Below are 72,089 nucleotides of genomic sequence, written 5' to 3' on the forward strand. Positions count from 1 at the left end.
AAACAAACGTTTGGTGGCTGCTACTGCCAAAATAGCTGTCTCCAAGGTTTTCCCTACTATTAAAATGTCGTCTAAGTACGCCATGACTATATGCTTTTGTTTCCTCAATAATGCCAAGGCGGGTTTTAAGATTTTAGTGAACAACCTTGGAGCGGAGGTTAGTCCATTTGGTAAGGCTTTAAATTGCCATAGCTGTTTCATCCAGATAAACTTTAAGTATTTACGATGCTCCTTGTGTATGGGTACTGAGTAGTAGGCATCTTTTAAATCAATGCCTGCTAGAAAGTACCCTCTAGAAATCAAAAGTCTGGCGGTTTGAAAAGTTTCCATCTTAAAATGTGTATACTTAACTGACTCGTTTAACGTAGTTAAGTCAATGATGATGCGACATCCACCATCTTTTTTAGTTTTAGTGAAAATATTAGACACAAATTCCAAAGGTTCATGTTTTGTTCTTTCAATGACACCTTTTGCTAGTAGCCTCACAAGTTCAGCTTGACCCTCTTGTTTCTCTTTGACTGAGAGGGTGAATACCCTTTGGGGTATATGCTGAACTGGCGGAATGTTTTCATGAACAAAGTCAATTTTATAGCCATGAATGCAGCTTAGTATGTACTTGTCATTAGTGATGGTTTCCCATGCATCCCAAAACAAGTGCAATCTCCCCCCTGATAGTATAGAGCCCCTACTGCTCATATGCTGAGAGGAACCAGATCCACCTACCTCCATGGTTACTGGTGCTACTTCTGCCTCTTCGCTGGACGATGAGGTGTCTGCTGGGCTGTAGAGGGCTGCTGTTGATGTAGATGTTGACGTTGATGTTGTTGGGGGTGGCGCATTTTCCATGGGGTCCGCTCTGGGCGCGGGCCTAAAAAAGGCTTACGGGGAATGGTTGCGGACCCCGAGCTTTCACCAGTCCCATATGGTGGTCTACGACTGGTGGACGCCGTGGGGTACTGCCGCCTGGGTTTGTTAGGTCTGCTCGGTCCCAAACCTGCCCTCACGAGACCAAAGGTCTTGGATTCTTCCTCTAGGTCTTTCACCTTTTTTGGAAGGTCCTTTCCAAAAAGCAGAATTGGAGGTTCTGAACCCGGTGTTTTGCAAAGTCCCGCAAACTTAGGGTTGAGGGCAGGCTTGATGATTTCCTTCCGTAAATTGTTTATCTGATATTGAGTGGTGCACAGCAGAGCTAATGTATCTTGCTGATTTGTGGAGATGTCCACACCATCAATGGACCGAGCATATGATGTCATCCCTGCAGTCAGGAGTTTAAGGATTTTCTGGAGCTTCAACTCCAGGTTCCTGATGTTCTGCCCCAAATGTCCCCAAATTTGGCTGTTTACAGCTGGTACATTCAATGATGTACAATTTTCTGGGGCTGTATATAGTTCAAGAGCCTCATTGACCACCCGTTCTTGTAGGGGTTTTGAGGACAGGTGGTCAATGCTGGCTGCAAGTTTCGGCTCTAAAGGCCGACCCCCTCGTGGAATGACCACGTAGCGGTTGACCACACCCAGCAGCTCTTCCTGATCCTGTACACTCTGCGTACTCCGGACATTTTCAGCCAACAACCCCTCTTGTTGACCAGCCCAGACCTGGTCGCCAATGCTGCCTTCAAAAGAAGGTGAGGTAATGGCCAGTGCCGTAAAGGGCACTGCGGGAGTGCCTGGGCTCCCTTGGCGAGTCTGCTGCTGCTCTCTCAGCAGATCTCGCTGGAGCATTTGCTCCATAAGCCGTTCCATTCGGCTTAGGCGGCTGCCAGTGCCGCTCTCGAGCGGTGTGGCATCTTCATCCGAATCGTCGGATACTACCGCCCGGTTCTGGCTGCAGGTACCTACAGCTCGCTGCTCAGGCTGCACTAGCGGTGCTGGGCTCGGCTCGGTAGTTATTGCTGCCGCCTCTTGCCCCCCCTCCAAAGAACGTTCCTCAACGGAAGACGAACGGGGGCGAGCTGCAAATTTCTTCCCTCTGGTCTTGCTCATTTTCCTGGAACATAAAGCAGACCACAGAGAAAATACTCACGGCCACGGTAAAACTTACCTGTCGGCCCGACTTTTCAATTTGTAGCGGGAGCACCTTGAACTCCCGTTCGTCGCGGGTGCACTGCATGAACGCTAATGTCGCGCATACGTGCTGGACGGGGTCTTCACGTAGTCACTCACGTGACTCCGAAATAAAATCACAGCATTGGGGCCTACAGTGTCCGGTCCTGCAGCGCCTCCTGGGCCTACAGCGTCCAGGCCTACAGCATCCGGGCCTACAGCTCACCCCCGGGCCTTACAGCGAATGCAGCGCCGGAGACTCAGGTTCGATCCTGACTACGGGTGCTGTCTTTACGGAATTTGTACGTTCTCCCCGTGACCGCGTGGGTTTTCTCTGAGATCTTCGGTTTTCTCCCACACTCCAAAGACGTACAGGTATGTAGGTTAATTGGCTGGTCAAATGTTAAAAAAAATTGTCCCTAGTGTGTGTAGGATAGTGTTAGTATGCGGGGATCGCTGGGCGGCGCGGACCCAGTGGGCCGAAGGGCCTGTTTCCGTGCAGTATCTCTAAATTAAAAAATAAATAAAAAATCTAATACAGGACAAGGGAGGTATTTTCTAACATTCTGAAAATCTAGCGGCGACCGGAACACACTACGACTCTTTGGAGACGATTCATGGCTGTACACGTGACACCCTGGCGACCGTGTGGCTAGTCGCCAGCTGTCGCCTAAAAAAATCGCCTAAGTGGGACAGGGTCTTAACTCTCTGCACACACAAATATCCCAATTATTAATCGTGCGGCAAAAATGCCCGTGATCATGTCTGATGTGCTGTGATAAAATAAGTCTGGTCTTCAATATTCTTTGATCGCAGTCAGTGTTGCCAAATAACTCGGCAGAAGATGTCCGATCTGAATGTTGGCTGTTGGTCATCGCCCCACTGTCTTGCATGTGGCTGATGCAGACAAGATTGTCGAATGGTTACGGCAAGTTACAAACCATATCTTTTCAGCGCCCTTCTGCCTCTTCTTCTTGCGTTTGAGGCAGCAGAAATTATGTAACGCCCTCCAGGCGCTGTAGCCAGTGCAATGTGCTGTTGTCAAGGGCCGTGAGGTCTACCCCTCCACCAGGAGGACGGAGGACAGTGCAGTCGAAAATGACGTGCTGCTGTAGTGCGTCTGGACGCAGCAGGAATCAGGCAAGACGCCAGGTAAGGATTAACAGTAATTTTAATGAAGCATCAGAACATTCACTCCCTTCAGTTTCCCGCACGAGTTCACTCTAGCCCCTTCAGGAAAACCCCGTAGCTCCAGATCCCTCCCCAGCCCTGTCCACTCCGTGCCGAGGGGGATGACCCAGGGAGTGGCCTAATCCCCAGGCGCCGCCACACTGCCCTGTTTGCTGGTCTGCTCCACACACGCAGGCTGCTGATGGACGTAACCCCCAACGATGCATGTTGGCATTGAACCGGCCGACCCCTGTGCGAAGCCGATTCAGGGCGACCAACTCTTTGCGGGGCATGTCCGAGCCGGGTGGTTCTGTGGTGTTCGGTGCGATAGTGAATTGAGGAGGTCAAGTCAAGACAAGTCAAGTCAATTTTATTTGTATAGCACATTTAAAAACAACCCACGTTGACCAAAGTGCTGTACATCTGATTAGGTACTAAGGAAAAAAATGAAACATACAGTAGCACGCAAACAGTTCACAGCGCCTCCTCAATGAGCCTCAAACGCTAGGGAGTAGAAATAGGTTTTGAGCCTGGACTTAAAGGAGTCGATGGAGGGGGCAGTTCTGATGGGGAGAGGGATGCTGTTCCACAGTCTAGGAGCTGCAACCGCAAAAGCGCGGTCACCCCTGAGCTTAAGCCTAGACCGCGGGATAGTGAGTAGCCCCAAGTCGGCCGACCTGAGGGACCTGGAATTAGAGAGGGGGGTTAGAAGATTTTTGATGTAGGGGGGGGAATGTCCATTTAGGGCTTTATACGTGAATAGGAGGAGCTTGAAGTTGATTCTGTACCGTACAGGGAGCCAGTGGAGAGAGGCCAGAATCGGGGTGATGTGGTCCCTTTTACGGGTACCCGTCAGGAGTCTCGCTGCGGCGTTTTGGACCAGTTGCAGGCGGGACAGGGAAGATTGGCTGATCCCAGTGTATAGGGAGTTGCAGTAGTCTAGGCGGGAGGAAATAAAAGCGTGAATGATTTTTTCTGTGTCGTCGAATTGGAGGAAAGGTTTGATTTTAGCTATGGTTCGAAGTTGGAAGAAGCTGGCTTTTACCACAGCGTTGACTTGCTTATCAAATTTTAATGCAGAGTCAAATATCATGCCGAGGTTTTTGACATGCGGTTTGACTAGGCAGGATAGACTTCCAAGATTGCCTGTTATCGATTTGATGGAGTCGGGGGGGCCGAATAGGATGACCTCAGACTTGCTCTCATTTAATTGGAGGAAGTTCTGTGCCATCCAACATTTTATGTCCTCAAGGCAGTGTAAGAGGTTGTTTAAATTTGACTGGTTGTTGGGTTTCAAGGGGAGGTAAAGCTGAGTGTCATCGGCATAGCAGTGGAAAGAAATGCCGTGCCTTTGAATGATTTGGCCAAGGGGGAGCATGTATAGAGAGAAGAGAATGGGGCCGAGGATGGAGACTTGTGGAACTCCGCAGGAGAGGCTAGCTGGAGCAGAGGAATAACTGCCTATGTTGATGGCGAAACTCCTATCTTTGAGGTACGAAGCGAACCAGCTCAGGGCAGTGCCATCAATGCCAACCGCGTACCGGAGACGGTCAATAAGGATGGTGTGGTCCACTGTATCGAACGCTGCGCTGAGGTCGAGAAGGAGCAGGATTGCACAGTCGCCGGTGTCGATGGCGAGAAGCAGGTCGTTGTGTACCTTCAACGAGGTGGCGATGTCTGTTCCCAGCTGGTTCTCCATGCTCCTAGTATGTTGAATCCAGAGCCACAGAGGGTCGCTGCATGATGGGAGAAAGGGTGACGAGATTTGGCGGGTGATGGGGCCTTGCACACCAGCCTATGAGTGAAGAATTCTGCGAAACTTGGCGGGTGCGATACCTGCGAGCACCGGCAGGAGATCCGTCGTAGTAGGGTGTAGGCAGCCAGTGATGATCCACATGGTGTCGTTGACGGTGGCGTCTAGCTTGCTGGTATGGAACGCAGCAAAATGGAAAGCGATTGCAACGTCCCCTCCTGACTGACGTGGAATGGGCGGCAACGCAAGTCGAAGGTGTCACTGTCATCAATGTATACAAGCCACCTTCTACCAGGCTTCACAAAGACTCCATCCCCGCCTTTGGTTGGCCCTGCATGTACGCTGGAGACTTTAATTGCCACAGCACCACCTGGGGCTACCGTTCAACTAACCCAGATGGCGCTGCACTAGAAGACTGCCTGCTGTACCTGTAAGGAAGCCTTCATCAATTTTCTATGTTATTGATCCCATTATTCATGCATTTTTGCATTTCTACGCCGCTTGAAGTGAAGATATGAACGATAAATATCTTAGCTGTAACCAATGGATGATCATGGATTTGCCTGCCCAGAAACGCAAAGAATTGTTCTTATCAAAGTGACACGCACAATTAACTTGGAAATCTCCTTGAAATTGAACAATCTTGCATTCTCGGCCAACTTCCAAAATTACAGGATCCAAATATAGTAGGAAACCTTTGCTGATGACGGGTTGATGGGATAGTATTGGACTGTGCCATGTTGTGTCTGACCCACCAACAGAAAGGTTGGTGAGAGGGTGGGGGGGGCTGAAGTTGTCCTGGTTGGGTTTAGCTCCAGGGCCTGGCCAAGCTGGCCATTCGCGAGTCACGCCGCGAATGACTCAAGGTACAGTGAAAAAACTTTGTTACTGGCTAACCAGCCAGCGGAAAGATAATATATGATTTCAATCAAGCCATTCACAGTGTACAGATACATGATAAAGGAAATACATTAACTCCCACGATTTTCTATAAGAACCAACTCATGTAAAATTGTGGTTTTGTTGTTTTATAACTTTGTACATTCATAGCATTAGCATTAGCCTTACCACCAAAGATAGCATTAATTCATAGCATTAGTAGCATTACGACCAAACATATCGGTGGCCCTGTTGTTGATAATAATAGAACCAGGACTGTGCCATTCCCAATCATCTTCTTCCCACTTCTCCACTATTTCTTTCATTTGCTCGTCTTCTCTATAAAAGACACAAGAGGCAGCGATTTAGGGAAGTATAAATTATTTGCAAAGAACATATGATTTACAATTCAGCATCACTGTATATTGTATGAAAGAACTCTAGTACTTTTGAAACTTAGTCACCAATTCCAATGTAGGACATATATCAGGGAATTTGCATTTTGCAAGATTCCTCAGCAACTGTAGTGATTATTATTTTAGTAATGTTGGTTGAGAAATATTTATATATAAGAGAGAATACCTGCTGAAATAGAATCTCTGTGCATCATGATGTGGAAAATGGCTGTGGTGCGTTCAGCAATATACCATCAATGTACTAAAACTCTTGTTTGTTCCTGAACTACAGCCAAAACAGTACACGATAGCGTGACAATTTTAGGCCCACCTTACTCACTGTCGTCCCTTTGCTAATGGAAGACGTTTCATTGAAATCGGTTTTATATTTTTTAAGTTATTCACATTTTAAAGTTTAAATCTATCTCCTAGGGAGGGAGGGAGGGGGGGGAGGGAGAGGGGGAGGTTAAGGGGAGTTGAGGGGGATGGAGTGGGGTGGGAAGGGGGGGTGGGGAAGAAGGGAGGGAGGGGGAGTGGAGGAGGAGGGGGAAAGGGGAGGGAGGGAGGAGAGGAGAGGTTTGGGCCCAACGGGTCCACTTGGTCTAGTATAATTATATTATTCAACAATATATATCAATCAGATGTGTAAGGGCAGCCAGCCATGAAAACAACATTCACCTCCAGAAATTCACTAATGAGGACCTAGATTGTCACATTTACAGTAACATTGATCCAAAGTCCTGAAATTCCAACTCAGAAGCAAAAAATAACCCCACCCTGTAATAGAAAGCTTTGTTCTTCTCGAAGCAGGATTAGTTTATCTGACCCTTGTGTGTGTTCTACATTCAATATAACTGACCTTTTAAAACAGCTGCATATCCCTACATTAATGCGATTGCACCCTATTTCTTTACTATCCAAAGAACTTCATCACCCTAGAGGCAGGAAACATGTTCCCGATGTTCGGGGAGTCCCGAACATTCATGATATTCAAATAAATCATTATTTACTAGGAAAAAACTGCAGATGCTGGTTTAAATCGAAGGTAGACACAAAATGCTGGAGTAGCTCAACGGGTCAGGCAGCATCTCGGGAGAGAAGGAATGGGTGACGTTTCTGAAGAAGGTTCTTGACCCGAAACGTCACCCATTCCTTCTCTCCCGAGAAGCTGCCTGACCCGCTGAGTTACTCCAGCATTTTGTGTCTACCTTTAAATAAATCAATAGACAATAGACAATAGGTGCAGCAGTAGGCCATTCGGCCCTTCAAGCCAGCACCACCATTCAATGTGATCATGGTTGATCATTCTCAATCGGTACCCCGTTCCTGCCTTCTCCCCATACCCCCTGACTCCGCTATCCTTAGGAGCTTTATCCAGCTCTCTCTTGAATGCATTCTGAGAATTGGCCTCCACTGCCTTCTGAGGCAGAGAATTCCACAGATTTACAACTCTGACTGAAGAAAAAAAATCCTCATCTCTGTTCTAAATGGCCTACCCCTTATTCTCAAACTGTGGCTCCTGGTTCTGGATTCCCCCAACATTGGGAACGTGTTTCCTGCCTCTAACGTGTCCAACCCCTTAATAATCTTATACGTTTCGATAAGATCTCCTCTCATCTTTCTAAATTCCAGTGTATACAAGCCTAGTCGCTCCAGTCTTTCAACATATGACAGTCCCGCCATTCCGGGAATTAACCTAGTAAACCTATGCTGCACGCCCTCAATAGCAACAATATCCTTCCTCAAATTTGGAGACCAAAACTGCACATAGTACTCCAGGTGCGGTCTCACTAGGGCCTTGTACAACTGCAGAAGGACCTCTTTGCTCCTATACTCAACTCCTCTTGTTATGAAGGCCAACATTCCATTGGCTTTCTTCACTGCCTGCATGCTTCCTTTCAGTACTGATGCACTAGGACACCCAAATCTCGTTGTATGTCCCCTTTTCCTAACTTGACACCATTCAGATAGCAATCTGCCTTCCTATTCTTACCACCAAAGTGGATAACCTCACACTTATCCACATTAAACTGCATCTGCCATGCATCCGCCCACTCACACAACCTGTCCAAGTCACCCTGCAACCTCATAGCATCTTCCTCACAGTTCACACTACCACCCAGCTTTGTATCATCTGCAAATTTGCTAATGGTACTTTTAATCCCTTCATCCAAGTCATTAATGTATATTGTAAATAGCTGCGGTCCCAGCACTGAGCCTTGCGGTACCCCACTAGTTACTGCCTGCCATTCTGAAAGGGACCCATTTATCCCCACTCTTTCCTTTCTGTCTGTCAACCAATTTTCTATCCATGTCAGTACCCTACCCCAATACCATGTGCTCTAATTTTGTCCACTAATCTCCTATGTGGGACCTTGTCGAAGGCGTTCTGAAAGTCGAGGTACACCACATCCACCGGCTCTCCGATGTCAATTTTCCTTGTTACATCCTCAACAATTTCCAGAAGATTAGCCAAGCATGATTTCCCCTTCGTAAAGCCACGGGTGCCTCTTACTCCCCTTAGAATCTTTCCTCCTCTTTGGGATAAATTGATCCTGCAACTTCTGCATTATTCCCAGGAATACCTGCCATTGCTGTTCCACCATTTTCCTGCTAGGACCTCCTTCCAGTCAAATCTGGCCAGCTCCTGCCTCATGCCTCTGTAATCCCCTTTGCTATACTTTAATACGGACACTTCCGATTTTTCCCTTCTCCCTCTCAATTTGTAGAGTAAAAGTTATCATATTATGATCACTGCCTCCTAATGGCTCTTTTACCTTGAGTCCCCTTATCAGATCAGGTTCATTACAAAACACTAAATCCAGAATTGCCTTCTCCCTGGTAGGCTCCAGTTCAAGCTGTTCTAAGAATCCATCTCGGAGGCACTCCACAAAGTCTCTTTCCTGAGGTCCATTACCAACCTGATTTTCCCAGTCTACCTGCATGTTGAAATCTCCCATAAACACCGTAGCATTATATTTGCGACATGCCAATTTTAGCTCTTGATTCAACATGCACCCTATGTCGAGGCTACTGTTTGGGGGCTTGTAGATAACTCCCATTAGGGTCTTTTTATCCTTACAATTCCTCATTTCTATCCATACTGATTCTACATCTCCTGATTCTACTGTCACCCCTTGCAAGGGAGTGAATATCATTCCTTACCAACAGAGCGACTCCCACCCCCTCTGCCCACCTGTCTGTCTTTTCTATACGTTGTGTACCCCTGAATATTCAGTTCCCAGCCCTGGTCCTCTTGTAGCCATGTCTCTGTAATTCCCACAACATCATACTTGCCAATGTCTAACTGAGCGTCAAGCTCATCCACTTTATTTTTTATACTTTGCGCATTTAAATACAACACTTTAACTTTGGTATTCACCTCCCTTCTCACACCGGTCGCAATTGGCCCTGACCTTACTCTCTTATCCCATCTAGAACTTCCCTTCCCATTTATTCGAGAGTCCTTTGCGATTTCTCCTGTATTCGCTTCCCCTTTAACTCCATCGTGATATTCCCAATTTGTCAACCCCTCCCCCCCACTACTTAGTTTAAACCCACACGTGTAGCACTAGTAAACCTGCCTGCCAAATCATGGTCATCCTGATTGTAGCCTCAACATTACCTTCCCATTTATACCATAAAAACATTCACTCCTTTGCTTATCAAGAATACATCCACCTGCTGCATAAAACATTAAAAACTTTGTTTCTGTAGTCCTTGGAGGAAAAGACTCACCTTGAAACAAAACATGTTGTAAATGAGCAATCCTTATTTTTGGTCAGTGAGCCCTAATTCTATATTTTTTAGTTGAGTTTAGTTTAGAGATACAGCGCGGAAACAGGCCCACCGGGTCCGCGCCAACCAGCGGTCCCCACACATTAACACTACCCTACACACACTACGGACAATTTTTTTAAACATTTACCAAGCCAATTAACCTATAAACCTGTAAGTCTATGGAGTGTGGGAAGAAACTGAAGATCTCGGAGAATACCCACGCAGGTCACGGGGAGAACGTGCAAACTCCGTACAGGCAAGACCTGTAGTCGGGTCTCCGGCACTGCATTCGCTGTAAGGCAGTGACTCTATCACTGTGCCACCGTGCCGTACAGATTTTCTCACATTCACCCTGTCAAGATTCTTCAGTGTCTTATATGTCATCAAGTTACCCAAGTCTTCTGAGATCCAGTGGTTAGTGGACTAGCCTGTGTTACTTTTTCTCAGCAGGCCATTCCTTTCCACTAAATTCATTTTTCAATAAAGCTTTCTTTGAGATCTAATTGATGTATTTTTACAAAGACATGTAAAGGTACCAAGGTCGATCGATGTTTGAATGTTCGAGTCTCTTTAAAAGTCAGAGAATCACAGATGTTTACAGTATAGAAGGCACCTAGAAAATTACTGTACTTCAAGTAAAAATTTTAAGTTTTGGAGGTTTTTGTCTTCATTCTTTTGGGAGTTGAGTTTGCTATGCTCACAGCCTCTTGGATGAAAACTTTATTTTAGAAAAATTATATATAGATGATACATAAAAATATAATAAATATGGATATATTTTAACGCACCTTTTGGTTTGTGTTCGTTTAATGCTCTTGCGAAACTTCACATTGTAGATCACAAGAGCCAACAGGCCAAGTAGAAGGATAATAAGTGTTACTGATAAACCAGCAATGAAGCCTTTTTTATGAATTGTACGATTGCAGTATTCACCATAGTGCCAGTAGTCTTGTGACACATCACAACTGGAAGAAAGTGAAGAGATAAAATAATTACGGTCACATTTATATCATCTCTAGGCCCAATGAAGCCATTCCCATTCACATCTATATAAATGACCAGACCAAAGATAACAGAGCAGAGCAAAATAGACCACTCGGCCATAAAACCCGTAGTATATCACGGCGCTATTTTAGTAGGCAGAAACTTGCAGAAACATTTAAAAAGAAAAATAACAAAAATCTGTGAATTGGTAGATGAGATATATTCTGCATTTTTATGGTATCATCACACATACTGTTCCTCCAAAACACTGATTACACTGCGAGAGGCATAGCGGACGGCGGGTTTTGCCTACTAAAATGGCAGATGTTACGCTCCTTTGCGTACTGCACCAGTATGGGTGATTTTGACGGAGTGGTTCATCTTGCTCCTCTAGTATCTTTGGACTAGACCAAGTGGACCCAAACCTCTCCTGCATTGGTGCAGCACCCTCTCCTCCCCCCTTCCCCCTCCCCCCTCCCCCCTTCCCCCTCCCCCCTTCTCTCTCCTCCCCTCCCCCACTCCCCTCCCCTCCTTATACCCCCTTCCCTTCCCCCACCCCCAGCCCCCTTCCCCTCGCTCTCCCCCCTCACTCCATCCCCCTCAACCCCCCTTATCCTCCCTTCTCCCCTTCTCTCCCTCCCCCCCCCGCTCCCTCCACCCCCTCCCTTCCTGGGAGATAGATTTGAACTTTAAAATGTGAATAACTTTAAAAATATGACACCGATTTCAATGAAATATCATCCATTAGCACCAAAGGGACGATGGTGAGTAAGGTGGGCCTAAAATTGTCACGTTTTCGTGTACCGTTTTGGCTGTAGTTCATGAACAAACGAGGGTTTTAGTATATAGATGTGAATGAGAATGGCTTAATTAGGGATAATTAAGTTTGCAGATGATACCAAAATAAATGGTATCGTGGACAGTGAAGGTTGACACAAAATGCTGGAGTAACTCAGCAGGTCAGGCAGCATCTTGGGAGAAAAGGAATGGGTGAAGTTTCAGGTCTAGACCCTTCTTCAGACTGAAAGGTCACTTATTCCTTCTCTCCAGAGATGCTGCCTGACCCGCTGAGTTAATCCAGCATTTTGTGTCTGCCTTTGATTTAAACCAGCATTTGCAGTTCTTTCCTACAGATTTACAAGGGTGTTGCCAGGACTCAAGGGTCTGAGGTAAAGGGAGAGATTGGGCAGGGTTGGACTTTATGTAGAGAGATATGGGCCAAATATAGGTAAACAGGACTAGCTCAGTTTGGACATCATTGTCGGTATGGACAAGTTGGGCCGAAGAGACGAGTTATGTGACTCTAAGATTCTATGACTCCATCAGGAAGTTAGAGTGGACACTTGAGGCCACAGTCTCCCTACGAAAGGCACCATATTTCCCCAAAATGTCGACATGATCAATGAACATGGCCCTGTTAATAGGGTTGTTAACCTCCCTACTCCCAAATACGGGGCAAGGTAACGTCACCATCCTGCGCCCCACGTGACCTCACCCAGCCTGAGGCCACGTGCTCACACTCCACCAATGGCGGGGCGGTGATGTCAACCTTTGTCCCTTATTTGCGTGACCAATCCCATAATAATCATATATGTTTCAATAAGATCCCCTCTCATCCTTCTAAATACCAGTGTACACAAGCCCAGTCGCTCAAGTCTTTCAACATATGACAGTCCCGCCATTCCAGGAATTAACCTAGTGAACCTAAGCTGCACTCCCTCAATAGCAAGAATGTCCTTCCTCAAATTTGGAAACTAAAACTGCACATAGTACTCCAGGCAGGTACGGGGTACTGATTGTGGATGATCAGCCATGATCACAGTGAATGTTGACACCAAGTTTGATATTAAGGCAAGATGCAACAAAAATGCAAATATATGCTAAAAGGAAAGAATAAGCTATCACAAACATAACCTCATGATCAACTGATCTCTTCCAGTGATTTTGGGTTGAGACACAAATATTGGCCAACACACTGAGGAGAACTCCCTCTGTTTTGAAGCAGTGCGCAATGGAATATTTCTAAAAGAGCGGAGAGGACCTTAATTAAGACCTAATTCTAAAGGTAGGTAGACACAAAATGCTGGAGTAACTCAGCGGGTCAGGCAGCAACTCGGGAGAGAAGGAATGGGTGACGTTTTGGGTCAAGACCCTTCTTCACACTGATGTCAGGGGAGAGGGCGGGACAAAGAGAGAATGTAGTCGGAGACAGGAAGACTGGTGGGAGAACTGGGAAGGGGAGGGTATAGAGAGGGAAAGCAGGAACTATCCGAAGTTGGAGAAGTCAATGTTCATACTGCTGGGGTGTAAACTGCCCAAGCGAAATATGAGGTGCTGTTCCTCCAATTTGCGCTGGGCCTCAATCTGACAATGGAGGAGGCCCAGGACAGAAAGGTGTAAAGGTAATTCTAAAGGTAGTTGTCTCCACCATGCAGCACTCCCTCATCATATCTATAACATGGCCACAAAGGTATAAAAATATTCAGAGAACAACATTTAGTTAATTGTGAAATCTTACTAGCAATTGGGTCCATGACTTTTCATTCCACACATTCCATTTCCACATTTCATTGAGTCCTTCCTTGCCGAATTACAGACTGAAGCACAAATTGTCTTCTCACCAATCACAACCAGTTTATAATACTGCTTTAGTTTCACTGGAACCTTTGAAGCACAATCCGCTGTCAAGGGTATAAAAAAGTTCAAGTTATTATCAAACTTCAATTAGAATTTTATTTCATGTCGTGCGACAATTGCCCACGTCGTTCTACACAGTTTGTTACTTTCAACTTCCCAATTTTGAAAAATTATCAGTACTTCCATGTGAGTTTGTACTGGGAAATTGTACCACAGTCTTTGTGTGTGTGACTTGCTTATGTACGAGGTTTCTCCGCTACAGGTTTGTAAATGTACAAAACAACTTTCAAGATCAAGAGATCAAGATCAATTTATTGTCACATGTGCCAATTAAGGTACAGTGAAATTTGAGTTACCATACAACTATATTAAGTGAAAAGCAACAAGACACACAGCCACATAAAATAACATTTAACATAAACACCCACCACAGCGGATTCCACATTTCTCACTGTGATGAATTTATTTGGCTATTTTATTGAGATTTAATATGATTATTCCAAGATTTAAGAAAGTAATATTAATTGGGAAATAAGGTTGCCAACTGTCCCGTATTAGCCAGGACATCCGTATTTTGGGCTAAATTGGTTTGTCCCGTATGGGAGCGCCCTTGTCCCGTACTAGGTCCGGGGGCGCTGTAGGCCCGGACACTGTAGGCCCAGGGACCTCCGTCGGCCCAGACACTGTAGGCCCAGACACTGTAGGCCAGGGGGCCGCCGTAGGCCAGGACAGTGTCGGCTAACGGAGTGTGTTCGGGGAGCAGGGCCGACTGTGTTGGACTAACGGAGGTCGCGTAGCAACCCACCTCCCGGCCCAGGCGGACACCATTGGTGGAGCGAGAGCACGTGGCCGCTGGCTGGATGAGGTCACGTGGGGCGCAGGGCGGTGACGTCACCTTGTCCCGTATTTGGGAGTGAGATAGTTGGCAACCCTATTGGGAAATCATGTGTGAGTTAACTGGGAATAGTACTGATCTTAACTGACAGCATACTTAAACCATTTTAGACCAGAGGTGATCAAACAATTTATTCAACGATGGACTAGGTGTGCAAGGCAAAGCCTTCGTTCATGGGGGAGAAATTATTATTCTAATTATATTGTAGGCAAAATAGAAAGGGTTGTTGTTTTAATTAGTAGGAAATGAATGGTACATATCTTTGATAAAGTTCTACAAGCATCAATAGAAGAGTTTACCTTGTCAGTTTTCAAAGCAAATCACTTAAGTGACCTCCCTTTGTGAACTGAAGGTAGACACAAAATGCTGGAGTAACTCAGCGGGTCAGGCAACATCTCGGGAGAGAAGGAATGGGTGACGTTTCGGGTCGAGACCCTTCTTCAGACTGTTGTCAGGGGAGGGGGCGGGACAAAGATAGGATGTAGTAGGAGTCAGGAAGACTAGTGGGAGAACTGGGAAAGGGGAGGGGAAAGAGAGGGACAGAGGAATTACCTGAAGTTAAAGAAGTCAATGTTCATACCGCTGGGGTGTCAACTGCCCAAGCAAAATATAAGATGCTGTTCCTCCAATTTGCACTGGGCCTCACTATGACAATGGAGTCGCCCCAGGACAGAAAGGTCTGTTTGAATGGGAGGGGGAGTTGAAGTGCTGAGCCACCGGGAGATCAGGTTGGTTAAGGCGGACTGAGCGAAGGTACTGAGCGAAATAACCGCCGAGCCCGCGCTTGGTCTCGCCGATGTAGAGAAGTTGACATCTGGAACAGCGATACAATAGATGAGGTTGGAGGAGGTGCAGGTGAATCTCTGCCTTTGTGAAATGGCACCTGCAGTCAACGTCCTTGAGAAACCAGTTCAGTCTGTGTTTACATAGTTTTTTTAACGCATAAATTCAATGAGTGAGTTTTTATTCTGTATCTCAATTATATTGGCAGTTATTTCTGAATTTCCATGACCTGAACAGCCATTATATGGGGATATACTGTAGTCTCACTTGCTGCCTCTTCCTCTATGGGTACAAAGTTTCCTTTTTAGCTATTTATCCCATTTTCTTTTGCAGTTTCTATTTCTGCCAACCTTGCAGACAGTGCATTTGCAACATCTCACAGGTTTAAAAAGTATCTTATGTCCCCTTTAGATGATTTATAAATAATCTAACATGCCAGTTCATTGCTTACTGACATTTCTGCTGCAAAGTTCAAAATTTATGAACAGAGAGGTAGGTGCATATATAGATTTACTTGGATCAGCTAAAACATTATGACCACTGACAGGCGAAGTGAATAACATTGATTATCTTGTCACAATGGCACCTGTCTAAGGGGTGGGATATATTAGGCAGCAAGTGGACAGACAGTTCTTGAGGTTGACGTGTTGGACGCAGGAGAAATGGACAGGAGTAAAGACCTGAGCGACTTTGACAAGGGCCAAATTGTTATGGCCAGACGGCTGGGTCAGAGTATCTCTCAAACAGCAAGGTTTGTGGGGTGCTCCCGGTCAGCAGTGGTGAGTACCCACTGACAGTGATCCGAGGAGGGACAAACCACAAACCGGTGACAGGGTGTTGGGCGCCCAAGGCTCATCGGTGTGCGAGGGCAACAAAGGCTATCCCGTCTGGTCCGAACCGACAGAGGGTCTACTGTGGCACAAGTCTCAGAAAATTTTAATGGTGGTCATGAGAGGAATGTGTCACAATACACAGTGCATCGCACCCTGCTACGTATGGGGCTGCACACAGAGGACCAACAGCATATCAGGCAGGTGGTCATAATGTTTTGGCTCATCTGGTCATAATGTTTTGGCTGATCAGTGTGGATTTATATCCGTTCCCCAAAATACATTAATTAAGCAGTAACAAAACAATAAACTGCGTGACTTACCAGTGAGAACAGGTTCTTTCACCACGACAGAGGAAGGGTCAAAATCAAATCCAGTGTTGTTGCCTGAAATTTAAAATTCAGGGTTATGTGAATAACTTGTTTTCATAAAACTTGTTTAGTGTTAATTTGGGGATTTGAGTTTAATTTCTACCTGAAGTTGTGTTTTTAAGAGATGTTTTAATTTCTTCGACTGTTTTATTGAGAAAATTATGAGAAACTGCATCCGAAGTGTTCACGTAGAGAATGACCTCGTGATCCACAATGATGCTGCCATTCCTGTTGAGCAAAGAGAAAGATGATTTGCACCCATCAAGTTTAACAATGTACCTCTCATCTAAACGAAGTGCGTACTGTCAATGAAAGGCTCTGGTATCGTTCAAGGAATTCAGTTTAATATCTTCTTCATTTACTCTTGGTTTCTACATCTGGCTCGTTTTGGACCTGAACAACCTTGATGAAGAACCTGAACTTCCCTCTGGAAGGCGTCTCCGGACTGTCAAAGCCGCCACAGTCAGACATAAAAACAGCTTTTTTCCACGAGCAGTAGCTCTGCTCAACAACCAAAAGTCTGTAGCCTCCGTTTGATTTTTTTAGATTCAGATTTAGAGATACAGTGCGGAAACAGGCCCTTCGGCCCACCAGGTCCGCGCCGCCCAGCGATCCCCGCACATTAACACTATCCTACACTCACTAGAGACAATTTTTACATTTGCCCAGCCAATTAACCTACATACCTGTGCGTCTTTGGAGTGTGGGAGGAAACCAAAGATCTCGAGAAAACCCACGCAGGTCACGGGGAGAACGTACAAACTCCGTACCGACGGCACCTGCAGTCAGGATCGAACCCGAGTCTCCGGCGCTGCATTCGCTGTAAGGCAGCAACTCTACCGCTGTGCCACCGTTCCGCCCTGGTACTTTTGCTCTGGTATTTTATTTCATTCTTCACATGTTTAAATGATAATGTTTTATTCTTAATTGTTTACTGTATGTCATGTTGTTACTTGTGAGTGGAGCACCAAGACAAATTCCTTGTATGTATGCATACATGCATAATAAAATTTATTCAATTCAATTCAATTCAATTCAAAACTCGACCTAAAACGTGAGCACTACGTTCTTCTGAGGCCCAGAATGTAAGTAAATGGTTTCAGCTGTTAGTTTTCATCGTTATAATAGACATTAGAATAGTTCTTTGTGAAACATGTTTATCATTTCCTTGGTCTTGTCAAAGGCAACCTAGAATGATTTGTCTTCTAATTATTTTTGTTTTCATGTGATGCTGCACTTATTGCCCGTTCTCAAACTCTCTTGCGATTGGTTTTACAACCGACTGAGCTGATGGACCAGTTTGGAGATCATTGAATTGAATTGAATAAATCATTTAAGAAACAGTTGCACAGGTACATGGATAGGTCAGGTTTGGAGGGGTATGGGCCAAGCGCAGGCAGGTGGGACTAGGGTAGCTGGGACATTGTTGGCCGGTGTCGGCGAGTTGGGCCAAAGGGCCTGTTTCCACACTGTATCAATCTATGACTCTATAACTCTATTTGGCCCATCGAGCCAACACTGTGTTGTATGCCAGTATGGATCGCTTCATTTGCTGAAGAACAGAGGATGGAATTGAACATTGTGAAATCCTCAGTGAATACCCTCCCTCTGCCCATTGATGAATATGGTTGAGCCAAGGACATTGCCCTGAGGAACTGCTACAGTGATATTCTACGATTGTGAGGAAACCGAAGATCTCGGAGAAAACCCATGCAGGTCATGGGGAGAACGTACAAACTCCGTACAGACAGCACCTGTAGTCAGGATCGAACCCGGGTCCCTGGCGCTGCATTCACTGTAAGGCAGCAACTCTACCACTGCGCCACCGTGCCGCTCTAAGTTTCCAGAGTTTCTTGATGCTACGCTAGCTCAAATTCTCTGCCAAGGCAATCACTCTCGCTAAAGCTCTTAACTTCATCTCTTTGGTCCACGTTTCAACCATAGCTGTGATAAAGTCTAGAGCAGAGTGATCCTAAAAAGACACAAATCAGGCTTCAATCAATGGGCTATCGCTAAGATTACCGAATCATTAAAATCTTCACTCCTTTGTATCCGCGAATCTTAACATAAATGGTGTCCATCTGAAAAACAAACCAGGAGGGTTGTGAGTTTTCCTGCATATGAAAGTTGATTTTATTTTATTAATGGAAGAAAGTCAAGATATACTTTGCCATGTATTTTCTTTCTTTAAACAAGTCCAAATTCTATCCACTTTAGTTTAGTTTAGTTTAGAGATACAGCGCAGAAACGGGCCCTTTCAGCCCACTGGGTCCACGCTGACCAGCGATTCCCACACATTAACACTACCCTACACCCACTAGGGACAATTTTTATATTTTACCAATGCCAATTAACCTACAAACCTGTACGTCTTTGGAGTGTAGGAGGAAACCAAAGAACTCGGAGAAAACCCACACAGGTCACGGGGAGAACGTACAAACTCCGTGCAGACAGTACCCGTAGTTGGGATCGAACCCGGGTCTTCGGCGCTGCATTTGCTGTAAGGCAGCAACTCTACCACTGCACCGCCATGTCGCCCAAACTGTGCTTTAACAAATGAAGCAACCCATACTGGAGTACATTGTGTCTTGGGTTGGTGAGTAGAATTTATGCCACCCAATGCCACCATTCATTCCCTACAAAGTTGCTCTATGTGGCAGATGAGAAAATCTAGCCTGCGTTAAATTCTACATCTCAAGTTCTCATGGATTCTGAATTTCAGCAAATATGCTCTGCTTTGTGGAAGTAAGCTCCATTTTTGTCAAAGTGAAATTACATGACCCACCACCAACAGAATGTAGGTAGTCACTTCACAACAAGTTACTTCACCACAAGAAGTTTCACAATGAATACATACACTGATGAACCAGGTATGACCACCTGCCTAATATACTGTTAGTCCTCCGTGTGCCGCCAAAACAGTGCCAACCCGCCGAGGCATGGACTCTACAAGACCCCCTGAAGGTGTCCTGTGGTATCTGGCACCAAAACATTAGCAGCAGATCCTTCAGCAGCACCCCACAAGCCTTGCCGTTTCAGAGATGCTCTGACCCATAACAATTTGGCCTTTGTCAAAGTCGCTCAGGTCTTTTCTCCTGCATCCAACACATCAACATCAAGTACTGACTGTTCACTTGCTGCCTAATATATCCCACCCCTTGACAGGTGCCATTGTAACAAGATAACCAATGTTATTCACTTCACCTGTCAGTGGTCATAATGTTTTGGCTGATTGGTGTAGATAATTAATGTTAGACCTCTGTTTAAGGTAGGGTTAAGTTTGGATACAAATTGGATGTGAGTAGTTGCAAATCTCAACCTGAGTTTGGCCTGGTTATCTTGACTTCTGTTAATTGATTTATTTCTCAAAAACCACATTATATATACCTTATGTGTACATTTGAAGTTGGCAATATATGACATTGGCCATAAAAGGAATAGTTTTGGAGTATACTGATCGAAAATTAGATGGAAATTGGGAAAGAGATTGAAGGGGATTTCAGGAAGCCTTAAATAGATCAACTATTGGCAATTGGGCACTAATTTCCCACTGCATCATAGCAGTGGGTGATGATGTAATATATCTGGTATAAAATTTGTGATATCATTACATCTAGGCAGTATTTGATCAAGGAGCCTTGGTTACGCTAGAGTCAACCAGAATCAACCAGAGCAAAAATCTTCCACTGGCTGGAATCATAACTTGCACAGAGGATTGTTGTGGTGGTTGGTGGTAAATGATCATACCCACAAGACATCTCTGCAGGAGTTAGGCCCGCTTCGCCATGGATTGTCACCTTGTGGAGAACCTTTTGTGGTCCTGAGATCCTGAGAGCAATGCCGTCTGGAGCTACGCTCCTGGTGGGGTCACCCATGGCGGTCATTGTCGTGGCTATCCCTCGAGGTGGAGGATGATGGTTTACGTTGCGATGTCAGAACGAAGACGCCTGTGCGTGTGTTTGTTTAACGTGTACTTGATGTTGCATTCCAAGAAGCACACGGTCCTTCACAAATCAATCAACTAATTCCAATGGCAGGGGAACCAAGACGATTGGAGATGATAGATTTGTTGCAGCCTTCATCCGCCTTCACAGCCGTTGAATTCAAGATAACTTTGTCCGCCTGGTCCGCCGTTGAGATCTTGTACGTTGGATCGTTCTTTGTCTGGACCCTCATCCTCGACCTTACCGCCATGAGTGGCCCTACTAGAAGCTAGTGCTTCCGACGGCATCGCTCTTGGAATTATGGGGGCACGCAGGCCTCTTCACCATGACAAGGTGAACGATCTGAAGAGGCCATGGCGGTAAGGCCGAGGGGGTGAGGTCCCTGACAAAGAGTAATCCAACCAAGACCTCAACGGTGGAACAGGTGGAGGATGATGGCTGACTTTAGTGGAGCTACACAACGGCTGGGAAGGCGGATGGATGAAGGCTGCAGCAGGAAAGGGTCCCCGGTCGTCTTGGACTCAGTGCCACTGGATCCTGACCCAGATCTGTCAAGGACCGTGTGGTGGCTGTCAGTACACCAGTCTCCCTACATTAAACAAAGTCACGCACAGGCGTCCGACCCTATGGAGAGGACAGTCATACTCGCTTCGAGTGACGTCCGATGCCCTTAGGCCAAATCACCTTTAGCTGCTTCGTCAATGACCTTCCTTACAATACAATACAATACAATACAATATATCTTTATTGTCATTGTACCCAGGGGTACAACGAGATTGGGAATGCGCCTCCCATACGATGCAATAATTTAGGTAATTTAGACAGCAGCAACCCAACGAAACGAACAGTTGTAACAGTTTTGGACAGGGTAAAGTGCAAGTTGATCTATGCGTTGTGGCCATCCGGCTCAGCAGGACCGGTTCATAGCAGCTATGGCCCTGGGGATGAAGCTGTTCCTGAGTCTGGAGGTGCGGGCATAGAAGGCCTTGTATCGTCTGCCCGATGGAAGGAGTTCGAACAGACTGTTGCAGGGGTGTGAAGAGTCTTTGTGGATGCTGGTGGCTTTTCTGAGGCATCGTGTGTTGTAGATGCCCTCCAAGTCTGGTAGCTGTGTTCCGATGGCCCTCTGAGCTCTATGGACTACCCGCTGTAGAGGTTTCCTTTCTGCCTCCGTGCAGCTGAGGTACCACACAGGGATTACATCATGAGGTCAGAAGTGGGGATGTTCGCTGATGATTGCACAATGTTTAGCACCATTTACAATACTTCAGATACTGAAGCAGCCCATGTATAAATGCAGCAAGACCTGGACAAGATCCACTCTTGGGCAGATAGGTCGCAAATAACATTCATGCCACACAAGTGGCAAGCAATGACAATATCCAACACGAAAAACACCAGACTTTTTCTTTTAGCTTTCTTGTTGATTGTATGTTTTGTGCGTTTGTCTGAGTCTGTGTGCCTTTGATATTACCGCAAGGACAGTTTTTACTTCACCTGTACCTGACTGCACTTGTGCATTTGACAACAGACTCAACTGGACATGACTTAACTAATGCTAGAGATACTATGTCACAATTGGGAGCACAAAATCTAGTTCTGGGCACTGACCGTTTTCTTAAACTCTTGCGAAAAATCACGGTATTCAGGTGATTTGTCATTCGTTAGTTCTTCTGAAAATTTTTTGTTCTTTATCTTGAGTGTAACTTCAACAATGGCCTCAACTTCATCTGTAAATCAACAGATACAATTAATCGATCACAAGTTGGTCAAGATCTTATCTCACATGGAAAATACGAGATCCAGAAGATACAGGTTTGGAGGGATATGGGCCAAACGCAGACAGGTGGTACTAGTATAGCTGGGACATGTTGGCTGGAGTGGGCAAGTTGGGCCAAATGGCCTGTTTCCACTCTGTATCACTCTATGACTGTGGCTCGATACATAAAATTACTTTTAAGCACAAATTGTAACGAACTGGAAATCACTGCCTGTAAGGATAGTGCTGGCTGATTAACTTATAGATGTGACATACTTGGAACAATTATTTTATTGTAGAGTTAGCGGAACTGCCACAGGTACATTGGGCCAAATTGGCTTCTCGTGTAAGCTCCTATGGTTTAGAAATGTTCTTCTCCGTGGATTGTCACCTTGTCGTGGTGGAGAAGCTTGTGTGATCCTGAGATCCTGAGAGCGATGCAGTCTGGACTATACTCTTGGTGTGGTCACCCATGGCAGTAAGCTCGAGGGGGAGGTCCCTGACAAAGAGCGATCCAACCAAGACCACAACAGTGGAACAGGCGGAGGATGATGGCTAACGTTAGTGGAGCATCACAACAGCTGGGAAGGCAGATGGATGAAGGCTGTAGCAGGAAATGAGTCCCCAGTCGTCTTGGACTCCATGCCACTGGATCCTGACCCAGATCTGTCAAGGACCGTGTGGTGGCTGTCTGTGCACCAGTCTCCCCACGTTAAACAAAGTCACGCACAGGCATCCTCCATAAAGGGCGGCACGGTAGCGCAGCGGTAGAGTTGCTGCTTTACAGCGAATGCAGCGCCGGAGACACAGGTTCGATCCTGACTACGGGTGCTGCACTGTAAGGAGTTTGTACGTTCTCCCCGTGACCTGCGTGGGTTTTCTCCGAGATCTTCGGTTTCCTCCCACACTCCAAAGACGTACAGGTATGTAGGTTAATTGGCTGGGTAAATGTAAAAATTGTCCCTAGTGGGTGTAGGATAGTGTTAATGTACAGGGATCACTGGGCGGCACGGACTTGGAGGGCCGAAAAGGCCTGTTTCCGGCTGTAGATATATGATATGATATGATGATATGATAAAGGGAGTGGACAGTCATATTCACTTTGACCGCCGCTGATGATGTATGGTTTTTTCCTGCATTATCTAATAGACAATAGACAATAGACAATAGGTGCAGGAGGAGGCCATTCGGCCCTTCGAGCCAGCACCACCATTCAATGTGATCATGGCTGATCATTCTCAATCAGTACCCCGTTCCTGCCTTCTCCCCATACCCCCTGACTCCGCTATCCTTAAGAGCTCTATCTAGCTCTCTCTTGAATGCATTCAGAGAATTGGCCTCCACTGCCTTCTGAGGCAGAGAATTCCACAGATTTACAACTCTCTGACTGAAAAAGTTTTTCCTCATCTCCGTTCTAAATGGCCTACCCCTTATTCTTTTTCACTAAAAATAACTTTTTCACTAAGTGGTCATAGATCACATTTTCTTCCTGGTGTGAGGCATTCTTAAACCCTTGTTGCAATTTCCGCTTCAGATAGCGATTTCCAAAGCATTGCCCTGTTAGGGCCTTGTTGGGGATCTTGGACCATATTATCCTGGGACAACTTTTGTTGTGCGCTTCAAGGGGCAATGTTTTTTTATTAGCACAACGCTGGATTATTTTGTCAGCCACAAAAGTAAATTAGAATGCAATAACCGCTGATGTATATCTATATACTAAAACTCATTTGTTTGTTTGTTTGTTCCTGAACAACAGCCAAAACAGTACACGATAGCGCGACAATATTAGGCCCACCTTACTCACCGTCGATCCTTTGGTGCCAATGGAAGAAGTTTCATTGAAATCGGTGTTATATTTTAAAAGTTATTTTAAAGTTTAAATCTATCTCCTCGGGAGGGAAGGGGGTGGGATGGGAAGGGGGAGGGGTGGAGGAAAGGGTGCTGCACCAATGCAGGAGAGGTTTGGGCCCAGTGGGTCCACTTGGTCTAGTCTAAAATAAAATAGAAAGCCATTTGTGTTTAACTTTCAAAATAACATAAAGTGCAATTCCTTTGAAAATAGACTCACCTATTTCAATGGTATCTTCTACAAATTGACAGAATTCTCCTTCGTAGTTGTCTAGGCAGTCACAGTCATCACCATCCCAGATCCCTCCATTCTGACAAGGTTTTTTTGCGACTATAACAGATAATAAGATTTCTATTGGTTGGCAGACAGGAAACAAAGAGTAGGGATTAACGGGTCCTTTTCAGAATAACAGGCAGTGACTAGTGGCGTACCGCAAAGCTCGTTGCTGGGACCGCAGCTATTTACAATGTACATTGATGACTTGGATGAAGGGATTAAAAGTAACATTAGCAAATTTGCAGATGACACAAAGCTGGGTGGCAGTGTGAACCAAAGATACCAGAGTAACAAGATGAACCACTCCGTTGAAATCGCCTACGCTGAAGTGTAGTACGCAAAGGAGTGGAACTGGCGCCATTTTAGTAGGCAAAACCCACCGTTCGCTATGCCTCTCGCAGTGTAATCAGTGTTGTGGGAGAACAGTATGTGTGATGAAACCATTAAAATGCAGAATATATCTCATCTATCAACTCACATTTTGTTGTTATTTTTATTTTTTAATGTTTTCCCCCTGCTTAATTTCTCTGAGTTTATTATTTCTTACTGTTTCTGCCCATTTCCCTCCCATTCATCCTCCCCAGCCCCCTCTTTTGTGCAGTTTCCCTTCTATTGCTCAAACACACACTCTGCACAAATTTAACACACACACACACACACACACACACACACACACACACACACACACACACACACACACACACACACACACACACACACACACACTGTTCTCTCACATACATTTCATTAGACCATACCCAAACACATTTGCAATCAGTGACATCAAACTTTCCACTTTGTATCACTCTATGACTGTGGCTCGATACATAAAATTACTTTTAAGCACAAATTGTAACGAACTGGAAATCACTGCCTGTAAAGGTAGTGCTGGCTGATTAACTTATAGATGTGACATACTTGGAACAATGATTTTATTGTAGAGTTAGCGGAACTGCCACAGGTACATTGGGCCAAATTGGCTTCTCGTGTAACCTCCTATGGTTTAGAAATGTTCTTCTCCGTGGATTATCACCTTGTCGTGGTGGAGAAGCTTGTGTGGTCCTGAGATCCTGAGAGCGATGCCGTCTGGAGTATGCTCTTGGTGGGGTCACCCATGGCAGTAAGCTCGAGGGGGAGGTCCCTGATTAAGAGCGATCCAACCAAGACCTCAACAGTGGAACAGGCGGAGAGGATGATGGCTAACGTTAGTGGAGCATCACAACAGCTGGGAAGGCAGATGGATGAAGGCTGCAGCAGGAAATGAGCCTCCAGTCGTCTTGGACTCCATGCCACTGGATCCTGACCCAGATCTGTCAAGGACCGTGTGGTGGCTGTCTGTGCACCAGTCTCCCCACGTTAAACAAAGTCACGCACAGGCATCCTCCATAAAGGGAGAGGACAGTCATATTCACTTCGACCGCCGCTGATGATGTATGGTTTTTTCCTGCATTATCTAATAGACAATAGACAATAGACAAGAGGTGCAGGAGGAGGCCATTCAGCTCTTTGAGCCAGCACCACCATTCAATGTGATCATGGCTGATCATTCTCAATCAGTACCCCGTTCCTGCCTTCTCCCCATACCCCCTGACTCCGCTATCCTTAAGAGCTCTATCTAGCTCTCTCTTGAATGCATTCAGAGAATTGGCCTCCACTGCCTTCTGAGGCAGAGAATTCCACAAATTTACAACTCTCTGACTGAAAAAGTTTTTCCTCATCTCCGTTCTAAATGGCCTACCCCTTATTCTTTTTCACTAAAAATAACTTTTCACTAAGTGGTCATAGATCACATTTTCTTCCTGGTGTGAGGCATTCTTAAACCCTTGTTGCAATTTCCGCTTCAGATAGTGATTTCCAAAGCATTGCCCTGTTAGGGCGTTGTTGGGGATCTTGGACCATATTATCCTGGGACAACTTTTGTTGTGCGCTTCAAGGGGCAATGTTTTTTTATTAGCACAACGCTGGATTATTTTGTCAGCCACAAAAGTAAATTAGAATGCAATAACCGCTGATGTATATCTATATACTAAAACTCATTTGTTTGTTTGTTTGTTCCTGAACAACAGCCAAAACAGGACACGATAGCGCGACAATATTAGGCCCACCTTACTCACCGTCGATCCTTTGGTGCCAATGGAAGAAGTTTCATTGAAATCGGTGTTATATTTTTAAAGTTATTTTAAAGTTTAAATCTATCTCCTCGGGAGGGAAGGGGGTGGGAGGGGAAGTGGGGAGGGGTGGAGAAAAGGGTGCTGCACCAATGCAGGAGAGGTTTGGGCCCAATGGGTCCACTTAGTCTAGTCTAAAATAAAATAGAAAGCCATTTGTGTTTAACTTTCAAAATAACATAAAGTGCAATTCCTTTGAAAATAGACTTGCCTATTTCAATGGTGAGTAATAGACTCACCTTCTGCAAATTGACAGAATTCTCCTTCGTAGTTGTCTAGGCAGTCACAGTCATCACCATCCCAGATCCCTCCATTCTGACAAGGGTTTTTTCCGACTATAACAGATAATAAGATTTCTATTGGTTGGCAGACAGGAAACAAAGAGTAGGGATTAACGGGTCCTTTTCAGAATAACAGGCAGTGACTAGTGGGGTACCGCAAAGCTCGGTGCTGGGACCGCAGCTATTTACAATGTACATTGATGACTTGGATGAAGGGATTAAAAGTAACATTAGCAAATTTGCAGATGACACAAAGCTGGGTGGCAGTGTGAGCCAAAGATACTAGAGTAACAAGATGAACCACTCCGTTGAAATCGCCTACACTGAAGTGTAGTACGCAAAGGAGTGGAACTGGCGCCATTTTAGTAGGCAAAACCCACCGTTCGCTATGCCTCTCGCAGTGTAATCAGTGTTGTGGGGGAACAGTATGTGTGATGAAACTATTAAAATGCAGAATATATCTCATCTATCAACTCACATTTTGTTGTTATTTTTATTTTTTAATGTTTTCCCCCTGCTTAATTTCTCTGAGGTTATTATTTCTTACTGTTTCTGCCCATTTCCCTCCCATTCATCCTCCCCAGCCCCCTCTTTTGTGCAGTTTCCCTTCTATTGCTCAAACACACACTCTGCACAAATTTAACACACACACACACACACACACACACACACACACACACACACACACACACACACACACACACACACACACACACACACACACACACACACACACACACACACACACACACACACACACACACACACACACACACACACACACACACATATTCACTCACTGTTCTCTCACATACATTTCATTAGACCATACCCAAACACATTTGCAATCAGTGACATCAAACCTATTTCCAGAAATCCTAATATTGTATTCACAATATTAGGATTTCTGGAAATAAGTTTGATGTCACTGATTGCGAATGTGTTTGGGTATGGTCTAATGAAATGTATGTGAGAGAACAGTGATCATGATAGGGAAAAGCATGTGCTGAGAAGTGTGTGCATGACTGATTATATATATCTATACATTATATATATATTATATATGATTATATATATATGATTATATATTATATATTATATATATCCATATATTACAAGGTGCAAGGTTCTGCGTGCAATGAAACATGCCTGCAATGCTGGTCTGCACACTCACCGTGTTTATCTATCCTACAGAGTTTTCTCTGTGGCAGAGGTGTCTAAGGTCAGAGTGTGACGTTTGAATTAATAGGCTTAGAAAGTAGGGGTTGCCATCCATCTCACTCCCAAATACGGGACAATGTGGCATCTCCGCCCCAAGCCCCACATGACTTCACCCAGCCAGCGGCCGCGTGCTCCTGCTCCACCACTGGCGACCGCTGGCTGGGTGAAGTAACGCAACCACCGTTAGGCGGCACCTGGGCCTACGGACCTTCACTGTCAGGGCCTACAGCGTCCGGGCCTACACTGTCGAGGCCTACAGCGTCGGGACCTACAGCTTCCGGGCCTACAGCGTCTGGGCCTAGAGCGTCCGGGCCTACAGCGTCCGGGCCTACATTGTCTGGGCCTACATTGTCCGGCCTGACAGTGTCCGGGACTACAGCGTCCGGGCCTACACCAACCCCCCCCCCGCCCCCTCCCCTGGCATCAGTCTGAAGAAGGGTCTCGTCCCGAAAAGTCACACATTCCTTCTTCCCAGAGATGCTGCCTGACCCGCTGAGATACTCCAGCATTTTTTTGTACATTAAACACATTCAGGTTTCACTCATTAAACATAAACACAGAAGCCATAAACTACAACTTTGATAAAATAGATAATACTGGGTGTAGTGAGCATCAGTAGAGGTAGAAACTGCATTCCGTCATTCAGGTGTGTTACCGACAAAACCGAAAGTTTACAGCTCTACAAAAACTCAAACTGAGCAATTACCTGGTAACTTTGTTGTGGTAGATCCTGTGGTGGTGGGTACAGAGATCAGATGAGCCGTTGTCAAGACCCGCTTTGTGGTTGTATTGAATCGATTCCTTGCAGTGGTAGTTGAACTGGACGCGTTAGTGATCCTGTTGGCTGGTGGGCTGGTCACTGTGATGGACGGGCTGCTTGATGATGTGGTTGTTGGCGTGGTTGTTGGTGTGGTTGTTGGTGTGGTTGTTGGTGTGGTTGATAGTGTGGTTGTTGGTATGGGTGTTGGTGTGGTTGTTGGTGTGGTTGTTGATGAAGTTGTTGGTGTGGTTGATTGTGTGGGTGTTGGTGTGGTTGTTTGTGTTGTTGCTTGTGTGGATGTTGGTGTAGATGTTGGTGTGGTTGATGGTGTGGTTGTTGGTATGGTTGTTGGTGTGGTTGTTGGTGTGGTTGTTTGTATGGTATTTGGTGAGGATGTTGGTGAGTTTGTTGGTGAGTTTGTTGGTGTGGATGTTAGTGTGGTTGTTGGTGCGGTTGCTTGTGTGGATGTTGATGTGGTTGTTGGTGTGGTTGTTGGTGAGATTGTTGGAATGGTTGTTTGTGTGGTTATTTGTGTGGTTGTTGGTGTGGATGAAGGTGAGTTTGTTGGCGTGGTTGTTGGTGTGGTTGTTGGTGTGGTTGCTTGTGTGGATGTTGCTGTGGTCTGTGTGGTTGTTGGTGCGGTGGTTTGTGTGTTTGTTTGTGTGGTTGTTGGTGTGGATGTTGGTGAGTTTGTTAGTGAGTTTGTTGGTGTGGTTGTTGGTGTGGTTGTTTGTGTGGTTGCTTGTGTGGATGTTGGTGTGGTTGTTGGTGCGGTTGCTTGTGTGGATGTTGATGTGGTTGTTGGTGTGGTTGTTGGTGAGATTGTTGGTGTGGTTGTTTGTGTGGTTATTTGTGTGGTTGTTGGTGTGGATGTTGGTGAGTTTGTTGGTGTGGTTGTTGGTGTAGTTGTTGGTGTGGTTGATTGTATGGTATTTCGTGTGGATATTGGTGTGTTTGTTGGTGAGTTTGTTGGTGTGCTTGTTGCTGTGGTTGTTGGAGTGGATGTTGGCGTGGATGTTGGTATGGTTGTTAGTGTGGTTGTTGGTGTGGTTGCTTGTGTGGTTGTTGGTGTGGTTGTTGGTGAGATAGTTGGAGTGGTTGTTTGTGTGGTTATTTGTGTGGTTGTTGGTGTGGATGAAGGTGAGTTTCTTGGTGTGGTTGTTGGAGTGGTTGATGGTGTGTTTGTTGGTGTGGTTGTTGGTGTGGTTGCTGGTGTGGTTGCTTGTGTGGGTGTTGGTGTGGTTGTTTGTGTTGCTTGTGTGGATGTTGGTGTAGTTGTTGGTGTGGTTGATGGTGTGGTTGTTGGTATGGTTGTTGGTGTGGTTTTTCGTGTGGTTGTTTGTATGGTATTTGGTGTGGTTGTTGGTGTGGATGAAGGTGAGTTTGTTGGTGTGGTTGTTGGTGTGGTTGTTGGTGTGGTTGCTTGTGTGGATGTTGATGTGGCTGTTGGTGTGGTTGTTGGTGAGATTGTTGGTGTGGTTGTTTGTGTGGATGTTGGTGTGGATGTATGTGTGGTTGTTGGTGTGGTTGTTGATGTGGTTGCTTGTGTCGGTGTAGGTGTGGTTGTTTGTGTTGTTGCTTGTGTGGATGTTGGTGTAGTTGTTGGTGTGGTTGTTGGTATGGATGTTGATGAGGTTGTTGGTGTGGTTGTTGGTGAGATTGTTGGTGTGGTTGTTTGTGTGGATGTTGGTGTGGATGTATGTGTGGTTGTTGGTGTGGTTGTTGGTGTGGTTGCTTGTGGGGATGTTGGTGTGGATGTGTGTGTGGTTGTTGGTGTGGTTGTTGGTGTATTTGTTTGTGTGGTTGTTTGTATGGTTGTTTGTGTGGTTGTTGGTGTGGTTGTTGGTTTGGTTGTTTGTGTGGTTGATGGTGTGGCTGTTGGTATGGTTGTTGGTGTGGTTTTTGGTGTGGTTGATTGTATGTTATTTGGTGTGGTTGTTGGTGTAGATGTTGGCGTGGATGTCGGTGTGGTTGTTAGTGTGGTTGTTGGTGTGGATGAAGGTGAGTTTGTTGGTGAGTTTGTTGGTGTGGTTGTTGGTGTGGTTGTTGGTGTGGTTGTTGGTGTGGTTGTTGATGAGATTGTTGGTGTGAATGTGTGTGTGGTTGTTGGTGTGGTTGTTGGTGTGGTTGCTTGTGTGTATGTTGGTGTGGATGTGTGTGTGGTTGTTGGTGTGGTTGTTGGTGTGGTTGTTGGTGTGGTTGATTGTATGGTATTTGGTGTGGATATTGGTGCGTTTGTTGGTGAGTTTGATGGTGTCATTGTTGCTGTGGTTGTTGGTGTAATTGTTGGTGTGGATGTTGGCATGGGTGTTGGTGTGGTTGTTGGTGTGGTTGCTTGTGTGGTTGTTGGTGTGGTTGTTGGTGAGATTGTTGGTGAGATTGTTGGTGTGGTTGTTTGTGTGGTTATTTGTGTGGTTGTCGGTGTAGATGATGGTATGGATGTTGATGTGGTTGTTGGTGTGGTTGCTTGTGTGGATGTTGGTGTGGATGTGTGTGTGGTTGTTGGTGTGGTTGTTGGTGTGGTTGTTTGTGTGGATGCTTGTGTGGGTGTTGGTGAGGTTGTTGATGTGGTTGTTTGTGTGGTGAATGTTTGTGTGGATGTTGGTGTGGTTGTTGGAGCGGTTGCTTGTGTGGATGTTGATGTGGTTGCTTGTGTGGTTGTTGGTGAGATTGTTGGTGTGGTTGTTTGTGTGGTTATTTGTGTGGTTGTTGGTGTGGATGTTGGTGAGTTTGTTGGTGTAGTTGTTGGTGTGGTTGATGGTGAGTTTGTTGGTGTGATTGTTGCTGTGGTTGTTGGAGTGGATGTTGGCATGGGTGTTGGTGTGGTTGTTAGTGTGGTTGTTGGTGTGGTTGCTTGTGTGGTTGTTGGTGTGGTTGTTGGTGAGATTGTTGGTGTTGGTGTGGATGTTGGTGTTGAGATTGTTGGTGTGGTTGTTTGTGTGGTTATTTGTGTGGTTGTTGGTGTGGATGTTGGTGAGTTTGTTGGTGTGGTTGTTGGTGTAGTTGTTAGTGTGGTTGATGGTGTGGTTGTTGGTGTGGTTGCGTGTGTGGGTGTTGGTGTGGATGTTGGTGTGGTTGTTTGTATGGTATTTGGTGTGGATGTTGGTGTGATTGTTGGTGTGGTTGTTGGTGTTGTTGTTGGTGAGGTTGTTGTTATGGATGTTGGTGAGGTTGTTGGAGTGGTTTTTTGTATGGTATTTGGTGTGGATGTAGGTGAGTTTGTTGGTGAGTTTGTTGGTGAGTTTGTTGGTGTGATTGTTGGTGTGGTTGTTGGTGTGGTTGTTTGTTTGGTTGTTTGTATGGTTGTTGGTGTGGTTGCTTGTGTGGATGTTGGTGTGGTTGTTGGTGCGGTTGCTTGTGTGGATGTTGATGTGGTTGTTGGTGTCGTTGTTGGTGAGATTGTTGGTGTGGTTGTTTGTGTGGTTATTTGTGTGGTTGTTGGTGTGTATGTTGATGAGTTTGTTGGTGTGGTTGTTGGTGTGTTTGATAGTGTGGTTGTTGGTATGGGTGTTGTTGTGGTTGTTGGTGTGGTTGCTTGTATGGTATTTGGTGTGGATGTTGGTGAGTTTGTTGGTGAGTTTGTTGGTGTGATTGTTGGTGTGGTTGGTGGTGTGGTTGTTTGTGTGGTTGTTGGTGTGGTTGTTGGTGCGGTTGCTTGTGTGGATGTTGATGAGGTTGTTGGTGTGGTTGTTGGTGTGGTTGTTTGTGTGGTTATTTGTGTGGTTGTCGGTGTAGATGATGGTATGGATGTTGAGGAGGTTGTTGGTGTGGTTGTTGATGTGGTTGTTGGTGTGGTTGTTTGTGTGGTTGTTGGTGTGGTTGTTGGTGCGGTTGCTTGTGTGGATGTTGATGAGGTTGTTGGTGTGGTTGTTGGTGAGATTATTGGTGTGGTTGTTGGTGTGGTTGATATTGTGGTTGGTGGTATTGGTGTTGGTGTGGTTGTTGGTGTGGTTGCTTGTGTCGATGTTGGTGTGAATGTTTGTGTGGTTGTTTGTGTGGTTGTTGGTGTGGTTGTTGGTGCGGTTGCTTGTGTGGATGTTGATGAGGTTGTTGGTGTGGTTGTTGGTGAGATTATTGGTGTGGTTGTTGGTGTGGTTGATATTGTGGTTGTTGGTATTGGTGTTGGTGTGGTTGTTGGTGTGGTTGCTTGTGTCGATGTTGGTGTGAACGTTTGTGTGGTTGTTGGTGTGGTTGTTGGTGAGATTGTTGATGTTGTTGTTTGTGTGGTTATTTGTGTGGTTGTTGGTGTGGATGTTGGTGTGGTTGATAGTGTGGTTGTTGGTATGGGTGTTGGTGTGGTTGTTGGTGTGGTTGATTGTGTGGGTGTTGGTGTGGTTGTCGGTGTGGTAGTTGGTATGGTTGTTGATGAGGTTGTTGGTGTGGTTGACTGTATGGTATTTGGTGTGGATATTGGTGTGTTTGTTGGTGAGTTTGTTGGTGTGATTGTTGCTGTGGTTGTTGGAGTGGATGTTGGCATGGGTGTTGGTGTGGTTGTTAGTGTGGTTGTTGGTGTGGTTGCTTTTGTAGTTGTTGGTGTGCTTGTTGGTGAGATGTTTGGTGTGGTTGTATGTGTGGTTATTTGTGTGGTTGTTGGTGTGGATGTTGGTGAGTTTGTTGGTGTGTTTGTTGGTGTGGTTGTTGGTGTGGTTGTTGTTGGTGTGGATATTGGTGCGTTTGTTGGTGAGTTTGATGGTGTCATTGTTGCTGTGGTTGTTGGTGTAATTGTTGGTGTGGATGTTGGCATGGGTGTTGGTGTGGTTGTTGGTGTGGTTGCTTGTGTGGTTGTTGGTGTGGTTGTTGGTGAGATTGTTGGTGAGATTGTTGGTGTGGTTGTTTGTGTGGTTATTTGTGTGGTTGTCGGTGTAGATGATGGTATGGATGTTGAGGAGGTTGTTGGTGTGGTTGTTGATGTGGTTGTTGGTGTGGTTGCTTGTGTGGATGTTGGTGTGGATGTGTGTGTGGTTGTTGGTGTGGTTGTTGGTGTGGTTGTTTGTGTGGATGCTTGTGTGGATGTTGGTGTGGTTGTCGGTGTGGTTGTTGGTGAGATTGTTGGTGTGGTTGTTTGTGTGGTTGTTGGTGTGGTTGATAGTGTGGTTGTTGGTATGGGTGTTGGTGTGGTTGTTGGTGCGGTTGCTTGTGTGGATGTTGGTGTGGTTGTCGGTGTGGCAGTTGGTATGGTTCTTGATGAGGTTGTTGGTGTGTTTGATTGTATGGTATTTGGTGTGGATATTGGTGCGTTTGTTGGTGAGTTTGTTGGTGTGATTGTTGCTGTGGTTGTTGGAGTGGATGTTGGTGAGATTGTTGGTGTGGTTGTTTGTGTGGTTATTTGTGTGGTTGTTGGTGTGGATGTTGGTGAGTTTGTTGGTGTGTTTGTTGGTGTAGTTGTTGGTATGGTTGATGGTGTGGTTGTTGGTATGGTTGTTAGTGTGGTTGTTGGTGTGGTTGCTTGTGTGGGTGTTGGTGTGGATGTTGGTGTGGTTGTTGGTGTGGATGTTGGTGAGGTTGTTGGTGAGTTTGTTGGTGTGATTGTTGGTGTGGTTGTTTGTGTTGTTGTTTGTGTAGTTGTTGGTATGGTTGCTTGTGTGGATGTTGGTGTGGTTGTTGGTGTGGTTGTTGGTGAGATTGTTGGTGTGGTTGTTTGTGTGGTTGTTGGTGAGATTGTTGGTGTGGTTGTTTGTGTGGTTATTTGTGTGGTTGTTGGTGTGTATGTTGATGAGTTTCTTGGTGTGGTTGTTGGTGTGTTTGATAGTGTGGCTGTTGGTGTGGTTGCTTGTGTGGATGTTGGTGTGAATGTTTGTGTGGTTGTTGGTATGGGTGTTGGTGTGGTTGTTGTGGTGGTTGCTTGTGTGGGCGTTGGTGTGGTTGTTTGTGTGCTTGCTTGTGTGGTTGTCTGTGTGGTTGTTGGTGTGGTTGCTTGTGTGGATGTTGGTGTGGTTGTCGGTGTGGTTGCTTGTGCGGATATTGATGTGGTTGTTGGTGTGGTTGTTGGTGAGATTGTTGGTGTGGTTGTTTGTGTGGTTGTTGGTGTGGTTGATAGTGTGGTTGTTGGTATGGGTGTTGGTGTGGTTGTTGGTGCGGTTGCTTGTGTGGATGTTGGTGTGGTTGTCGGTGTGGCAGTTGGTATGGTTCTTGATGAGGTTGTTGGTGTGTTTGATTGTATGGTATTTGGTGTGGATATTGGTGCGTTTGTTGGTGAGTTTGTTGGTGTGATTGTTGCTGTGGTTGTTGGAGTGGATGTTGGTGAGATTGTTGGTGTGGTTGTTTGTGTGGTTATTTGTGTGGTTGTTGGTGTGGATGTTGGTGAGTTTGTTGGTGTGTTTGTTGGTGTAGTTGTTGGTATGGTTGATGGTGTGGTTGTTGGTATGGTTGTTAGTGTGGTTGTTGGTGTGGTTGCTTGTGTGGGTGTTGGTGTGGATGTTGGTGTGGTTGTTGGTGTGGATGTTGGTGAGGTTGTTGGTGAGTTTGTTGGTGTGATTGTTGGTGTGGTTGTTTGTGTGGTTGTTTGTGTAGTTGTTGGTGTGGTTGCTTGTGTGGATGTTGGTGTGGTTGTTGGTGTGGTTGTTGGTGAGATTGTTGGTGTGGTTGTTTGTGTGGTTGTTGGTGAGATTGTTGGTGTGGTTGTTTGTGTGGTTATTTGTGTGGTTGTTGGTGTGTATGTTGATGAGTTTGTTGGTGTGGTTGTTGGTGTGTTTGATGGTGTGGTTGTTGGTGTGGTTGCTTGTGTGGATGTTGGTGTGAATGTTTGTGTGGTTGCTGGTATGGATGTTGATGGGGTTGTTGATGTGGCTGATTGTATGGTATTATGGGAGATAATACGTTATTATTTTATACATGATATTATTTTATACATTAGACATTGTTACGGTATTATTTTATACATTGTTGTTTAAGGTTTGTAACTACTTAGGGATTAGGCGCCTCTCTGGAACTAATTAAGGCGCTCTAGACATTCCTTACCCTTGACACGTGTCGGTAACATAACACTCCTTTGCTTTAGCCTGTACCTTTGCTTTAGCTTAGACGATAAGGGTAGCAGAATGTGAAGAGATGAAGACATTCATCAATGAGTAGGATTTAATGGTGGCAAGAGAAGAGATAAGGAAAGACATAGGCCTTGGGGTGATGGATGGTTATGAGGGATGGTCTAGCAGGAAATAAGGGAGGCGAAATATGAAGGGATGTGAGCATTGAGATAAGGATATATTACTAAATGGGATTTAATGGTGTTGGGACAAACGGGTACTACAAAGAAATGAAGGACTGAAGAAAGGAGTGTGGGTATGAGGTAATGCAAAGGAGATAAGGTTTAGAATAATCCTATAAAAATAGGCTGCCCGGTGCACTAAGTGGGCAGTCAGATGGTTGACATCCTGATTGTTCCAGCCGATGCTTGCAAATAAAGGCTTTTAACTTCTTGAAGAATTCTCCGTGTCATCTGCTTTATTTTGAACACCGGTAACCACGACAAAATTGGCGTAGTCGGCAGGATCGGAAAGAGGCCCGTTCGATAAAGGACGACCAGCCAAGGGCACTTCCTAGCCCCACGGGGGCTCCCCGGAACAACAGGACAAGGGTGGCCACCCGCTAAAAGGTAGGCGGTTTTCCGCTTCATTTGGACTTATAACCTGTTGAAACGGGGGGCCGCTGGTGACACAGAAGCGTCTAGGGGTTAAAGGGCCTCTCCGATCCAAAGAATCTGTCTAAACTATTCTAAAAAGAGACCCGGAGGATTGCTCAGGAAGGCTGCGCAGTGGGGTAAGTAAAAAATAGATAAGTTAAGAAAGTGGATTTGTGACGTCACTAAGACCTCGTGGATACCGCCCTAAGAGGATAGGGGACTGAATAGACGAGGCGTCCTGTGGATACCGCTCTAGTTAACTAGAGATCACTCTGGTTAGCTAGGGGTCTGGACAGGCATGATAAAACGTCCTGTGGATACCGCTCTAGTTAACTAGGGATCACTCTGGTTAGCTAGGGGTCTGGACAGGCATGATAAAACGTCCTGTGGATACCGCTCTAGTTAACTAGGGATCACTCTGGTTAGCTAGGGGTCTGGACGGGCAGGATCAGATGATCTGTGGATACCGCCCTAAGTAAGTAGGGGTCTGTACGGGCAGAACAAGAATTGGAATAATTGGATAACATAAAAATAATAAAATTGCAAAATATTAAAGGAATATAGTAGAACTGTAGAAGATAGAAATAGCGTAATAGGTAGCATGGTGACTATAGAAACGGAACGGAGTGAGACCAAGGACTGCATTTAAACTGACTGACCAAGTGCACTAAATAAGACGAATACAATGAATAAAATAACTGCAGTTGAAATACTAAGTAAGAAATTCCCCGTATCCAAAGAGGATATTCAAAAACATTCTGAAAAATGGGAATAAAGGACGAAAAAATTGGTTACGAAATGGCCCACGGAATGATATAAATATGATATAAATTTTGATATAAATTTTGATATATTTATATTTTGATATAAATATGTGTGATGAAATAGAAGTGTTAATTAAGAACTATAAGCCTAAGGATAAATCAGAAACCCGAGTAACGAAAAAGGAAAAAGAACTAGACGTGCTCAAATTGTTTAGAATAGAAGGAGAAAGGCTGAGGAAAGCATACCAGGAAAAGAATAATAACCCCAAACAAGGGTGAAAAACCCCCAAAACAGCATGAAAGTCAGGAGCTTCAGGAGAAAAAATCAACTCTGTACCCCAGCCTAAGGGACCCTGGGTATCCCCCTCCCTATTCCGGCCAGGACGGAACAAAGCAGTGCCCTTTGGTAAAAGGGAATAGTGGAGATAGAGGGAGAAGTCACAACTTGGAACGATGAGCAAGACATAAAGGAATATAGACAGAAGGGGGCAGCGAGAAAAGGAAAGGATGAAGCAAAAAGCACGGGAACTAGAAGCAGACATCAAAAGGCTGCAGGACCTCAGGGACAGAAAGATTTATGGGACCCGTTAGGCAGCAAATGAGGAGTATGAGGGAGACAGCAACGCAGAAACACAGGCAAGTAATCAGCAGGCATCAGAGAAGGCAAAACTGTGATAATGAAGCAGACTTAGAAAGTGATGGGGAAAGAACAAGGGAGTGTAGAAGGGAAATAGAGGCATCCATAAAGCGCTTAGAGATAGAGATAAGGGAGATGGAAAAAGATATGGAAAGAAAAAGAAAGGAAAGCCAGGGGTACGCCCAGAGAAGACTGAGGTGGGAACGTATACAGATAGAACCACAACAAGAGATGGTGAACGAGAGACAGGAGCTGAGGGGGAGAATGATGCCATTACTTTTGAAAAAGGCAGGACAAACCCAGTATATTCCTTGGGCGACCCGAGACCTAGAAGGGCTGAGAAACGCCTTGCCCAACATATATGACGGGGCAGGAAAATGGATTAGGGCCTTTGAGGAGGAAACTATGGGACGATTATTGGCTATGGGAGATTTGAAGGCACTACTGGTGAAGGTAATGGGAACCACGAAATTCGCAGAGCTGTTTGAAATGGCTGGGATAAAAAACGCAAATAACCCGATGATTGATGGCCAGTCATTTGACCTAGTCAGACCGAGGGTATGGCAGGCCCTCAGAGACTGTTACCTGCTCAAGGTGGACTTAAAGACATTGAGGGGAGACCCGCTGGGGGACACGGATGCCCCCTCCGGTTAAGTCCAGACTGGAGGAAGTGGTGGGATTGTCAACCATACCCCACTCCAAGTTCAGGGACCACCTGGTTCATGCAGTTGACAAATATCGTAAGGATAGAAAAAGACTGGTGGACCAACAAGAAGAGGTGGAGAGAAAGGTGATGCAAATGCAACTAGAAGAACTAAAAAAGAAAGAACGTGGAAAAGGAATGAAAATGCCGGCAGTAACAGCAGACCTGGCTGAAACAGCAGAAGTGAATGATACACCGATGCACAGTGAGTCCTAATGCAGAGCCAGACGGGGGCTGGATAATCCCATGCCAATAATAAATGTCTTTGGGGGAGCTTCTCCTCAAATGTCCTATCAGGGGCAAATCAGATCAGGGAATCAGCCCCGACAGGATTGGGGCCCTCAAGGGGGAGCACAAGGAAGGGGAAGAGGAAGGCCAGTAGGCAGACAGGTAGTTGATAGAATATGTTGGGGAGGCACCGGAGGCAGGGTACTTTTCAGTGATTGATCTCTGCTCAGCATTCTTTAGCGTGCCGTTAGCGGAAAGATGCCCGTTTTTGTTTGCATTTACTTACAGGGGCATTCAATATACTTATACTAGGATGCCGCAGGGATTTAAACACTCGCCTCATGTTTTCAATCAGGTACTGAAGGCAGATTTGGAAGGTGTATCCCTACATAGTACGTTAATACAGTATGTGGATGATTTGTTGGTCTGCTCTGAAAGTGAGGAGCAATGTGAGCAAGACACCCTGACTCTTTTAGAAAGGCTGGCGCACGGAAGCCATAAAGTGTCCAGGAAGAAGTTGCAGTTTTGTAAGCAACCGGTGGAATATTTAGGACGGTTGATCTCCAAGGGAGTAAAGGCTATAGCACCAGATCAAATTGAGGCAATAATTAAAGCTCCCAAGCCTCAGACAGTAAAGCAAATGATGACATTTTTGGGAATGTCTGGATATAGCTTAGACTGGATTGGAGAATATGCTGAAATTGTGATGCCATTGAGAAAAGTACTGAAGGAAGCGGGACACATAAATTTGAGAAATGTTTTACAATGGAATGAGGAGGCGGAGACAGCTTTTAACACCATTAAGCGAGAGTTACAGTCAGCCCCAGCCCTAGCCCTGCCAAATTATGGGAGGGTCTTTCACTTGTATGTTTCCAACAGGCAGGAGGGCTACGCTGCAGCAGTACTGATGCAGGAAACAGGCATAGGTAAAGCTAAGCAGCCTGGAGCATACTACAGTACAAAATTGGATGAGGTGGCGCAGGGTTACCCACCCTGCTATCAGGGACTGGCTGCATTGCACTATGCGTACAACAAAGCCTCATCTATAACCATGGGCTATCCTGTAACTATATATACACACCATAAAGTAGTTGAGCTGTTGGAGAAGGGGAAGTTTGTATTAACACCAGCCAGAATAATAGCATTTCAAATGCTGTTGACATTTCCAGACATTACAATACAAAGATGCACCACAAGTAACATAGCTGATTATGTTCCGCTTGACTATGAGGGGGAGCCCCATGATTGTGTTGGGGAAACGATGGTTTTTTCTAAATTAAGGACGGACTTACAATCAGAACCATTGAATGATGAGGACAAGAAAGTTTTGTTTGTGGATGGTTCATGCTATAGGGATTATGATGGCAATCATGCAGGATTTGTAGTAGTGCAGCAGGACCAATCAGGTTTTCAAACAATCAGATTAGAAGCTTGCCCACAACCTTGTTCAGCCCAGTTAGCGGAGATTAAGGCTTTAACAACAGCGTGTGAAATGATGGAGGGTGAGAAAGCTGACATTTACACAGATTCAGCATATGCACATGGGGTCTGTCACCTGTTTGGGGCAATATGGAAGCAACGTGGCTTCAAGAAAAGCAATGGGGACCCCATACAGCATTTTCAGCAAATTTCAGACCTAATAAAGGCACTGACTAAACCTAAGGCACTAGCTATCGTTAAATGCCAGGCACATAAAAAGGGAAACGATATGATCACAAAGGGCAATCATGCTGCAGACGAAGCAGCCAGAAAAGCGTCTGGATGCCAATCAGCCATTATTGCCCCGCAGGTAGATTTGAACCCGCAACCCACACAGGAGGATATAGTTGCGATGCAAGGTAGGGCTACTTTAGCTGAACAAACAATGTGGAGACAGAGGGGAGCCAATCAGAATGTAGAGGGCCTGTGGACTACGGACGAAGGTTTGCTGGTAGCACCTACACCTCTGCTGACCATTCTCATCTCAGAAGCGCATGGGCTAGACCACTGTGCAAGGGGGGAAGTGTTAAGGAAGATAAAGAGAGATGGATTTTGGTCACCCTATCTACAGGCTTCAGTAGATTACATTTTGTCACAATGTGAGATATGTGCTCAAAACAATGTTAGAAAAGGAATAACAACACCTATAGGACATATACCTGTGCCCGAAGGACCATTTAGGCACCTGGTTATTAACTATGTGGACATGCTGAAAAAAGTAAGAGGGAAAAGGTATATGCTGGTAGTAATTGATAGATTTAGCAGATGGGTGGAGGCAGTACCATCTAAGGATTTAGGTGCAGGAACTGTAGTCAAGTTTCTGACTAACGAGGTCATCCCACGATTCTGTATACCAACCGAAATCAGTTCCGACAATGGATGTTGGTGTGGTTGTTGGTGTGGTTGTTGGTATGGGTGTTGGTGTGGTTGTTGGTATGGGTGTTGGTGAGGTTGTTGATGTGGTTGTTTGTGTGGTGGTTGGTGTGGGTGTTGGTGAGTCTGTGGGTGTGGTTGTTGATCTGGTTGTTGGTGCGTTTGTTGGTGCGTTTGTTGGTGTGGTTGTTGGTGTTGCTTGTGTGGATATTGGTGTGGTCTGTGTGGTTGTTGGTGTGGTCTGTGTGGTTGATGGTGTGGTTGATGGTGTGGTTGTTGGTGTGGTCTGTGTGGTTGTTGGTGTGGTTGATGGTGTGATTGTTGGTGTGATTGTTGGTGTGCTTGTTGGTGTGGTTGTTGGTGTGATTGTTGGTGTGCACGTTGGTGTGGTTGATGGTGTGGTTGTTGGTGTGGTTGGTTGTGTGGTTGCTTGTGTGGATATTGGTGTAGTCTGTGCGGCTGTTGGTGTGTTTGTTGGTGTGCTTGTTGCTGTGCTTGTTGGTGTGGTTGTTCGTGTGGTTGTTGGTGTGGCCCGTGTGGTTGTTGTTGTGGTTGTTTGTTGGGCTATTGGTGCGGTTGCTGGTTTGGTCCGTGTGGTTGTTGGTGTGGTTGTTGGTGTGGTTGTTGGTGTGGTTGTTGGTGTGGTTGTTGGTGTGGACTGTCTGGTTGTTGGTGTTGTTGTTGGTGTGGTTGTTGTTGTGGCTGTTGGTGTGCTTGTTGGTGTGGTTGTTTGTGTGGTTGTTCGTGTGGTTGCTTGTATGGATGTTGCTGTGGTCTGTGTGGTTGTTGGTGTGGCTGTTGGTGTGGTTGTTGGTGTGGTTGTTGGTGTGGTTATTGATGTGGTCCATGTGGTTGTTTGTGTGGTTGTTGTAGTGGTTGTTTGTGTGTTTCTTGGTGTGGTTGTTGGTGTGGTCCGTATGGTTGTTGGTGTGGTTGTTGGTGTAGGTGTGGGTGTGGTTGTTGGTGTGGTTGTTGGTGTGGTTGTTTGTGTGGTCCATATGGTTGTTTGTGTGGTTGTTGGTTTGGTTATTGGTGTAGATGTTGGTTTGTTTGTTGGTGTGGTCTGTGTGGTTGTTTGTGTGGTTGTTGGTGTGGTTGTTTGTGTGGTTGTTTGTGTGGTTGTTGTTGTGGTTGTTTGTGTGGTTCGTGAGGTTGTTGGTGTGGTTGTTGGTGTGGTTGATGGTGTGGTTGTTGGTGTTGTTGTTTGTGTGGTCTGTGTGGTTGTTGATGATGTTGTGCTGGTGTTTGGCCTGGTGATGTCACTGGTCAACATGGTGGTTGGTGTGATTGGTGTGGTGGTTGGCATGGTCGATGTCATGTTTGACGTTGGGCTTGGTGTGGTTGACGTGGTCAGTGTGGTCGCTGTAGTGGTTGGTGTCATCAATGTGGTTGTTGGTGTGAGCGATGTAGTGCCCAATACGGTGGTCGCTTTGCTTGCTGTCGTCATCAGCGTGGTCAGTGGAGATGTGGTGGACGGTGCAGTTGATGTGGTCGGTGTGGTGGTTGGTGTAGTTGTCGGTGTGCTGGATGTTTTCCTTTGTGTCGTCGATGTGGATGTGGTGATCGGTGTGGTGGTTGACGTAGCTGATGGGGTTAATGTGGTGATTGTTGATGTGGTTGTTGGTATGTTGGGCTCTGTGGTCAATGTGGTGGTCGGTGTCCTGGTCACTGTAGTTGCTGTGGTCGGTGCAGCTGTCTCTGTGGTCCATGCACTAAATGGTGGGTATGGTACACAGACCAGTTGACAGGTTGTTGTGCTTAATATGCCCGTTGGCGTGCTGGTCTCTGTGGTACGTGTACTGATCAATGTGTTGGACTCTCTGGCTGGAGTGGGGGTTTGTGCATTGCGCTTTGCGGATGAAATGTCATGAGCATTTTGTATAATGTTGAGGATCATTCTGTTTTTACTCATATGAGTGTCAGATAATCCTCCGAGGCCTTGAATAAACCAGATAAAAAGAGCAGTATTTTGTAACTGATTTCATTTTTAACATTTTAAGATATGACACATTTGGGGCATGCTTGAAGATATTCCACTGGGCAGCATGGTGGCGCAGCGCTAGAGTCAGACTGAAGAAGGGTCTCGACCCGAAACATCACCCATTCCTTCTCTCCCGAGATGCTGCCTGACCCGCTGAGTTACTCCAGCATTTTGTGTCTCCCTTCATGGGGAAAGATCTTTGGCAGCTCTAGCTTTCAGACTTGATAATTCTAAGTTCTCTTCCACCTATTTCAAATCAAAGTGTCAATTGTGTGTTACCATTTTGTCTGTCAGTGTGTAAAATTTTCCCTGTAGCCAGGTCATAACACTTTAAATCTTTTTCACCTAATCAAATTTCTTATCAGGTTGGTGACACACTTGTAGAATGCTCGCTTAGATGTTTTTAATTAACAATGTGTTTTCTAAGTTCTGGAAATAATTGCAACCTAACTTACCCAGTGTGGTGGACACAAAATGGTGGAGTAACTCAGCGGGTCAGGCAGCATCTCAGGAGAGAAGGAATGGGCGACGTTTCTGGTCTTGACTTCATATTTATACAGTCTGTGCGGTCGTTAGCTTAACATTTATTTCAATCAGTCACCGTTATGCACTCCTCTTTTGCGATTGAGGCAGTGCAGTGTAGGTTCACCAGGTCAATCCCCAGGATGTCGGGACTGTCATATGAGGAAAGGTTGGAAAGGCTGGGCTTGTATTCACTGGAGTTTAGAAGGAGAGGGGATGTTACAGAGACGTATAAAATTATGAAAGGACTGGACAAGCTAGATGCAGGAAAAATGTTCCCAATGTTGGGGGAGTCCAGAACCAGGGGCCACACACAGACAAAGAATAAAGGGGAGGCTATTTAAAACTGAGATGAGAAAAAATCTTTTTCACCCAGAGAGTTGTGAATTTGTGGAATTCTCTGCCACAGAGGGCAGTGGAGGCCAATTCACTGGATGAATTTCAAAGAAAGTTAGACAGAGCTCTAGGGGCTAGCAGAATCAAGTGATATGGGGAGAAAGGAGGCACAGGTTACTGATTGTGGATGATCAGCCATGATCACAATGAATGGCGGTGCTGGTTCGAAGGGCCAAATGGCCTTCTCCTGCACCTATTTTCTATGTTTTTATGTTTCCTCGGAGTAAAATTTGACAAGAGTATAAAAAAGTTAGCAAATCTCTATCCTGTCTCCATTGCCGAGCTTTGGTTAAACAGAATCCACAGTTGAATCTTTAGAACGCAGATGAGGAAAAACTTTTTCATTCAGAGAGTTGTGAAGCTGTGGAACTCTCTGCCTCAGAAGGCAGTGCTGGCCAATTCACTAGATGCTTTCAAGAGAGAGTTAGATAGAGCTCTTAATGATAGCGGAGTCAAGGGATATGGGGAGAAGGCAGGTTCGGATTACTGATTGTGGATGATCAGCCATGATCACATTGAATGGTGGTGCTGGCTCGAAGGGCTGAATGGCCTCCTGCACCTATTGTTTATTGTCTATTGTCATCCTACACCCACTAGGGACAATTTTTACATTTACCAAGCCAATTAACCTACATACCTGTACGTCTTTGGAGTGTGGTAGGAAACCGAAGATCTCGGAGAAAAGCCAAGATTGTGAAACAGTCAAACCGTTTCATGCATCAGCTTCATCTCAAATGTATTACTAACAGCCAGTGGAGCTAGTTCTCCTATTTTGCTTGGATGGGTAGAAGCAAAGTTTGCACAGCCTCCTGTATATCCAGGGTGAACCTATTCATCCATCCATCCCCTCTCCCCTACAGATAGACACAAAACACTGGTTTAACTCAGCGGGACAGGCAGCATCTCTGGATAGAAATGGGTAATATTTCAGGTCAGTACCCTTCTTCAGACTGAGAGTCGGGGGAGAGGGAGACACAGATATATGGAAGGGCAAGGTGTGAAAACGAGTCATCAAAGGAGATGCAGTTCAAGAAAAATGTAATGGCGCTTACCTCGAAATGTTGCGAAAAGCAGACAGTAGAAAATGATTGTCCATTTTGTTCTTTTCATTTTAAATTCCCAGACGCAACAGACAAGAAGTGGCTAAAACTCCAGTGTGTTTCTCTGTCACAGGTGAAAACTAACTGCAAGTCAAACTCTGAAGACCAGGGGATCTGCTGCAACTTGGTTGTGAAAATAGAAAAATGTGCTAGATGCTGTAATGACGTGCACTCGTGTCCTTTGTGGCTTTTAATCTATTATGTTTTAGACTTTGCCCCCATTCCCCCAAAATAATTTATCACCCCATGAAAAAATGTAGATAAGAAATAGAAGGCACTACAAGTAATTAATGTTTTTATTTCCTTTGCTGCTGCTTTGAACTCAGAGTAAGAGTTGCATAAGAATTTCACTGAACATAGCTTTCGTTTTCACTACCTGAGCACCGATGAATACTTAAGGAGTGCTATTTAATCACCGTGGATTGTCACCCTGTCATGGTGGAGAAGCTTGTGTGGTCCTGAGATCCTGAGAGCGATGCCAACTGGAGCTACGCTCTTGGTAGCTGGACATACATTATCATGTCTAGAGGCTGGCTGGAAATAAAAATAGTGATAACCAGACCAAGTTGGGCCCAAACCTCTCCTGCAATGGTGCAGCACCTCCCCCTCCCTCCCCCTCCTACCCTCCCTCCCCTTCCTCCCCCTCATTCCCTCCCTTCCCCTCCCATCCCTCCTCCCTCCCTCCCTCCTCCTCTCCCCCCTCCCCGGGTCAGCGGGTCAGGCAGCATCTCGGGAGGGAAGGAATGGGTGACATTTTGGATCGAGACCCTTCGGGTCTCTGAGTTACTCCGGCATTTTGTGTCTACGGTTTAAACCAAGGTTTCATCTGGAGTTCCTTCCGACACGTACGTTATAATGCTGAGGCTCTATAAGGTGCTGGTCAGACCACATTTGGAGCATTGTGAGCAGTTTTGGGCCCTGTATCCGAGGAAGGATGTGTAGGAAGGAACTGCAGATGCTGTTTTACACCGAAGGTGGACACAAAATGCTGGAGTAACTCAGCGGGTCAGGCAGCATCTCGGGAGAGAAGGAATGGGTGACTTTTCGGGTCGAGGCCCTTCGGGTCTCTGAGTTACTCCAGCATTTTGTGTCCACACCGTTATTCCTACTGTCCATTTAGGAAATAGTCATAGAAACATAGAAAAGTAGGTGCATTCCAGCCAACGCCATTATGGTAACGGCTGATCATCCAAAATCTGTACCCTGTTCCTGCTTTCGTCCCATGTTCTTTGATTCCTTCAGCCCGAAGAGTTAAATGTAACTCTCTCTTGAAAACAAGTCTACACCTTTATTCCTACATCAGTCTGAGGAAGGGTTTCGACCCGAAACGTCATCCATTCCTTCTCTCTCGAGATGCTGCCTGACCCGCTGAGTTAATCCAGACTTTTGTGTCCACCTTCGTTCTTAGTAGGTCCTAGGTTTGTCTGTTACTGATTTGAAAATCAGACCAGGGGTTCGAATGGGTTTAGGTCTCGAACGAGGAAAGGAGCCGATCAAGTTTATAGATGTCCTGTGATCACATTCCCATGTATTGTCTTTCCACTGACTGGATAGCAGGCAACAAAAGCTTTCCACTGTACCTCGGTACACGTGACAATAAACTAAACTGAACTAAACTAAACTGGACCCTCTGTCACACCCATCCATACGACCACGGTGTGACTCATTCTGACGACTACAATGGAATATCTATATACTAAAACTCTCGTTTGTTTGTTTGTTTGTTCCTGAACTACAGCCAAAACGGTGCACAATAGCACAACAATTTTAAGCCCACATTACTCACCAGAGTCGTCCCTTTGGTGCAAAAGGAAGAAGTTTCATTGAAGTCAGTGTTCTTTTTTTTAAGTTATTCACATTTTACAGTTTAAATCTATCTCCTCGGGAGGGGAAGGGGGGTGGAGGGAGGGGGGGAGGGAGGGAGGTGGGTGAGGAGGGAAGGGGATAAGGGGGGGTTGAGGGGGATGGAGTGGGGGGATGGGCAGGGCGGGGGGGAGAGGAGGGGAAGGCTGGGGGGAGAGGAGGGGAAGGCGGGAGGGAGGGGGGTAAGGGGGGTTGAGTGGGATGGAGTGGGGAGGATAGGAAAGGGGAGGGGGAGGGGAGGAGGGGAGAGGGAAGAGGAGGGAGGGGGAGGGGGTGGAGGGAGGGAGGAGGAGGGAGATGGAGTGGGGGGGAGGGAGGGAGGGAGGGAGGGAGGGAGGGAGGGAGGGAGGGAGGGAGGGAGGGAGGGAGGGAGGGAGGGAGGGAGGGGGGAAGGGAGAGAGGAGGGGAGGGGAGAGGAAGGGGGAGGGTAGGGGGGGAAGGAGAAGGTGCTGCACCAATGCAGGAGAGGATTGGGCCCAACGGGTCCATTTGGTCTACTAACCCTATTGACCTCCAATAGACTTCCTCCTCTCGAGGAGACGGGGTGGGGAGAAACAAAATGAAGAAAATATACCTAATTCTAATGGAATTTGAAAGCAGCAAAATAACTCTTAAAGTAAATAATCACACTCCTTTAAGATAACCGTGTTGCAAAAGGTCAGTTAAGATCCAGTTAATCAGAGCGTGAGCAATTTATGGTGAGCATAGTCCTCTGACTTGCGGTCTTGAGATTGCGATTGGAAGAAATGAGACAATGAAAGTGTGCGCCAACTAAAATAGTTTACAAAGAAATTTGTCTAAAAAAAGCGATCAAAGACTGTTACAATTGTTTCGTTGGGTTGCTGTTGTCTAAATTACTTAAATTATTGCATCGTATGGGAGGCTAATAATAATATGCATGATTTTTTAGGGGAATTGAAATTTCCAAAATTATCATTTGAAGAAAATTTATCACTAGATAAATCGCTTACGAATATAGAAATCCAGAATGTTATTTCTTCAATGAATTCTGGGAAAGCTCCAGGCCCAGATGGGTATACAGTGGAATTTTATAAGTTCTTTTCCTCTATTCTTTCCCCTTGGATTTATAAAGTTTTTGAAGAAGCAATTAGCCTGGGCAAATTACCACAATCTTTTTATAGAGCTTCTATTTCCTTAAATTTGAAAAAAGATAAAGATCCCACTGACTGAGCTTCTTATAGACCAATATCTCTGTTAAATGTAGACTCTAAGATTTTTTCCAAGTTATTGGCGATGAGGTTGGAAAAGATATTACCTCAAATTATTTCGGACGACCAAACAGGTTTCATCAAAAACCGGTATTCCTTTTTTAATATTAGAAGGTTGATGAATATTGTCTATACTTCTCCATGTAATACTTCAGAATGTGTCATCTCATTAGATGCGGAGAAAGCTTTCGACAGGGTGGAATGGCCTTATTTATTTACGGTCCTTGAGAAGTTTAATTTTAGTCCAACATTCATATCTTGGATTAAATTGATTTATCAAACTCCAGTTGCCTCGGTTTTTTCTAATAACCAAAGATCACCATTTTTTCGATTGTTTCGTGGTACTAGGCAAGGTTGTCCCCTTAGTCCTTTATTATTTAATATTGCATTGGAGCCTTTGGCAATTGCCATTAGAGAATCCCCCAACATTTCTGGTATTATTCGTGGAATGGAAACACATAAATTGTCATTATATGCAGATGACTTGCTATTATATATTTCTGATCCTGAAAATTCTATTCCTGCAGTTATATCTTTATTAGCTCAGTTTAGCACTTTTTCTGGATACAAATTGAATCTTAATAAGAGCGAACTATTTCCTTTAAATAGACTGGTTCCAATTTATAATAACTTACCTTTTAAATTAGTTCATGATTATTTTATATATTTAGGGATTAAGATTACCAAAAAACATAAGGATTTATTTGGGGTTAATTGTTTACCCTTATTGGATCAGATTAAATGTTTATGTACTAAATGGTCACCATTATCAATATCTCTGGTAGGCCGGATTAATGCTATCAAGATGATTATTTTACCTAAGTTTTTATATATATTTCAAGCAATACCAATTTTTATTCCCAAATCCTTTTTTGATAAAGTTGATTCTAAAATATCTTCATATATATGGCAAAATAAAAATCCTAGATTAGGGAAAAAACATTTACAAAAATCCAAAAAGGAAGGTGGATTGGCATTGCCTAATTTTAGATTCTATTATTGGGCAACTAATATTCGTTACCTGAAATGTTGGCTAAACGACTTGGACTTATCTCCGAGTCCTCATTGGGTAGATTTGGAAACTAAATCGGTACAAGGATTTTCATTGGGCTCTATCTTAGGAACTTCTCTTCCTTTAGCTCCTTCTAAGGTACATATACAAATTGACAATCCGATAGTTAAACACACCTTACGAATATGGTTTCAATTTCGGAAATCTTTTGGATTGAATTATTTTATTTTAGAGATGCCCATTGTATCGAATTTTTTCTTTCACCCCTCTCTGATGGATCAAGCCTATCTAGTTTGGAGGATTAAAGGTATAGTACGATTTTCAGATTTATTTTTGGATAATTGTTTCATGTCTTTTGAACAACTATCTAACAAATATAATAGTAAGATTAAACGAGAACTTACCAGTTTGAAGTTTGATCTGTATTTTATGAGGAGTTACGATGAGGGATTACGTGAAGACCCCGTCCAGCACGCATGCGCGACATTCTTCAAAGCAGCGGTGTGGATTCACAGAAAAAACACAACGATTGAAATAAATATAGTAAAGAAAAAATAAGAACTTAATTACCAGTTGATCTGTATAATAGAGGGTGGGAGCGGAGGGCACGTAATCCCTCATCGTAACTCCTCATAAAATACAGATCAAACTTCAAACTGGTAAGTTCTCGTTTAATCTTACTATTTTATTTCGGAGTCACGTGAGTGACTACGTGAAGACTTCAAAGCTCTGTGATTCCGAACCGTGTACCAGCTCATGCTTCACTCACTGTCTGAAGACCTTAGAGGGAGGAAGTATGTTATCGCGATCAAGAACCTGTTTGTGAACAAAAAAGGTTTATTAATGACAACAAAAAACAGAGAGCTCCCCAGGGCTTAAATTAAATATTATCTGCAGACTCTAAAATTCTGTCTGCAAATGTAGCAGGTTGCGCCAGCGGTTTATTATAAAACCTTTGGAAAGTTCTTTCCGGGGACCATCCTGGTCTGGCCAGAATATGGTCCATAGGCACGTCCATTCGACTAGCCGCCGACGTAGATGCAGCCCTGGTGGAGTGAGATTTGTAAACATTGGTATTGACTCCCGCGGACTTAAGCACCTGCTTGAGCCACCTTGAAATGGTTTGGCTCGTCACCTGACCATGAGGCTTCTTGTGGCTTATCCATAAGGCTTTTTCTCTCCCTCTTAAGTTGTGTGTTGTGTCTATGTAATTGGCGAGATGGGTCTTGGCACACAGCCGTGGGTCAGATGAATATGCCCAGAACTCCATGACTGGAGGCGTGGTACCTGGTCTAGTTTGTTTGACCAGTCCCTGAATATGGAATGTGAAACAGTCCAATGACTCTGTCATGCTGTCCAGCCTCAGAAGGTGGAGGGAATGTACCCTTTGAGCTGACACTAGTGCCATGAGCATGACTGATTTCAGTGTAAGTTGTTCCAGCGTGAGTGCCCTGGGCGGTGGCCATCCCCTAAGGTACGTCAGCACAATGCTGACATCCCAGATCTGAGTGTACCTTGGTCTGGGGGAGTTAGTGTTAAAAATGCCCCTCATGATTTTGATTACTAGTGGATGGGACCCCAAAGCCAGTTGTCCTGCTGCTGGAACCAAATAAGCTGACAACGCACTCCTGGCTGTATTTATGGCGCTGTAGCTGAGTCCTTCCCGATGTAATCCAACCAGGAACTCCACAACACTGGTGGGTGTTGCTGTAGTGTAGGTAGTTCCTGTTTTGGAGCAATACCGTTCCCATTTTCTTATGTTGGTCAGGTATTGTCTCCTGGTGGACTCCCGGTGGGATGCGGTCATCATGTTGATGGCGTCCTCAGACAGTCCCAGGCCCAGTAGAGGTCTTTTTAGAATCTGCAAGCCAGGAGATTGACTCTGTCATGGCACGGGTGACTAATGCCTGACACTGGGTGGATTAATAATTCCGGACTGCTGGGGAATTCCAACGGTGTTTCGACAGCCATGTCGAGGGCCACTGGGAACCATGGCTGTGTAGGCCACGGAATCCAATTGAATCTTGCGTAATACCCGACTGATGAGGCAGAAGGGAGGAAAAGCATAAAAGAACATTTTCCCCCAATACAGCGTGAATGCATCAACTGCTGCTGCCTCAGGGTCTGGTTCCCAAGCGACATACGTTGGTACCTGGTGATTCAGCCTGGATGCAAATAGATCGATATCTGGTGTGCCATATTGCTTTGTAATTTCGGCAAATACTTTGGGATTTAACATCCATTCGATGTTATCGTTAAATTTGCGTGACCTGGTGTCTGCCACTTTATTTTGCTTACCTGGTAGGTAAGTTGCTGATAACCAAGTATGTCTTTCGACACACCATTGCCAGATTAGGTTGACCAATTTGTCACACGATATCGACTTTATACCACCCATGTGGTTGATATAAGCCACCACCGTGGTATTATCTAATTGCAACCGGACATGTGCATGATGCGTATTAGATGAATATGCTTTTAAACCATAAAACGCACCCAACATTTCTAAATAGTTGATACCCCGTGTCTGTAGGCAAGATGATTCAGAATTAGTCCATCTGCCCCCTGTGCTGGATTGCATGTTAGTTGCTCCCCAGCCCAAAGCACTGGCATCCGTTTGAATGGTTAATACTGGGTTGGTGATTATTATGGGACTGGAACTGAGCCTAATGTTCCTTGTCCACCATTGTAACTCTGGAATGGATTCAGCAGTTAAATACATAGCTCGGTCAAAGTGACCTGAGTTTTGCTTTAGTGCGTGTACTTTTGCTCTTTGTAAATTTTGGTAGTGCAAAGGCCCAAATTGTACAGCTGGAAAAGCTGCTACCATTTTACCAATAACTCTAGCTACCTGCCGTATGGTTGCCTGACGTTTATGCATTAGTTCGTGGCATGATAGTGCCAATTGTGATGCTTTCCCCTTTGGCAGAGTTACAACCATGCGAACAGTATCAATCGTAAATCCCAGATAGTCCATGGTAGTGGACGGTGTAAAATTGGATTTATCTGGATGTATGACAAACCCCAAAGTTTCAAACAAACGTTTGGTGGCTGCTACTGCCAAAATAGCTGTCTCCAAGGTTTTCCCTACTATTAAAATGTCGTCTAAGTACGCCATGACTATATGCTTTTGTTTTCTCAATAATGCCAAGGCGGGTTTTAAGATTTTAGTGAACAACCTTGGAGCGGAGGTTAGTCCTTTTGGTAAGGCTTTAAATTGCCATAGCTGTTTCATCCAGATAAATTTTAAGTATTTACGGTGCTCCTTGTGTATGGGTACTAAGTAGTAGGCATCTTTTAAATCAATGCCTGCTAGAAAGTAGAAATCAAAAGTCTGGCGGTTTCAAAAGTTTCCATCTTAAAATGTGTATACTTAACTGACTCGTTTAACGTAGTTAAGTCAATGATGATGCGACATCCACCATCTTTTTTAGTTTTAGTGAAAATATTAGACACAAATTCCAAAGGTTCATGTTTTGTTCTTTCAATGACACCTTTTGCTAGTAGCCTCACAAGTTCAGCTTGACCCTCTTGTTTCTCTTTGACTGAGAGGGTGAATACCCTTTGGGGTATATGCTGAACTGGCGGAATGTTTTCATGAACAAAGTCAATTTTATAGCCATGAATGCAGCTTAGTATGTACTTGTCATTAGTGATGGTTTCACATGCATCCAAAAACAAGTGCAATCTCCCCCCTGATAGTATAGAGTCCCTACTGCTCATATGCCGAGAGGTACCAGACCCACCTACCTCCATGGTTACTGGTGTTAATTTCTTCTGCCTCTTCGCTGGACGATGAGGTGTCTGCTGGGCTGTAGAGGGCTGCTGTTGACATTGATGTTGTTGTTGGGGGTGGCGCATTTTCCATGGGGTCCGCTCTGGGCCCTGGCCTAAAAAAGGCTTACGGGGAATGGTTGCGGTCCCCGAGCTTTCACCAGTCCCATATGGTGGTCTATGACTGGTGGACGCCGTGAGGTACTGCCGCCTGGGTTTGTTAGGTCTGCTCGGTCCCAAACCTGCCCTCACGAGACCAAAGGTCTTGGATTCTTCCTCTAGGTCTTTCACCTTTTTTGGAAGGTCCTTCCCACGTCCATTCGACTTCCATTCGGCTTAGGCGGCTGCCAGTGCCGCTCTCTAGCGGTGTGGCATCTTCATCCGAATCGTCGGATACTACCGCCCGGTTCTGGCTGCAGGTACCTCCAGCTCGCTGCTCAGGCTGCACTAGCGGTGCTGGGCTCGGCTCGGTAGTTTGCCGCCTCTTGCCCCCCCTCCAAAGAACGTTCCTCAACGGATAACGAACGGGGGCGAGCTGCAAGTTTCTTCCCTCTGGTCTTGTTCATTCATGGAACATAAAACAGACAAGAGAGAAAATACTGACGGCCACGGTAAAACTTACCTGTCGGCCCGACTTTTCAAATTGTAGCGGGAGCACCTTGAACTCCCGTTCGTCGCGCTGTACTGCATGAACGCTAATGTCGCGCATGCGTGCTGGACGGGGTCTTCACGTAGTCACTCACGTGACTCCGAAATATAATTTGTCCAGTCCTCACTTTTTTAGATATTTACAGATTAGGAATTTTTTAAACACGGTTCTTCCTTCTTTCCCTAACCGAGACTCTAAGGGTATTTTGGAGAATATGTTACAATTAAACCCCCTTCAAAAGGGTGTAATATCAAATCTTTATAATATAATTATGAAAATACACTCTGATCCCTTTTATAAAATTAAGAATGATTGGGAAAGAGAACTTAATCTTACTATCCCTATTGACAATTGGAATAAAATTCTTCGACTTGTTAACTTTTCTTCTATATGCGCTAAACACTGTTTGATACAGTTTAAAGTCGTTCATAGGGCTCATATGTCCAAAGATAAACTGGCTCGTTTTTATTCCCATATAAATCCTATATGTGATAGATGTCACTCTGAGATAGCTTCTCTTACCCATATGTTTTGGTCATGCTCTTCCTTGGAAAGGTACTGGAAAGACATTTTCAGTACTTTGTCTACGGTTTTGAATACTGATCTACAGCCCCATCCCATTACTGCAATTTTTGGTTTACCAATGATAGACTCTACTTGTTTATCTCCCCCCATCTGTCGGATGATTGCTTTTCTTACATTAATGGCCAGAAGATCTATTTTGTTGAATTGGAAAGAAATCAATCCTCCTACTTTATTTCATTGGTTTTCTCAAACTATTTCATGTTTAAATTTGGAAAAGATTAGAAGTACTGTTTACGAACCTTCGATCAAATTTGAGCAGACTTGGAGGCCATTTATTCAATATTTTCATATCATGTAATGTGACCTTATTCCAACCTTTTTCGTTCTTCTTGATATTGCTTTATGCAGGTAGAGGGGATTGGAGCGGGCGACACTACTATGTTTTCGTTAACCACCTGGTACAGTCTGTTTTTTTTTTTGGTTTTTTTTGTTGGTTTTTTTTTTGTTTTTGTTTTTTTTGTTTTTGTTTTTTCCTCTCTTTTTTTTTCTTCTTTTTCTCTCTCTCTTCGTTTTTCTTTTATCCTTATCTTTTTCATATATATACCGACATATCTTCTAGGTATAGATAACAATTTGTTTTACACAACCTGGGGATATTTATGTTATACATTGCCATTGCTTATGCTTATGTATTCCCTTATATTTATCCACTTATGTATTTTTGTATGCCTATTGAAAATACTATAAATAAAAAATTTAAAAATAAATTAAAAAAAAAAAAAAAAAGCAATCAAAGACTGTTACAATTGTTTCGTTGGGTTGCTGTTGTCTAAATTACTTAAATTATTGCATCGTATGGGAGGCGCATTCCTAATCTCGTTGTACTCCTGGGTACAATGACAATAAAGATATATTGTATTGTATTGCCCCATCTGTATACTAAAACTCTTGTTTGTTTTAGTATACAGATACTAAACAACTTTTGTACTCAGTACCATAACACGCCCAATGTACCAAATCCTTTCTTGACCCGGGTTTGATCCTGACTACGGGTACTGACTATGTACGGAGTTTGTACGGAATTCTCTGGATGCTTTCAAGAGAGAGTTAGATAGAGCTCTTAATGATAGTGGAGTCAGGGGGTATGGGGAGAAGGCAGGAACGGGGTACTGATTGTGAATGATCAGCCATGACCATATACCTAATTCTAATGGAATTTGAAAGCAGCAAAATAACTCTTAAAGTAAATAATCACACTCCTTTAAGATAACCGTGTTGCAAAAGGTCAGTTAAGATCCTGTTAATCAGAGCGTGAGCAATTTATGGTGAGCATAGTCCTCTGACTTGTGGTCTTGAGATTGCGATTGGAAGAAATGAGACAATGAAAGTGTGCGCCAACTAAAATAGTTTTCAAAGAAATTTGTCTAAAAAAAGCGATCAAAGAGGTTTGATAAGAATCGTACAGCATGGACACAGGCCCATAGGCCCAATGTGCCCACATCGACCAAAATGACCTGTCTGTACTAGTCCCACCCTGCACCCTGGACTTCCTGCTGGAACGACCGCAGGCAGTGAGAATGGGCCCGCACCTGTCCTCCACTATCACCCTGAGTACCGGCACACCACAGGGCTGTGTTCTGAGCCCCATGCTCTACTCCGTCTTCACACACGACTGTGTTCCTGCATTCGACACCAACACCATTGTCAAGTTTGCAGACGACACAACGGTGATCGGGCTGATCACCAACGGGGATGAAACAAACTATAGAGCGGAGGTGCAGAACCTGGCGGACTGGTGCTCGGATAACAACCTGTCCCTAAATACTAACAAGACCAAGGAGCTGATCATCAACTTCCGTAGGTCACATAACGGGGAATATGCCCCGATCTCTATCAACGGGGACAGTGTGGAGAGAGTGTCCAGCTTCAAGTTTCTGGCCACTCACATTTCGGAGGACCTAACATGGTCCAATAACACCGCTGCGCTGGTCAAGAAGGCACAACAAAGACTGTTCTACCTAAGAACACTGAAAAAGTCTGGTCTACCCCAACAGCTGCTGACGACCTTCTACCGCTGCACCATAGAGAGCATCCTAACGCATGGCATCCCTGTGTGGTACCTCAGCTGCACGGAGGCAGAAAGGAAAGCTCTACAGCGGGTAGTCCATAGAGCTCAGAGGGCCATCGGAACGCAGCTACCAGACTTGGAGGGCATCTACAACACACGATGCCTCAGAAAAGCCAGCAGTTATAGCACTTAGCTGTTTTGAACTGACAGGATTGGGATGGGTGATTACCGTTGCAACGATAACAACTGGCTGCACTCGGCTCCCCTCCATATTTCGGTTTCAGTTTGGCCCCTTTTGGTTTGGCCATAGGCGCTGCTTTGTGTGTATACACGGCCACTGCAGTATGTGGTGAATGAAACTCGCGAGCATTCTTTGATGCCATCTCCATTGTAGTAGCAATCGTGCATGCTATCTCAAATGTAAGATCAGGAGTGCTCATGAGTCTGGACTGAATTCATTCGTCCACTAGACCACAAACAAATCTGTCGCGTAGTGCGCGTTCGAGAAATGTTCCAAAGTTACAGTGCAACATTAAGTTTTTTAAGGCAACAATGTACTCACTGATTGTCTCGTTTTGCTTCTGGTTTCTCGTGCCGAATTTGTAGCTTTCTGCAATTTCCAGAGGCTCTGGGTTGAAGTGCTCCTCCAACTTCTTTATAATGTCACTGAAAGGCACATCTTTTGCCTTTATGGGCGCAAGGATATTCACGAGTGTGCCGTACACTTCAGGTCCGATCTCCGTGAGCAGAATCGCTTTCATGCGTTCACGAACGGCCTTGTTTGTTGCAGCCACTACCTCTCCTTCACCACTGGTCTCCGTGATGTTGTTTGCCATGAAGAACATGTTTGCTCTCATGTTCTACAACCAGCCAAGACAAGGACTTTCGAATTAAACTATTGGTTAATGAACAGTTAATTGATATATGCATTGACACGGCAGCAGACTGTTCGGTCATGAGCAAAGACCTGTACGAAACAAAGTTCTCACAGACACCATTGTCCGAGAGTAAGGTCAAGCTGAGAACCTACTCCGGCGAAGCCTTGGAGACGTGCGGACAAATGAATTGCAAAGTTCAGTGTAATGGACAGTCAGTAACACTGCCCATCATAGTGGCCAGCTACAGAAATAAACCAACCCTCCTTGGAAAGGATTGGCTGAGTAAAATAAATTTAGACTGGAAGAACATTTTCAGCATTGATGAGTCCAAATCACGTCTTGAAAATGTCGTAAGCAAACACGCTGAAATATTTGCTGACAGTTACACGGGAATAACAGGATACTCTGCACACATTCGACTGCAGCAAGATGTGACACCTGTGTATCGTCGACCAAGACCAGTACCATATGCGCTAAAGCAACAAGTGGAGGAAGAACTCAACAGGTTGGAGCGGAATGGAGTACTCGTGAAGACAGACCAGAGCAACCGGGCAACGCCAGTTGTGGCTGTGCTCAAGGCTGACAAAACTGTTCGACTATGCGGTGACTACAAAGTCACAATCAACCAAGCTGTTGACGACGAACAGTATCCTTTGCCAACCTCGCAGGATCTGTATGCAGAACTTAGCGGAGCAAGAGTCTTCACTAAGCTGGATTTGTCTCACGCTTATGCCCAACTCAATGTTGACAAAGAAAGTCAGCAGTGCTTGACCATCAACACACATAAGGGCTTGTATTCATACACAAAGCTGCCCTATGGTGTGAAATCTTCCCCGAAAATCTTTCAGTCCGTCATGGACAAAATGTTGCAAGGCATTCCGCACTGTGTGTGTAACCAGGGTGATTTACTGATATTCACAGTGGGCATGGAAGAACATCTGGAGATACTCGAGCAAGTTCTCACATGATTGAACTGCCACAACATCAAACTGCGAAAGAGCAAATGTGCATTTGCGCAATCAGAGATGATCTACCTTGGACTCAAAGTAGATTCCAACGGACTGCGCCCTGTGAAGGCGAAAATTGAAGCAATTGTGAATGCTCCAACGCCCAACAATGTGTCAGAGCTACAGTCATTCCTTGGGATGGTGTAGTTCTATGCCACTACATCATCTGTTACAAAAGGATGAGAAGTGGATGTGGGGAAGGGAACAACAACATGCATACGACATCTGCAAGAAAAACCTGACAAGTGACAAACTCCTTGTTCACTACGACACGACGCGCGAGATGAAACTTGCTTGTGATGCTTCAAGTTATGGTGTAGGTGCAGTGATTTGCCACGTGATTGATGACGGACAGGAAAAGCCTATTGCTTTTGCCTCCCGCACCCTATCACCAAGTGAGCGCAACTATGCACAGATAGAAAAGGAAGCACTCAGCATTGTGTTAATCGTGCGGCAAAAATGCCCGTGATCATGTCTGATGTGCCGTGATAAAATAAGTCTGGTCTTCAATATTCTTTGATCGCAGTCAGTGTTGCAAAATAACTCGGCAGAAGTTGTCCAATCTGAATGTCGGCTGTTGGTCATCGCCCCATTGTCTTGCATGTGGCTGATGCAGGCAAGATTGTCGAATGGTTACGGCAAGTTACAAACCATATATTTTCAGCGCCCTTCTGCCTCTTCTTCTTGCGTTTGAGGCAGCAGAAATTATGTAATGCCCTCCAGGCACTGTAGCCAGTGTAATGTGCGGTTGTCAAGGGCCGTGAGGTCTACCCCTCCACCAGGAGGACGGAGGACAGTGCAGTCGAAAATGACGTGCTGCTGTAGTGCGTCTGGACGCAGCAGGAATCAGGCAAGACGCCAGGTAAGGATTAACAGTAATTTTAATGAAGCATCAGAACATTCACTCCCTTCAGTTTCCCGCACGAGTTCACTCTAGCCCCTTCAGGCAAATCCCGTAGCTCCAGACCACTTCCCAGCCCTGTCCACTCTGTGCTAAAGGGGATGACCCAGGGAGTGGCCTAATCCCCAGGCACCGCCACAGGACCCCCCCCCCCCCCCCCCCAAGAACCGGAGGCACAAAACGGACAGGGGACATATGAGACGACCAGCCCGTATGCGCACCACGGCGGTCGCAGGAATCGGAACCACACTGCCCGGGGAAGAAAACCGTGGGGACGCTGGGGGTAAGGGCCGGGACGCAGGACGACCCCAAGGGTGAGGCCGTGCCAGTAGGACCGGCTAGCTAATGCCCACATGCGCCGGCTTCAGCCGCCCAATAGAGACCGCCTCAGGATGACTCCCCATGTCCAAAACGAAGGTGGCAGAGCCACACTTGAGCACCTTGAATGGTCCTTCATACGGACGCTGAAAGGGCGTCCGGTGTGCATCCTGGCGCAGGAAAACAAACGGACAGTCCTGCAGAGCGGAATGCACATGCGACTGAACCAAACCATGGCGAGACGTCGGCACCAGTGCCAGCTTGCCCACCGTCTCCCGAAGGCGTTGCAGGGCGGCCGACGGTTGTTCTGCCTGACCCTGGCTTGATGGAATAAACTCACTGGGCACTGTCAGCGGGGCCCCGTACACCAACTCAGCTGAGGAGGTGGCCAAGTCCTCTTTGGGGGCAGTGCGGACGCCCAGTAAAACCCACGGCAACGCGTTGTCCCAGTCCGGGTCAATGAGCCGGGCCTTCAGGGCAGCCTTGAGATGGCGGTGGAAGCGCTCAACCAGGCCGTTCGCCTGCGGATGGTACGCCGTTAACGGATGGTACCGGATGGTACGCAGGTTAACCCCCAGTAGGTGAGCCATGGCCGACCATAGTTCAGAGGTGAACTGCGGCCCCCGGTCGGACGTGATGTCGAGCGGCACCCCAAATCTGGCAATCCAGTGGGCCGCCAAAGCACGGGCACAAGTAGAAGCAGAAGTGTGAAACGGCAGCGGCCCCACAATGTCCACGTGGATGTGGTCGAACCGCTGGCGAGGGACAATGAACTACGGGAGCGGCGCTCACACATGCCGCTGTACTTTGGCAGTTTAGCACGTAATACAGGTGCGCGCCCAATGCCCAACCTATTTACGCAACCTGTGCCACACGAAACGGGAAGCCACAAGGGTCGACGTTGCTCGAATAGAAGGGTGGGCCAGCCCGTGGAGCACCTCGAACACTCTGCGCCGCCAGGGAACGGGAACGATGGGGTGCGGCTGCCCGGTGGATACATCGCACAGCAGCGTTGCGTCCCCAGTGCCACAGGGAACGTCCTCCAACCGCAGGCCCGAAACAGCGATACGATAGGCGGACATCTCATCGTCCATCAACTGGGCCGCCGCCAGGGCGGAGTAGTCGATGCCATCAGCCACTTACAGGACGGCGTGGACCACGGGTCGAGACAAGGCATCGGCCACTCTGTTGTCTTTGTCCCCGATGAAACGGATGGAGGTAGTGTATTCCGAGACGAAAGCTAACTGCCGCTGCTGGCGAGCTGACCACGGGTCGGACACCTTGGCGAACGCAAAGGTGAGGGGCTTGTGGTCAGTGTACATGGTGAAGGTTCGCCGCTCAAGGAAGTAGCGGAAGTGGCGGACTGCAAGGTAAAGGGCAAGGAGCTGGCGGTCAAAGGCACTGTAGTTCCGCTGTGCGCCGCTGAGGTGCCTGCTGAAGAAAGCGAGAGGCTTCCAAAACCCATCAATCTGCTGTTCGAGCACCACCACAGCCGCCAAGCCAGGGCTTCCTTGGCGCATTGGAACGCCGCCACCGCATCGTCAGTCTATTCGACCTCCTTGCGCTTGCCCTCCATGAGGTGGAACAGAGGGCGCATGATCCGGGCCACCGACGGCACTAATCGGTGGTAAAAAGCCACCATCCCAACGAACTCTTCGAGGCCCCTCATGGTGGTCGGGCGTGGAAACTGGCGCACCGCGTCCAACTTGTCCGGGAGCGGCAGCCCCCCATGCGGGGTCACGTGGTGGCCCAGGAAATTGATGGACGACATTCCGAAACGGCATTTGGCGATGTTGATGGCCAGCCCATGATCGCTAAGGCGCCGGCATAGCTGGCGTAGATGGGTAGCATGCTCCTGTCTTGAGCGGCTTGCCACCAAAATGTCATAGAGGTACACGTAAACAAAGTCCAGGCCACGGCACACACAGTCCATAAGCCACTGAAAAGCTTGCGCAGTGTTCTTAAGTCCGAACAGCATACGGAGGAATTCGAAAAGGCCAAATGGGGTCACGATGGCTGTCTTGGGGACGTCGTCTGGGTGGACTGGAATCTGATTGTATCCATGCACCAGATCGACCTTGGAAAACACCATGGCCCCAGCCAGGTGTGCGTTAAAGTCCTGAATGTGGGGGAACGGATACCTGTCAGCGATGGTAGCATCGTTAAGCCGACAGTAGTCACCGCAAGGGCGCCAGCCACCGTCTACCTTGGGGACCATATGGAGCGGGGACGCCCACGGGCTGTCTGAGTGGCGCACAATACCCAGCGACTCCATAAGGCGGAACTCCTCCCGAGCGAGACGGAGCTTGTCCGGTGGAAGACGCTGCGCCTGGGCGTGCAGGGGCAGGCCAGTGGTGGGAATGTGATGTTGAGGGAAACAGTCTGCAAGGTGACGGAGTGCACCAAACGCTGCCGCCTGACATCCACGAGCAGGGAATGCGCCCGTAGAAAGTCCGTGCCCAGCAACGGCTGGGACACATCCGCAATGACGAATGGCCAGGAGAAGCGGCCCTCTCCGAAGTTGAGGGAGAGCGTGCGCAACCCATATGAGCAGATTGGAGTCCCGTTTGCCGCGGCGAGGAGGGGGCCGCATTTACCACAGTGGAGGTCAGCATTCGCAGGGGGAAGAACGCTCACCTCAGCCCGTGTCCACAAGGAAACGAGCCCCGGTGCGGCGATCCCACGCAAACACGCAATGAATCTGGCCGGCCGCCGAAGCAATCACTGACGGCCGGCCCCTGCGTTTCCTGGGAACGAGCAGGGCTGCCGACATTAATAATACATTACATTTATATAGCGCTTTTCATATACTCAAAGACGCTTTACAGGGATTTAGAGAACATAGGGAAGTGAATAAATAGATAAATAAATAAACGAACAGAGAAAGGAGACAGAGGGTGGGGTGATCTTCAGTGGTTGAAGGCAGTACTGAATAGGTGAGACTTCAGTGATGTTTTGAATGTGGTGAGTGTGGAGGAGTCTGACGGTTTGAGGTAGTGAGTTCCATAGGGTGGGAGCAGCGATGGAGAAAGCCCTGTCCCCCCAGGATCTGAGTTTGGTCCGGATGTGGGGGGATAGGAGATTGGCAGCAGCAGAGCGGAGGGTGCAGGTGGGAGTGTGCCTGTGGAGGAGGTCGGTCAGGTAGGATGGGGCCAGGTTATGGAGGGCTTTGTAGGTCATGAGGAGGATTTTGTACTGGATTCTCTGGGGGATGGGGAGCCAGTGGAGTTTGTAGAGGACGGGGGTGATATGGTCACGGATCGGGGTGTGGGTGAGTAGACGGGCAGCGGAGTTTTGAATGTATTGAAGTTTACTGATGATTTTTGAGGGTGCGCCATAGAGGAGGCTGTTGCAGTCGTCCAGACGGGAGGTGATGAAGGCGTGGATGAGGGTTTCTGCAGCTGTGGAGGAGAGGCATGGACGGAGACAGGGAATGTTTTTGAGGTGGAAGAAGGCTGTCTTTGTGATGTGTTTGATGTGTTTGTCGAAGGAGAGGGTTTGATCAAAGATGATTCCAAGATTCCAAGACATTGACGGGCTGAAGGGCCCCAACGCCGGTGAAAGTAGCACCAGCTCCCTCTGCTGGTGTCTGTGGAAACGGGCGGCTGTGCGGGCCGATCCGACCACCAGCGACCTCCGGTGGTGGGCAGAGGAACTGCAGGCAGGCTGCGCGGGAAAGACGTGCTGCCGGCCGGGTATACCGTTGCTGCCTGGTCCCGTCGCGAGGGACGTCGAGGAGCGGTGGAGACGCGGGCGATCTAGGCCCCGACCTGCGATCGTCGTCGGAGGGACTTCCAGCGCGTCGAGGGCCAGCTGACGGGCCATCCAAAGTTCATCAGCGCGCTCACCCACCGCATGGCGGTGAACGGGTCATTGATGAGCTGGTAGTGGAGATCGGATGGCAGCTGCAGCAGGTAAGAATGTTTAAATAAAAAGCAGGGCTCGTTGTCGCCCATCAGGGCCAGCATAATCAGCCATGGTCACATTGAATGGCGGTGCTGCTTCGAAGGGCCGAATGGCCTACTCCTGCACCTATTGTTTATTGTCTATTGTCATATCGCCCAACAGTACCGACGGGCGGCGGTCACCCAGGCCAGTCATCCATAGGATCTGGGTCGCCTGCTCGGCCTCGCTGAGGCTGAACTTCCGAAGGAGAAAGGCCTTGAGGCCTCATACTTATTACCCGCCGGGGGGCGGGGGATGGGGGTGGGGCTGGGCGGGGGGGGGGGCGGGGGGTGGGGCTGGGCGGGGGAGGGGTGGGGCTGGGCGGGGGGGGGGAGCGGGGCCCGGGGGGGGGGGGGGGGGCGGGGGACGAAAGGTCGGACCCGTCGTGCGGTGGCCTGGTCGAGGGGCGCCTATAACATAAATGTACTTGGTGTCGTCGGGTGTCACGCCCCGCAGTGCAAACTGCGCCTCGGCCTGGTCAAACCAGAAATCAGGGTCATCGGTCCAAAGGGGAGGCAGCTTCAACGCCATGACGTGGAGAGCGGCGCGGTCGGCAGGGTCCACGGGGTGGGGTCCGGCAGGGTCCAGAGGCGGCTGACCGGCAGGGCCGGGTAGTGCGTGTTGAGCGGTCGGGTCCATCGCGACTTGCGAGGAAATGTCGAGGGTCACCAGTGTAGTGGGTCTGGACGCAGCATGAATCAGGCAAGACGCCAGGTAAGGATTAACAGTAATTTTAATGAAGCATCAGAACATTCACTCCCTTCAGTTTCCCGCACGAGTTCACTCTAGCCCCTTCAGTCAAACCCCGTAGCTCCAGATCCCTCCCCAGCCCTGTCCACTCCGTGCCGAGGGGGATGACCCAGGGAGTGGCCTAATCCCCAGGCGCCGCCACACTGCCCTTTTGCTGGTCTGCTCCACACATGCAGGCTGCTGATGGACGCAACCCCCAACGATGCATGTTGGCGTTGAACCGGCCGACCCCTGTGCGAAGCCGATTCAGGGCGACCCACTCTTTGCGGGGCATGTCCGAGCCGGGTGGGTCTGTGGTGTTCGGTGCGATAGTGAATTGAGGAGGTGGCGATGTCTGTTCCCAGCTGGTTCTCCATGCTCCTAGTATGTTGAATCCGGAGCCACAGAGGGTCGCTGCATGACTGGAGAAAGGGTGACGAGATGACAGGCGTTGAGGTCCCAGTTGCTGTGAATCCTGGGCGAGGTGGTGCAAAGGATGTTTGGCGTCCGATGGGGCCTTGCACACCAGCCTATGAGTGAAGAACTCTGCGAAACTTGGCGGGTGCGATACCTGCGAGCACCGGCAGGAGATCCGTCGTAGTAGGGTGTAGGCAGCCAGTGATGATCCGCATGGTGTCGTTGACGTTGGCGTCTAGCTTGCTGGTATGAGCGCTGCGGCACCATGCTGGGCCGGCGTACTCAGCGGCGCTGTACACGAGTGCAAGAGCACTGGTTCGAAGAGTAGAAGTCCTGGCGCCCCATGACGATCCGGCCAAGCAACCCAGGAGGTTGTTCCGTGCCGAGACTTTAGCATGGAGAGCTTCAAGGTGTTGCTTGTAGGTCAGCTGCCGATCTAGTTTCACCCCGAGGTATGTAGGAAATGGGTTGTAGGGTAGGGGTGACCCATTGAGGGTGACGGTTAGCTGGCGTTGAGCTTCCTTGTTGTTCATGTGAAAGGCCTCGAGGTCAGAAAAAAACAGCTTGCAGCAGAAAAAACAGCTTCCAGCCCAAATGCAACCTCAGTCGCTGCAGCTTGGTGCCATCCCGGAGCACGCGCCCGTCTTAGGGCGGGCACCTACGGATATCGAACCGGATGGCATCACCCTGCTGCAGCTGAATGCGGAAGGCCTCACCACGGCAAAGACCGCCATCATTGAACATCTGTTACAGACCCACTGCAATCCTGCTCCAAGTGACAGCTCCCACCTGAAGATCCCTGGTTACACCCTGGCCGCCTACACCGAGAGTGACACCCACGGGATTGCCACTTTTGTAAGGAACGCAGCAAAATGGAAAGCGATTGCAACGTCCCCTCCTGACTGACGTGGAATGGGCGGCAATGCAAGTCGAAGGTGTGACTGTCATCAATGTATACAAGCCACCTTCAACCAGGCTTCACAAAGACTCCATCCCCGCCTTTGGTTGGCCCTGCATGTACGCTGGAGACTTTAATTGCCACAGCACCACCTGGGGCTACCGTTCAACTAACCCAGATGGCGCTGCACTAGAAGGCTGCCTGCTGTACCTGTAAGGAAGCCTTCATCAATATTCTATGTTATTGATCCCATTATTCATGCATTTTTGCATTTCTACGCCGCTTGAAGTGAAGATATGAACGATAAATATCTTAGCTGTAACCAATGGATGATCATGGATTTGCCTGCCCAGAAACCCAAAGAATTATTCTTATCAAAGTGACACGCACAATTAACTTGGAAATCTCCTCGAAATTGAACAATCTTGCATTCTCGGCCAACTTCCAAAATTACAGGATCCAAATATAGTAGGAAACCTTTGCTGATGACGGGTTGATGGGATAGTATTGGACTGTGCCATGTTGTGTATGACCCACCAACAGAAAGGTTGGTGAGAGGGTAGGGGGGGGCTGAAGTTGTCCTGGTTGGGTTTAGCTCCAGGGCCTGGCCAAGCTGGCCATTCGCGAGTCACGCCGCGAATGACTCAAGGTACAGTGAAAAAACGTTGTTACTGGCTAACCAGCCAGCGGAAAGATAATATATGATTTCAATCAAGCCATTCACAGTGTACAGATACATGATAAAGGGAATACCTTAACTCCCACGATTTTCTATAAGAACCAACTCATGTAAAATTGTGGTTTTGTTGTTTTATAACTTTGTACATTCATAGCATTAGCATTAGCCTTACCACCAAAGATAGCATTAATTCATAGCATTAATAGCATTACGACCAAACATATCGGTGGCCCTGTTGTTGATAATAATAGAACCAGGACTGTGCCATTCCCAATCATCTTCTTCCCACTTCTCCACTATTTCTTTCATTTGCTCGTCTTCTCTATAAAAGACACAAGAGGCAGCGATTTAGGGAAGTATAAATTATTTGCAAAGAACATATGATTTACAATTCAGCATCACTGTATATTGTATGAAAGAACTCTAGTACTTTTGAAACTTAGTCACCAATTCCAATGTAGGACATATATCAGGGAATTTGCATTTTGCAAGATTCCTCAGCAACTGTAGTGATTATTATTCTAGTAATGTTGATTGAGAAATATTTATATATAAGAGAGAATACCTGCTGAAATAGAATCTCTGTGCATCATGATGTGGAAAATGGTTGTGGTGCGTTCAACAATATACCATCAATGTACTAAAACTCTTGTTTGTTTGTTTGTTTGTTTGTTTGTTCCTGAACTACAGCCAAAACAGTACACGATAGCGTGACAATTTTAGGCCCACCTTACTCACTGTCATCCCTTTGCTAATGGAAGACGTTTCATTGAAATCGGTTTTATATTTTTAAAGTTATTCACATTTTAAAGTTTAAATCTATCTCCTAGGGAGGGAGGGAGGGGGTGGAGGGAGAGGGGGAGGTTAAGGGGAGTTGAGGGGGATGTAGTGGGGGGGGGGGAAGAAAGGAGGGAGGAGGGAGGGGAGGAGGAGGGGAAAGGGGAGGGAGGGAGGAGAGGAGAGGTTTGGGCCCAACGGGTCCACTTGGTCTAGTATAATTATATTATTCAACAACATATATGAATGAGATGTGTAAGGGCAGCCAGCCATGAAAACAACATTCACCTCCAGAAATTCACTAATGAGGACCTAGATTGTCACATTTACAGTAATATTGATCCAAAGTCCTGAAATTCCAACTCAGAAGCAAAATATAACCCCACTCGGGTAATAGAAAGCTTTGTTCTTCTCGAAGCAGGATTAGTTTATCTGACCCTTGTGTGTGTTCTACATTCAATATAACAGACCTTTTAAAACAGCTGCATATCCCTACATTAATGTGATTGTACCCTATATCTTTACTATCCAAAGAACTTCATCACCCTAGAGGCAGGAAACATGTTCCCGATGTTCGGGGAGTCCCGAACATTCATGATATTCAAATAAATCATTATTTACTAGGAAAAAACTGCAGATGCTGGTTTAAATCGAAAGTAGACACAAAATGCTGGAGTAACTCAGCGGGTCAGGCAGCATCTCGGGAGAGAAGGAATGGGTGACGTTTCTGAAGAAGGTTCTCGACCCGAAACGTCACCCATTCCTTCTCTCCCGAGAAGCTGCCTGACCTGCTGAGTTACTCCAGCATTTGTGTCTACCTTTAAATAAATCAATAGACAATAGGTGCAGCAGTAGGCCATTCGGCCCTTCAAGCCAGCACCATCATTCAATGTGATCATGGTTGATCATTCTCAATCGGTACCCCGTTCCTGCCTTCTCCCCATACCCCCTGACTCCGCTATCCTTATTCAAGATTCAAGATTCAAGATTCAAGATAGCTTTATTTGTCATCCAATATTGGACGAAATTCAGTCACCCACAGTCCAACAATAAAAGCATTAAATAGGCATTCAAATTACACAACCCCAAAACCCCCAAAACACAGCCCAACAATAAAAGCATTAAATATGCATTCAAATTACACAACCCCAAAACCCCCAAAAACACAGTCCAACAATAAAAGCATTAAATAGGCATTCGAATTACCCAACCCCAAAAACACACAAAAAAAAGAAACATCCATCAAAGAAACATCCATCACAGTGAGTCTCCTCCAGTCCTCTCTCTCCTCACTGTGATGGAAGGCCACAATGTCTTTCCCTTCTCCTGCTGTCCTCGCCCGCAGTCAGGTTGTTGTGGTTGCAGGCCGCGCCGGACGGTCCACAGCGGGCCAAGCCCAAGGCGTGTCGCGTCGCAGCCGCTCCCGCAGCCTCCGAAGACGGCCGGCTCCGCTGATGATAAGTCCGATCCGGGGCGGGCGAACACGCTGCTGCTGCCGCTGTTGTTGCACGTCGGGGCGGTCGTGGCTCCCGACATTGAAGCCCCCGCCCAGCAGAGAAATATCCCGCGGCCATCTTAGGCCGCGCCGGACGGTGAAATGTCCGCGCCCCAAGCCCCGCGATCCGGGGTGGGCGAACCCGCTGCCGCTGCCGGAGCTCCCGATGTCGGCATCCACGCGGCCCGAGCCTAAGGCGAGTCGCAGCCGCAGCCGCAGCCGCTCCCACAGCCTCCGAAGACGGCCGGCTCCGGTGATGGTAAGTCCGATCCGCGGGCTCTGCGAACCAGAGCCCTGGAGGCCGCCAGCTCCAGGAGTTGGGCCGATGGTAGGCCGCAGCAGGAACGGAGACACGGCCCAGAAAACAAAGGTCGGGTCTCCGTTCGGAAGGGACATCTATTTACATCTATTTACAATGTTACAGTTCCCCCCCTCCCCCCCACATACACACACAGTACACAAACACAAAAACACCACATCACAACTACAATTCAGACAAAAAAAAACAACAAAAACACAAAGACAAATGGACCGCAGGTGAGCCGCAGCTGCTAGGGCAGCGCCGCCATTTTGGGTCTTATGAGCTTTATCCAGCTCTTTCTTGAATGCATTCTGAGAATTGGCCTCCACTGCCTTCTGAGGCAGAGAAATCCACAGATTTACAACTCTCTGACTGAAAAAAATGTCCTCATCTCTGTTCTAAATAGCCTACCCCTTATTCTCAAACTGTGGCCCCTGGTTCTGGACTCCCCCAACATTGGGAACGTGTTTCCTGCCTCTAACGTGTCCAACCCCTTAATAATCTTATACGTTTCGATAAGATCTCCTCTCATCCTTCTAAATTCCAGTGTATACAAGCCTAGTCGCTCCAGTCTTTCAACATATGACAGTCCCGCCATTCCGGGAATTAACCTAGTAAACCTACGCTGCACGCCCTCAATAGCAAGAATATCCTTCCTCAAATTTGGAGACCAAAACTGCACACAGTACTCCAGGTGCGGTCTCACTAGGGCCTTGTACAACTGCAGAAGGACCTCTTTGCTCCTACACTCAACTCCTCTTGTTATGAAGGCCAACATTCCATTGGTTTTCTTCACTGCCTGCTGTGCCTGCATGCTTCCTTTCAGTACTGATGCACTAGGACACCCAAATCTCGTTGTACGTCCCTTTTTCCGAACTTGACACCATTCAGATAACAATCTGCCTTCCTATTCTTACCACCAAAGTGGATAACCTCACACTTATCCACATTAAACTGCATCTGCCATGCATCCGCCCACTCACACAACCTGTCCAAGTCACCCTGCAACCTCATAGCATCTTCCTCACAGTTCACACTACCACCCAGCTTTGTATCATCTGCAAATTTGCGAATGGTACTTTTAATCCCTTCATCCAAGTCATTAATGTATATTGTAAATAGCTGCGGTCCCAGCACTGAGCCTTGCGGTACCCCACTAGTCACTGCCTGCCATTCCGAAAGGGACCCATTTATCCCCACTCTTTGCTTTCTGTCTGTCAACCAATTTTCTATCCATGTCAGTACCCTACCCCCAATACCATGAGCTCTAATTTTGCCCACTAATCTCCTATGTGGGACCTTGTCGAAGGCTTTCTGAAAGTCGAGGTACACAACATCCACCGGCTCTCCCCTGTCAATTTTCCTAGTTACATCCTCAAAAACAATTTCCAGAAGATTAGTCAAGCATGATTTCCCCTTCGTAAATCCATGCGTACTCGGAACGATCCTGTTACTGCTATCCAAATGCTCCGCAATTTCGTCTTTTATAATTGACTCCAGCATCTTCCCCACCACTGATGTCAGACTAACGGGTCTATAATTTCCTGTTTTCTCTCTCCCTCCTTTCTTAAAAAGTGGGATAACATTAGCTACCCTCCAATCCACAGGAATTGATCCTGAATCTATAGAACATTGGAAAATGATCACCAATGCGTCCATGATTTCTAGAGCCACCTCTTTAAGTACCCTGGGATGCAGACCATCAGGCTCTGGGGATTTATCAGCCTTCAGTCCCATTAGTCTACCCAACACCATTTCCTACCTAATGTGAATTTCCTTCAGTTCCTCCGTCACCCTAGGATCTCTGGCCACTGGAACATCTGGGAGATTGTTTGTATCTTCCTTAGTGAAGACAGATCCAAAGTACAGGTTCAACTCGTCTGCCATTTCCTTGTTCCCCGTAATAAATTCCCCTGCTTCTGTCTTCAAGGGACCCACATTTGCCTTGACTATTTTTTTCCTCTTTACATACCTAAAAAAGCTTTTACTATCCTCCTTTACTATCCTCCTATTATTGGCTAGTTTACCCTCGCACCTCATCTTTTCTCCCCGTATTGCCTTCTTAATCATCTTCTGTTGCTCTTTAAAAGAGTTCCAATCCTCTGGCTTCCCACTCTTCTTTGCTATGTTATACTTCTTCTCTTTTATTTTTATGCTGTCCTTGACTTCCCTTGTTAGCCACGGGTGCCTCTTAGTCCCCTTAGAATCTTTCCTCCATTTTGGGATAAATTGATCCTGCAACTTCTGCATTATTCCCAGGAATACCTGCCATTGCTGTCCACCGTTTTCCCTGCTAGGGCCTCCTTCCAGTCAAATCTGGCCAGCTCCTGCCTCATGCCTCTGTAATCCCCTTTAATACTGACATTTCCGATTTTTCCCTTCTCCCTCTCAATTTATAGAGTAAAACTTATCATATTATGATCACTGCCTCCTAATGGCTCTTTTACCTCGAGTCCCCTTATCAGATCAGGTTCATTACACAACACTAAATCCAGAATTGCCTTCTCCCTGGAGGCTCCAGTTCAAGCTGTTCTAAGAATCCATCTCGGAGTCACTCCACAAAGTCACTTTCCTGGGGTCCATTACCAGCCTGATTTTCCCAGTCTACCTGCATGTTGAAATCTCCCATAACCACCGTAGCATTACATTTGCGACATGCCAATTTTAGCTCTTGATTCAACTCGCACCCTATGTCGAGGCTACTGTTTGGGGGCTTGTAGATAACTCCCATTAGGGTCTTTTTATCCTTACAATTCCTCATTTCTATCCATACTGATTCTACATCTCCTGATTCTACTGTCACCCCTTTCAAGGGAGTGAATATCATTCCTTACCAACAGAGCAACCCCACCCCCTCTGCCCACCTGTCTGTCTTTTCTATACGTTGTGTACCCCTGAATATTCAGTTCCCAGCCCTGGTCCTCTTGTAGCCATGTCTCTGTAATTCCCACAACATCATACTTGCCAATGTCTAACTGAGCCTCAAGCTCATCCACTTTATTTTTTATACTTTGCGCATTTAAATACAACACTTTAACTTCGGTATTCACCTCCCCTCTCACACCAGTCGCAATTGGCCCTGACCTTACTCTCTTATCCCATCAAGAACTTCCCTTCCCATTTATTCGAGGGTTCCTTTGCGATTTCTCCTGTATTCGCTTCCCCTTTAACTCCATCTTGATATTCCCAATTTGTCAACCCCTCCCCCCCACTACTTAGTTTAAACCCACACGTGTAGCACTAGCAAACCTGCCTGCCAAATCATGGTCATCCTGATTATAGCCTCAACATTACCTTCCCATTTATACCATAAAAACATTCACTCCTTTGCTTATCAAGAATACATCCACCTGCTGCATAAAGCATTAAAAACTTTGTTTATGTAGTCCTTGGAGGAAAAGACTCACCTTGAAACAAAACATGTTGTAAATGAGCAATCCTTATTTTTGGTCAGTGAGCCCTAATTCTATATTTTTTAGTTGAGTTTAGTTTAGAGATACAGCGCGGAAACAGGCCCACCGGGTCCGCGCCAACCAGCGGTCCCCA

At 46.4% G+C, this 72,089-nt stretch overlaps 1 protein-coding gene and 1 long non-coding RNA gene across 2 annotated transcripts; both read right to left on the reverse strand.

The window, feature by feature from the left end:
- Nucleotides 1-10,919: 10,919 nt before the first annotated feature.
- Nucleotides 10,920-16,507, reverse strand: LOC144609416 (uncharacterized). Its single transcript, XR_013549313.1, has 3 exons — nt 16,472-16,507; nt 13,522-13,684; nt 10,920-10,984 (listed from the first exon to the last, which is right to left on the reverse strand). It is a non-coding gene; the product is annotated as an uncharacterized LOC144609416 (long non-coding RNA).
- A 1,876-nt stretch (nt 16,508-18,383) lies between these two features.
- LOC144609284 (uncharacterized) lies at nt 18,384-42,788 on the reverse strand. Its single transcript, XM_078427714.1, has 8 exons — nt 42,343-42,788; nt 40,283-40,311; nt 30,605-31,243; nt 28,724-30,220; nt 26,755-26,871; nt 24,291-24,422; nt 22,075-22,193; nt 18,384-18,491 (listed from the first exon to the last, which is right to left on the reverse strand). Exons 1-8 carry the CDS (start codon nt 42,786-42,788, stop codon nt 18,384-18,386), a joined length of 3,087 nt encoding a protein of 1,028 aa, XP_078283840.1.
- Between the last annotated feature and the right edge of the window lie 29,301 nt (nt 42,789-72,089).

The sequence above is a fragment of the Rhinoraja longicauda genome, chromosome 34 (genome assembly GCF_053455715.1).
Source record: "Rhinoraja longicauda isolate Sanriku21f chromosome 34, sRhiLon1.1, whole genome shotgun sequence".
Lineage (NCBI taxonomy): Eukaryota > Metazoa > Chordata > Chondrichthyes > Rajiformes > Arhynchobatidae > Rhinoraja > Rhinoraja longicauda.

Coding starts and splice junctions, on each gene's coding strand:
- LOC144609284 (XM_078427714.1), bottom strand. CDS start 42,788: ATGGACCACAGAGACAGCTGCACCGACCACAGCAACTACAGTGACCAG. Junction 30,221..30,604: donor ACCAACAACCACACCAACAA/CCACACAAACAA, acceptor CCACACCAACAG/CCACATCAACATCCACACAA. Junction 24,423..26,754: donor ATTCTGTCAATTTGCAGAAG/GTGAGTCTATTA, acceptor GCCAACCAATAG/AAATCTTATTATCTGTTATA.